The 72,089-nt window shown below is 38.2% G+C and overlaps 1 protein-coding gene and 2 long non-coding RNA genes across 5 annotated transcripts; 1 reads left to right on the top strand and 2 right to left on the bottom strand.

The window, feature by feature from the left end:
• Positions 1 to 29,682: 29,682 nt before the first annotated feature.
• MARCKS (myristoylated alanine rich protein kinase C substrate) lies at positions 29,683 to 35,711 on the bottom strand. Of its 2 annotated transcripts, none has more exons than XM_019742906.3 (2): positions 35,102 to 35,711; positions 29,683 to 33,311 (listed from the first exon to the last, which is right to left on the bottom strand). In XM_019742906.3, the coding sequence occupies exons 1-2, from the start codon at positions 35,201 to 35,203 to the stop codon at positions 32,415 to 32,417; spliced, it is 999 nt and encodes a 332-aa protein (XP_019598465.1). In that variant the 5' UTR covers positions 35,204 to 35,711; the 3' UTR covers positions 29,683 to 32,414. The 2 variants fall into 2 exon arrangements, with proteins under 2 accessions (XP_019598465.1, XP_019598466.1); XM_019742907.3 differs by lacking the exon at positions 35,102 to 35,711 and adding an exon at positions 33,644 to 33,789.
• LOC148758770 (uncharacterized) lies at positions 33,928 to 35,556 on the top strand. The gene is made up of 2 exons (XR_016020197.1): positions 33,928 to 34,456; positions 34,981 to 35,556. It is a non-coding gene; the product is annotated as an uncharacterized LOC148758770 (long non-coding RNA).
• Positions 35,712 to 38,491: 2,780 nt separating the features above from the next.
• Positions 38,492 to 56,980, bottom strand: LOC148758771 (uncharacterized). 2 transcript variants are annotated; one of them, XR_016019722.1, is made up of 3 exons: positions 56,771 to 56,980; positions 55,986 to 56,081; positions 38,492 to 39,099 (listed from the first exon to the last, which is right to left on the bottom strand). It is a non-coding gene; the product is annotated as an uncharacterized LOC148758771 (long non-coding RNA). The 2 variants fall into 2 exon arrangements; XR_016019721.1 differs by lacking the exon at positions 38,492 to 39,099 and adding an exon at positions 53,676 to 55,168.
• Positions 56,981 to 72,089: the final 15,109 nt, after the last annotated feature.

A 72,089-nucleotide genomic window follows, 5' to 3' on the forward strand; every position in this document is an offset into this window, starting at 1 on the left:
TTTCTTTTCAACCTCATCCTGCTTATTTTTTCATAAAGAAAGTGGATGTAAAATACCAAGTCAGAAATATATTAAAGATCTCAAAAGACTAAGACAAGTTAAATGAAAAGATAGAAAGCAAGAGATTGCTGAAAGAAGAGAGAGGAAGAAGAAAAAGAAAGGAGGAAGAAGAGGGGGAAGGCGTCAAGGCTAGTGGCTGAAGGAGTAGACACCTAGTTAGCTCTATGTATATTGCTACCCTCAAGTGGGTTGGACTTTTTATTAAAGAGTTAGAAATATGATTAGCAGTCCTTATACATTTCTAAAGTAATTCATTCATCCAACAAATATTTATTGACAGGACCTAGGGAAATAGCAGTGAACCAAGGAAGATCTTTTGTGGTTGACTCTCCTACTGTGTCTTTTCTCAGACCTGTGGTGCATGATCTAAGTAGAAATAGATATTTGAAATGTGAACTATGTTGGTCTCTGAGAGTAAAATGAAAAGATTAACTAAAAGAAAGCACAAAAATCCTATTTCTCTGATGCGTCTATGTTTTCATTTTCACAGAAGTAAGTTGTGGTTATCACTCCTTTCTAGACATTCCCAGTAGGACATTATATGGTATGTTCAAAATTATGCTTGCCCTAAAAAAGAAAAGACTCTTAATACAACAAACAAGCAAACATCCAGTAGTGCTGTGACTTTCCCAATGTCAAAATTTGACTATCAATAAGTTCCCTTTGGCCTTCAGAAATTGAATTTGTTTAAAAGTTTAGAATTAATTTTAGAAGAGGGCTTGTCTTTTGAATATATAGACTTAATTACTTACAGGTAGAATAATGTGATATCTAGAATTTTCTACAAAATAATCTGAGGAAGAGAAAGTGCATGAGACTATAGATGAAACAGGATTAGCCAGACGTTGATAATTATGAAAGCTGGGTGATGGTAGGTGGCATTTCTTATACTATTCTGTCTACTTTACATATGTTCGAAAATGTAGTAAAATGCTTTTTAAACTATCACATATTACATAACAAATAATACATTACATGCCTTTGAATGTTTAGAATCAGAATGAAAATGACAGATAAATTCAATCTACAGAATAAGAACACTGTCTGCCACAATGATCCCTCCACAATGTTTTCAACCTTCTGAATAAATATGCCAATGCTATGTTAAGAATCGAATCAGTGGTCTTTATAACAATATTTCACATGTGATAGCTTTGAGGGTGAAGTTCTTGAAAAAATATTAAATAACTAAGAAAAAAAAGAGAGTAAACAAAAACCTGTAACATCTTAGCTGTTAATTTGGGAAGAAAATAAATAAAAGTGTTTCAAGAGCCAAACTTAACATTTGGTATCCGTGAAGAAATGAAAACGCTCTGTGAATTGAGATCGGAAATACAAGACAAACAATATTATTTTCTAAATGGAAAATCGGGACAGTGAGTTGTCACAATACATCCTTTCTAAGTGCTTACTTGGTACATTCACAGACCACATGTTTAATAAAAGTATCTATGTCAAGTGACTATGTGAACACAGAGTGTGTAAAGAACTATGGTTTATGAGACAGTGTCAACACAATGAAAAATAGCTGATAGGAAAATTTAAATTATGATCAATTTTGATATTTTAAAACATATGGACTTCTGGTACTTCTTGTACGGTATTTATTGGATGGATGCCTACTATGTTCCAGGCCCTGTTTTAAGAGCTGGAAAAACCAGAAACAAAATAAGCAAACCCCCTCCCCTTGGGCAGCTTCTACTCTAATAGAAAAAGTTCAACAGGAAACATAATAAAAGTTAGGTACCTGAGTGTTGAGAAACAAAATAAAGCAGGAACAGGCAATGCAGATTACAGGAGTTAGGGAAAGGGCATTGCCATTTTTTTTAAAGGATTCTCAGAAAAAAAGCTCTGAGTGAAGAATCTGTCTGGTTCTGAGGAAGCAAACCACAGAGATATCTGGGGGAATAGGATTCCAGCTGAAGAACAACAAGTACAAAGACCCTGAAGTGGGAGCGCATCCAGGGTGCTAGAGAAACACCAAAGAGGCCAGTGCATCTGGATCAGGGTGAACATGGGGGAGAGGTGGCTGACGAGGGCCTATCAGACAGGACACAGATCCGACAAGATGTCTCCATTCTCGTGGGAATCTCTGCAGCAAAGACTGCCCCTTAGAGGAGTTCTGGGTTAGTCAAAAATGGTGAAACTCCTGTGCCACTGCCTTAGTCACTGGTGGGGCCACTGAGAAAGACTGACCTCTCTGGAAAGATGAGGTGGACCGTGATGAACTCATCAGTGGGAAGTTGTCAGTGCAACCCACTCCCCACAGCTGAGCAGTGAAGTCTTTCTTGAAGAGGGATCTGAGCAGCTCACATACTTTCAGACACAAACAGAACCTCATTTCAGTAAAGAAAATATCCAAACTAACAGAAATATCTGCAAACTCAGTTCACACTTAAAGCTTTCCCTTTCCCTTGGCGAAAGCCTGCTTTAGGCTTGGAAACCTGCAGGGGAGAAGATGAGCAAGTATGGTTGGCTTTTCTCTCCCTTTCTCACCTCTGCCCCCACTTAATGAGTCTAGCCCACAGGGAGATGGGATTAGGAAAAAAGAAGGTTCCATCCAATGTGGAATTGGGACCCTCTGGACCCAGTGAATATTCACAGCTGACTGTCTCCAAAGCAGGGCCAGGATTAAGGAGAGGAGAGTGAAGAACTTGCCTCAGGCGTAATATTTAAAGGGGCACCCAAAAACTCAATAATCAAGATAAATACTCTCTTAATGGAATACTTTATATGTGAAATATGAATCTTTTCCTAATGTATTATCAATATATATTTATATAAATATAATATAAATATTTTATATATATGCAAATTTAGAAATTGGTGAGTTTGGTAAATGGAATACAGGAATTGGCTGTACTATTCTTACAATTTTTCAGTTGGTTTTAAATTATTTCAGAATAAACAGTTTAAAAGAAGTCTAAAGAGATTAAAAATGTGTCCTTTATGTAAAAATGTATCAAAAGTATGCTCCAGATCTCCAGATTCAAGATGGCAGAGTAAATAAACACCATTCCTGCTTCTTTCCATTAACACCTTAAAATTGCAACTAAATTATAGAACAATCAACCTGGAGAACCACCTGAAGGCTGGCTGAACAGAAGCTTTATAACTAAGGATATAAAGAAGCCACATTGAGACTGGTAGGAGGGGTGGAGACATGAACCAGGCTGTTCCCAAACTTCAGTGTAGCACTAGAAAATAGGGAGGGATATGTCAGCCTTGGAGGTTCCTCCTAAAGGAGCGAAGGACCCCAGCCCCACTCCAGGCTCCGAAGCCCAGTGTACTGGTGCCAGGAAGAGGAGCCCCCACAACACTGGCTGTGAAAAACAGAGGGGATTCCAACCATCTGTGTGGGATGGAAGGCTGTGAGAAACCCAGATATCCTCTTAAAGGGCCAGCGCACAGACTCACTTGCTTGTAGGCACTCACCTTGGGCTCCAGTGGAGGGACAGTGACTCGGGAGTATCAAGTGCATATGGGGAGAAGACTGAGGTGTGTAGCTGTGAGGCCAGGGCTGGAGGAGAGTTGTCATTTTCCCTGTTGGGATATTCCTCCTGTGCAGCCCATAGGCAGGCACCATCTTAACTGCATTGTGCCTGCCCCCTATGCTTATGGCCAAATCTGAATCTGATTGAGCTCTGGGGCTCTGCCCTGCTGACTCACTGAACCCCACCCCACCCAACTACCCCAATGCTGGTGGCACTTTCTCTGCAAGCAGCCAGCCCCACCCACATTGCACTCTTTCTTGGAAATCTATTGGCATTCACTGGCCCCAAGCACAGGACTCAGTGTGCTCTAAGACTATTCCTGAGTAGCTCTAGGCTCAGCACTGGCACCAAATCAGACTCTAAGTTAACCTGGTGAACACCACTCTTCCCACTCCTGAGACCCTGCCTCACCCACCTGGCAAACCACACGAGACTTCATCAGCGGATTAACTTGAAGGGAGCCAGCAGGTGCGAGCAGGCCTCAGGGTGTCTTGGCTTTTTGTGGACCTACCCCAGGCCCAATACTGGTGGCAGCCATGGCCTCTCCCATGTGCCTCCAGGTTTAGCACAGGTGGTGAAAACTGAATTACTTTGTAGCTCCTACCAGGTAGTCCCCAGCTAGTCACAGGCAGTGGATGACCTGGGCCTGCACTGGACTCCTTCCAAGAGACCCCGGAACCAATATACCTGGAGGTTGGCTTCAGACCACAGCAGAGCACCACCCAGTAAGCCCCACAAGTGACACACCCAAGGGACAGTCTCAACATGCACCAGAGCCCACTGGGGCCACCTGCTTTTACAGCCAGCTTTGTCCCCAGGCCTCTGGTTGTCCTCTCTAACATTCTACTCCCTATCCTTTTATACACCAAATACCTTATTTTCATTCACTTTAAAGTAAAATTATCCCCACATTTCTTGACTTTGTCAATTCCAAAGACAGGCCTCCCCACCTCAGCCACCATACACATTGCAGCTCTTGATGACTTCACAGCAATGACCTCCAAATCCAAACATCTCCTTTGTCCACAGCTACCTGTCCTTTTGCCTTGTCCCTCCACCCCAACACACACACACACACACACACACACACACACACACACACACCCCAGAAGGAAAGACTTGACTCCTGACTTCCCTGATGAAATTAAAGCCATCTCTCGATTTTTCTTCACAGTAGGAAATTTTTAGTGTCCTCACCGACTGTCTCTTCTTTTTTCCATTTCAGAGATGAAGTATATTTAAGTTTTCTCATCACCCTTTAAAAAAGTAAACCCATTCCCTTTGTATCTCCTCGCAGTTTCACCAAGATCTAGTTTGTTGTTTTGTTTTTGTTTTTGTATTTTTAATTTTTATCCTGGCATCTTCATTTTTCCCCCCTCTCTATTTACTCTTTTCTTTGGGTCTCTAAATTTAATAGAAATTATTTTCTCCTTCAATACAAAGATAGCGTTCCTTTAACAACACTGCCACCTCAAGCACCTGTCCTCTTCCTCCTGTCATCACCAAACTTCTGCGAGAACAGCTAGTGTTCAATAGCCCTCATTCCTGCCTTTCCGCCCACATCTCTGCCTCTGTGCTGTAGGGTTTTCTCCTAACAGCTGGGCTAATTTGATCTGTATATTCAGTGGCTTTTTGCTTTCCTCTGATCAAAAGTTTTATACTAAACTCCCTACTTTCTTGATAATTTCTTCCTTTCCTAAGGCTTCTAGCGTTATCTCTATTTATACCATTGTCAAATTACATCTTCATCCTTGACTTCTCTTCATAGGACACAGATAGGACTCACAAATAACCATGAATTGAAGGAGGTGACAGATGGTCTCAGATGATAGATGATAGGTGTGTGATTAAGGCCCTCAGAGTGACAGAGGTGTGGGGAGATCACGACCACCCTCCCACCCCTATCTTGGCTCCTCCCTGACTCATATTCCCTGCCAAGTCTCTTAGGCTGTGCTCTCATTCTTTTCTCCATTCTGTCACTTTCTCTCACATTCCAGGTTTAGAAACTTTCAGATACCTTTTGTATGCCTTCCCAATCTTCTTGGCCTTGTCTCTTACCCTGTTACTCTTACAACAACCAGTTCCATACAACTTGGACTAACTCCAGGGAGGTGCAGAGAAAGCTGGTGCCACCACATGGGAAAACTGTGGGGAATTGCCAGCAGGGCACTAAGGCAAACAGGAAGTATGGAAGAGGAAAGGACCTATGAGATGATCATCGGCCTGAAGGATGGCAACTTGTGGATAAATGCGTTCTGTTGTTTTCCCCACGTGGACAACTGGGAGCCACATCTTATGAGGCTTCTCAGAAGGTCCTATAAGATTGAGTGTCAGTTCACCCACAATGGTGGCCAGCTGATAAAGCATCTGTACTGCTTCCTCTCCTTACCATTTTCATTCCTCCTGTTCCTCATTCCTACTCCCTGCAATCACATTCCCACATAAGCAGTCCACATATAAGCCTTTGTTTCAGGCTCTGCTTTGGGGAACTCCAAGATAAGATTTGGAATAACAGTTAGTCATATCATGTAGTATATAATGCATGTTATGGTAAGTATGGGTTACATACTTACCATAGAGAAGACACCAAAACTATACACAGAGAATTGGAGAAGGCTACCTGAAGGAAGTGATGTCTACACAGAGATTAAAAGATGAATGACCAGGGAAAATGTGAGGGAACCATAGGGGAGAGTGTACATGATACACTTTTATTAATGGTGTCACAATAATTCTAGTGAGCCAAGCTCAAAAATCTCACAGTAGCGCTGAATTCTTCATCTCTCCAGGATCCTGAATCCTGTCAAACAGCAGTTTCGACTGATGCTGCCTCTCCCTTTATTACGTGTACTATCTTTGCATCTCAGGGCAACACCCTCGGTTCAGGCCCTCATTCCCTCCTTTTTGACCTTTGCTGCAGCCTCCTAACCAGAATCTCATGTTCCTGCACCAATTCGTCTTACTCTATATGGTCAGAACAATATTCCTAAAACTCTCACCAGGCCTCCTCCCCATTCGAACACCTTCAGTGACCCCCAAGTTAGCACTGTTGTTCTCTCCAATTTCAACCTCTCTCTTCCTCCTTACCCATCTTATGTACTGACTTAGATTCCTATTGATTCATCATGTTCTGTACCTTCCACCTTTTGTGCCTTTGCTTAATCTTTACAATTTCCCACCTTATAAACAATTTTTTTGAACAGGTAATCTCTCTACATGCTATAAATCAACAATTTATAGAATACCACACACATGGGAAAGCAACATTTCCCTTCTACTCTCAGCCTGCAGATATCCTGTTCCCTTCCCCAGAGTCACCCCCGCCTACCAGCTCCCAGTATATCCTTCTAGGTGTAGTTTTTGCCTATACAGGCATATAGATTATGTAGTATATATAACATACATATTTAAAACTTATTTTATATAACACTTTATGTATGAGTGCGTAGATACACACACACATACCACTTTCATCAATCTGGGATTTTCTCTTAAGAATATGCTTTGGACATTGTTCTTTCTTCTTTTAAACTGTCTGAGCTATTCCATTCTATTGTTGTATCATAGCTTTTTAAACAGTCACCTGAAGATGGTTACTTAAGTTTCTCCAGCATTTTTGCTATAAAAATAATGCTACAATGATTATCATTGTATTTACATCACTTTGGACATGAACTGAATATTTGACCAATAATTCAGTGACAAGGAAGAATCACATTTGAGGTGTTATTCAAGATTTATGTTTTACTGAGACATCATAAGCTTTTCAGTTCTCACTTATAGCATTCTCTTTAGCTTTTTCTTTCTTCTTTTGTACATGGCTGGCACATAGAACTAATTATTTAAATCCTAAAATAGTTTTGACAGATACAAACAAGATGAACGTTCCTGGCAGATTTCTCTTATACAATTTTTTTTTTTTTTTTTTTTTTTGGTGAGGACATACTATGAAATTCAGCATAAAATCAACAAAAGAAAGAAACAAACGGAAAACACAAAGTATCATGACTCCAAGGTGTTTCTGTTGAGTGGTTCTTCTGGGACAGAGCAACTGTATGTAGCTTTGTGAGTGTAACTTTTCATATTTAAGACAATAGAAGCACATGACAACAATTGCACAGAAAAAAAATCAAGAAAAGTTGAAAGAATTTTTAGAATAACATAATGCAGCAAAAACACAAGTTTAGAAACATCTTTGAAATTCAAACTAGATTTCCTGGGTTATTTTGGAATGGCTGAGGGCAAATGGCAAGAACCACACGTGACACACTGATAAATCCCCTAATTCTGTTGATGTTTTGTAAGGGAGGTGTGTTTGTGTGTGTCTATGTGTGTGTGTGTGTGTTAAGAATACAGTGTTCAAGAAAAAAATACCAGACCAACCATTTATAAACAAATCTCTCCAAGTTTCAAGAATTTTCTGAAAAAAATATCGTAATGTCATCCCGGAATCACAAAGACCCCAAGAATAAGTTAATTAGCTGGAGGTTGACCTCAGAGGTTATGCATTAGGTCAAGTGTTTCAAATGCCCATTGCAAAGTGATAAAAATGGATGTCTAAATGCCTTTTGTGCACTCCTCTGGGTTCTTATCCCTTGGTAAGCTCTTCAAAAATGCAACCTCAGCAGAGGAAGCCTCACATTTGGGGGTCACTTAGTGACCTTTCTCCATTCTCAGACCATGCAAAGTAAAGTCAGACAGATTGCTGGGTTTCACCTGGAAGAGAAATGTCCCCCTGAAGCAGCATGGGTCTCCTGCCTCTCAGATGAATGAACATGGTTCAGCTGGTTACCTCAGATCTTCGTCTTAAGTCACAATGACAGATTGGGAGAGCTCCTGAGCTCTTATTGTGCACGGTACCCCAGGGCACATAGTTTCTCAACTTGGGGTGAGGCTGGGTGCCTGTTTGCAGGTGAGCGCACAATACTTGTGCATACCTCCTGGCACTCCTGTACTGGACCCTTTCCCTGGATGAAAACACATGCCTGCCTTCATCCCGCTCTCATCCTTTCCGTCCTACCCTCACTTTGACTTTCTGTGACCTCTAACTCCAGCCCTCTCTAGTCTGACACACTGGACCAAATACCAGCTTTATAATCAAACAGATTACATCTTAATCTGACTGCTACAGAAACTGTGTGTGACCCTGGGCATGTTATGTCACTATTTAGAAGAGTTATTTCCTATTTCCTCTCCTCCTACCCCTAAACCAAAAAAAGTCCATATTACTGCAAAAAAGCTTGCATATTCATAAAGACAGTCCAAAACGTTATATGAGCCACTCATATAGAGGTTACCTATTAGAGAGGCATGAGAACTGAGCAATTTTGGTACAAAGATGGGAAGGATACTTTTTGATGCATATATTTTTAAACTTCTAGTTTTTGAACCATATAAATATATTATCTAGTCAACAAAAGTATAAGAAAAATAAATAAGAAATACATCTATAGACAAAAATTACTTTATGTAAATCAAATCTGACTTTTCCACAGATAAAATATTATAATATGATTATAATAGGTTTATTTTGTTTAATGTAAATTAGTTATGACAAGATTTTTTTATTGAAATGGCCGTAAATATTAAATATAATAAACTCTATTGTATCTGTATTATAACATAAGATAATAAAGAACTGTATCATTTCCATTCCTCTTTTTTATTCCATCCAATGTGTAATAAAAATATCTTGAGTAAAATGTTGACATTTGTAAAGCTGTTTAAAGTTTATAAAGTCCTTCATACGCTCTTTCTAATTATGATCTTCCACCCCGGCCTGGCACAATTCTTCACTTCCCAACTGACGAAATGCATTCTGACTTGATCAAGATCACAGAGAAGGCAAGTGGCAAAATTGAGATTTGAATCCAGTTCTCCTGGCTCTGAATGATGCCATAATGTTTCCTCTAATTTCAGGGCAGAATGCATACATGAAATGTTTAAGTTTAGCTTGAGAGACTAGAAAAGAAAAGTACAACTTAAATGAGTCTCCTATTGACAATACCATCATAATTCAAACTTGCTGTCTTTTTGTTCTGTTTCTTAGATCTCCAGTGTGTTGCCCACAAACACTTGACCCCATCTCAGAATCCAAAGGGACATATTTATAGTGTCTCCCTACTTTGAAGGGAGTTAAGAACAGAGAGCTGGAAACGGTTGGTCTGGATAGAAAATGTAAATCAAACTTTCTCTTACTCTAAAGAGTGTGACAAACTAGGATTGATATTATAAATGGCAAGATGTGCTACAGAGCATCTTGAAAATAGATGACACCTACATATTTAGCTTAATTTAAGGAAAATAGTAAGTTGGATTTTTATATGTATAACATATGAAAAAATGTGAAGAAAGGAGAATTTCACTCTTTTTCCCCCCACTCCCACAAGCAATTCTCTTTTTTAGCAGTAACTAGAGAAAGCTAAAAATTTATGTGTCTTTCAACTATTCCATTTTGTCTTATCATCTTATTTTGGTTGAGTATAACTGAGTTGCTTAATGAGAAAACACAGTTTAGTATAATCTAACTGCAGGGATCACACACACACACACACACACAGACACACACACACGAGCTATTATTCCATAATGCTGTTGGACTGAAAAATGAGAGTTACTATTACCTCACTGTTCTCAGAAGCTTTCTCTTTGAGCTCGATCCTTCCTTTCTGTTCTTGGTGTTTCTGTCCTTCTCCTTCTCAGTGTAAAATGAGCTTTACTTTCTCAGTTTCTTTGGGTTCCTGAAGCAGCAGTTATTTTCTTTCTGAGTCCAAGACCCTTGCTTAGGTCTGGGCATGTGTCAGCTGAGCACTGTCTTTCACAGCTCGCTGTTGGCAGTCCCAGGGCAGGAATGTGGGCTCTCTGATGATGGGTGTGGGGCCCTTCCTTAACTGTACCATATGGCCTCTGAGGGCTCACATTTGATTTTCATCTAATTGAAACTCTTGGAGAAAATCATTGACAATAGCATTAGCAGTAACCAGCTCTTTTAATTGTCAGGATAATCCTTGTCTGTTGTTGTGCAGATGTTGTCTTGTTCCCAGGGCAGCTGTTACTGTGTGAACTCCTCATCAGTGAAGTGGACACTGCCCAAATAGTAATCAGCACAGAACCCTTAGAAAACTACCAACAAATTACTTCTTCTGTCTGCCAGCACATTCAATACCAGCCAGCCTGCGAGCTTTTTTGTTTTGTTTTGTTTTGTCTTTTTCTACAGAAGAGATTGTGATTTAGACTAAGTCTTTGTGGATTTAGTGAATGAAAATATAGGCTCACACCCAATTAACAAGCCTTGAGAAATCAGAGGACACATACACAGTATATTTGCCAGAATTAGCTTCAACCTAGAAAACTAGGGGTCCTGTTATCCCCTAAATAATCCAGGACAAATTTAATAAAACTCTGGTTTACTTCTGTCATAATGCTCTATGTGGTAAGGAATGCCAAAGAAGTACGTGAGACTTCTTGTCCTTCAAGGATAAATGTAAGGAGGTTGGGTCATGATGACCATGGTGAGATAAAAAAAAAAAAATCTGAAAGTTTCTATTCACATATGCTTCATCTATTTTGAAGTTCAAAGGATGAGTGACATAACCTCGAAGTTAGATGCATTTCCCCAAGTGTAGAAGTAAACGTATTCGTCTTACACCTACCTGTTGCTATATACTATCTCAAATTTCCCCCGATGCCTCTTTCAGCTGGCCCTCAATGATGTCTCTCACCTACATTTTGTAGATTCTCCAAAGAATCTCTGCTCCTGTGAGGCCATCTAAACCGACCATGATCCCATAAAATAAAAATGATGAGATGGAAACGCACTGAGAGCACCGCTGAGTACCAGGGGACCTGGCCGATCTCTAGTGCTTTATGCTGCCACACAGTTCCAGCCTTCTTCTATGTGATCCCTGCCCACCTTCTACCCTGAAGGGACTCTTAGTTTTTGTTTGTTTGTTTGTTTGTTTGTTTAATAGGTTTAAATTATTGTTGTCCAAACAACAATACATTATTTTCTCTTCTCTGCTCTATGTCCTTCCTTTGGATACATTTTTTAATTTCTTTCAAAAAGTTCAATGCCCTGTGAAGCATGAATTTTTAAAGATTTAGATCAGTTTTGTTATCTCTACTGATTTTAACCCAACAATGCGTCCTGGTATATGATGTGAATTTACATTTAGTAGGTCAATTTTTATTTCAACATTATAGAGTTTGTAAAGAACCCCAGAAGCCAATAAAAAACCAAGGCTCTTAACAAGTCTGAGCAAGTCCCTTTACTTCTATTTTCTCATCTATCACGAGGGCACCACTAACGGCCACACAGGTTTTGTATCACTGGGCCTCTAGGAGCAAAATCATGTGAGCAACAAAGTAGCCTGTCTAGGACAGGACCAAGGGTGGGGAAATTAAACACTATTAAAAGTCCCTTGAGCTAAAGTTTCATTGTTATGACAATGTGGTACTCCAGTTTTCTCTGAATTTTCATCACATGTGCTTTTTAAAACATTTTTTACTGCTTATTTTTAATATATGTTCTGGACTAAATTTGGTTGAAAAAATAGTTTTGAGTTTAAGTTTGTGTGCTACTTTATGTAAAAACACGAAATAGTAAATATTAAAATTTTTCATGTTTTAAAACTTTATAAACCCCACAAAAATCAAAATTACCTAATTCGTGTATCATGCTGAAAGATCATCTACTCAGTGATTTAAACTGAGATTGCTGACAAATTTAAATGGATTAAGTGTCAAATACTGTTGCTTTCCATTGTGATTCAAATGGAATATTTGTAGGATTTAAATTTCACCGTCAATAGTATGTGCTCTGGAATGAAACTCCCTATAAGGATCATTGATCTTGGAATCCAACCAAGGGAGTTTAGTTACTTAATTGCTAACAAGAGATACTTGATAAAATGATTCTCTCTGTAAGTGGTCCTAATAGTGTTAGAATCCAGCTCCTTTTCTATAAGTAGTAGCATATTCATGTAAAATTACTATGCTTCATATCCAATTAAAAGGACACATGGAAACTTCAAAGTTTATTAATATCGTATTGACTGACAGCAATCTCACAGTGCAAGATGCCAGGCCAGGAAGTCTACAAACTCAAAGCATAGAATTTCCTGCTGTAAATTAAACCCATTTCCTTATTGGTATAAACAAAATGCTTAATTATCACTCCTCACAATCCCTTCATAGAATTCAAGACACTTTGGTCTTCCTATTCTTTCCACCTCCAGAAAAGGACATTGTTTTAAAACCTCCACCATTTTAATGGCTTCTCTAGAATGTACACCGAACTTAAAAACTGGGCAGAGCATTCCTTGTGATGTCTGAGTGCTCGCTATTTACCAGGCTTTGTTATTCCCACTTTGCAGGTGAGAAACTGAGGCACAGAAAGGTTAAGTAGATTGCCCAAAGTCGTGCCACTAGAATTCAGCAGAACAGAATCTATGCTCATAGCCACTGTTCAGCACTCCTTATCTCTACGTTGACCTTACCTGTTTGGTAGCCAAATAGCTAAACACCGATGAAGCACATATACTTAATTACATTCAGAACATTTCTCTGGTAAATAGTATTATTGCAAGTCTAAAAGTAGACTTGTTAATGAAACACACTCAAGTAATCAGAGAAAAAATTATGCTCTGAACATACCTCGCCCAGCGCCTCTCCTCCTAGACGCTCCCACCCTGTGTTTTGTTTCTTTGTTTTGCAAAGATGACCTTTGATGGTCATCTCCTGTTCTTGGAGTTGAATATATTCAATTCCACTTTAACTACCAGATATTGTCAGGACAGCATTTAAAAATGAACTAAAAATATGGAAGTTACACAGAAAACTATAGAAAATTTTAGACTAGAATTGGTAGTTAAAAAAATAAAAACAATTAATGAAATGACAAATATAAGAATAATATTGCAAGATTCCCTTTGGAATAATTTTCTACATGCCATACTCACCTCAACCTCTACATGGTATAAATGTGCATTCTCAGATAATTGAGGCAAAGCTAATAACTTCAAAGTGATAGAAATCAAAACAAATCGAAACCATAGTTTGAAGGCTGAAGCCATGTTTTCTATAATTCTAATGTTAGTGCTTAATCTACCAAGGAGTTTCCTTGGCCTTTGAATTGAGACACAGTGCACACTAGCGACCTCTTTGTGGCACTGGTGAGCTTTCCTTGGCTCACTTATACCCTATCTCTTGAATGGGTTTCCAGTCAGGTGCCACAGATATTCTTGCCAAGGTCACTAAAGATAACAGCTTTTATCGCAACTAATCTTTTCCCAAGGCAAGTAGTATTCTTGCCTTGGGAATACTAGGAAAAGAAAGCTCCTGGCTAATTTATGTTGCTTAGAAAACCAAAACATACAAAGGAATCTCCTTTAAAATCACCATCATACTGAAATATAATCAGGAACTGGTAAATTCAACAATAGAAGGAAGTCAAATAGGCTGACCTTTCCCAAGTTGTTTTAAAACTGACATGTGAGTGGAAGTTACTGGTGTGGTTTTGTTGCAGCTTCTATTTTCCTTAGGAACTTGGAATCTGAACACGGATATAGCCTGTTCTTTAAACTAGGAGAACCAGAAAGAATTACGTCCATGGTCAGTGATTCCTTGGATTGTTCCTTCATCCATTATTGTCCCATGTTTAAAATCTTCAACTTCAAACCAGTAATCAAATTTCTTCTATTTGTCTAACTTCACCACCCTTACTCCCTTTACCACCCTTTGATTCCTCATGGGTGCTGCTGATTTCCCATTGTCTCCCTTTTTTTCTGGATTGCATGGTCCATAGCTTTAACATTTTCCACACCAGCATCCTTCCACATTCCTTTGTCCTTATCCCACACCTATCCAGGTTATCCTTAATCTTGGATCAGTTCGTTATCTGTTTTCTCTGTATCTGAGTTGGCAGAGAAAACTCATCACTGTGTTAATGGCAGCATTGCAAATGAATATGTTTTTTAACCTAGCTAGTCTACTTGTTCTTGCTTCTCTTACTCATTTCAAACTCATTGCCAAACGTTTTTAATTCTCTTTAAGCCTTCCTTTTTATCCTTAAAAACTCATATTCAAGAGATGACCTTGCCTCCTCTTTCACATAAAAAGCAAAAAAACCAAAAAAAAAACAAACCCCAAAACGGGGTGGGGGTGGGGGTGGGAATTGACCCCTCTCAAGTTCTTCTTACTTCAACTTACCGGTATTTACAGGCCATCTTTTCATTTGTCAAGCCCTAGCATAAAAACCACTTCATTGCATGGCCACCTTGAATCATTTTCTCTCAATGTGGGTAGTCAGTCCTCTGTTTTCTTAGCTCCAATCACATTATGAGTATAATCACTATCAAAATTATAGATTTTTTAGAAATAGATTTTAAATTTCCTGTTTTCTACTAACTATATCTTAATTTTTAATTCAGGAAATATAGACTATAATACTTATGTTATAATTTTTACAGTTAAAATTTTTCAAAATATAGAATAGATTAATATTGTACAAAATTAAAAAGATGCAAAGAAAAATCAGTGAACATTCTTGCATTCCTGGGTCTAGCTGCACAGTTTCTTGTGTATTCTCTAAAGATATTCTTGGATTTCCAATCAAAATGGTGGAATAGGTAAATGCTGTGCATGCCTCCTCTCATGACCAAATCAAAGTTACAACTAACCTACAGAACAAGGATCACTGAGAATTGCCTGAAGTCTGGCTGAACTGAAGTCCTACAACTAAGGACATAGAGAAGAACCAAGTTCAAGATGGGTAGGAAGGGTGCAAACATGGAACAGGCTGGTCCCACACCTGTGTGTGGCAGTTAACAATCAGGATACCTTGGCTGCAGAGGTTCCCCCATCCCAACCCGAGGAGTGAGGAATCCCAGGTCCACATCAGACTCCCCAGCCCACAGTGCCAGTGCGAGGGGAGAAAGTCCCCATCATTTGTGGCTGAGTGAGATGGAGGGTAGCTGGAGTCCTTGACACTCCTCTTAATGGGGCCACATATAGACTTACTCACTGATGGACTCACTTGCTCTGAGTTCCAGTGCTGGGGCAGCAGTTCAAAAGGTGCCAGAGACAAAAAGGCAGAATTGAGTTGTCTGGGTCCAAGGCAAGGGTGGAGGGGCAGATTTCTCCCAGACAAAAGTGCTGGCAGCATCCATTGTTTTTTGTTGAGCCCTCCCCTGTCCTGGCATGCAGATGCAGGCAGCCACGATATCTGAGTCTCCATCAACCTAGGTAACACAATTAGTCTGCCCACACTGGCAATTCCTTGAGACCCTGCCCCATACAACTTTTGGGCATACCCGAGCCACTCCCGGTGGTTTTTCCATACAAATGGCCTACCTTGACTCATGCTGTGAACTTTCCTAAAATCTCTCAAAGGTTCCCAAAACCCAAACAAGCAGGCTTTGGCGTATACAGTGTCTCTTGCTGAGCAGTCACAAGACTGACACTAGTGGTAACTAGCCTCAATTGGTGGCTTAGCCTCTCAAGGCATCCATAAGCCCAAAACAGGTGGCAGCCACTACAGATTGCTTTGTGGTCTATGCCAGGTGGCCCCAGGCAGGGCACAGGCTGCAGATGAACTTGGTCTGCAGCAGGGCACCTCTCAGAAGGTCATAGAGCCAGCATGCCTGGCAGCTGGCTTCAGACAAAGCTGGAGCATCAACTGCCGACCTCCAAGGATGACACAGCCAGAAGGCAGACTGGGCAGGAACAAGAGCCCTGCTAAAGTGAATCCTGCTCCACAGGGTCAGCTCCCGCACAACAGCTTTTCCACTGCAGTCACAGTCAGTCCTCACAACTCATCAGCCTGAGGGTCAATCTCTCCCATTGATGTGCAAACAGCAACCAAGGCTCAAATATAACAGGACGGAACACACAACCCACACAAGGGACACATCTGGATCACCCTGGCTCAGGTGACCAAGGAGAATGTGTCACTAGACCTCACAGGATAACTACTACATAAGGCCACTCCACTAAGACCAGGAGACGTAGCAGACTACCTAATACATAGAAACAAATAGAGGGAGGCAGCCCAAATGGGGAGACAAAAAACATGTTGCAAGTGAAAAAACAGAACAAAGCTCCAGAAGAAGAACCAAACAAAATAGAGACAAGCAAGCTATCAGAGGCAAAGTTCAAAACATTGGTTATAAGGATGCTCAATGATCTCAGGGAGAACTTCAACAAAGAGATAGGAAACATAAAAATGGAGCTAGAAAACAAAAAGAATCAGTCAGAAATAAAGAATACAATAACTGAAATGAGAAATATATTAGAGGAACTCAATAAAGATAAGGTAACAAAAAAAAAAAATTCAAAAAAATGAGAAGAGTTTAAGGGGCCTCTGGGACAACACCAAGCTTACCAAGATTTGCATCAAAGGGAGGTATCCAATAAGGAGAAGAGAGACAGCAAGAAATTGAAAACCTGTTTGAAAAAATAATGAAGGAAATAGACATACAAGCCTAGGAAGCACAGAGAGTCCCAAAAAAGATGAGCTCAAAAAGTCCCACAACAAAATACATCGTAATTAAAATGCCAAAGGTTAAAGACAAAGAAAGAATCTTAAAAGCAGCAAGAGAAAAGCAGCTAGTTACCTACAAGGGAGCCCCCATAATATGGTCAGATGATTTTGCAACAGAAACTTTGCAGGCCAGAAGTCATTGGCAAGAAATATTCAAAGTGATGAAAAGCAAGGATTTACAACCAAGATTACACGACACAGAAAAGCTATCATTTAGAATCGAAGGACAGCTAAAGAGCTTTCCAGACAATAAAAAGCGAAGGAGTTCATCAACACCAAACCAGTATTATAAGGATTCTTAGAGGGACTTCTTTAAGACAAAACGGAAAGAAAATAAAAATACAAAAAATGAATAACAAAATGGCAATAACTACATACCTATCGACAATTACTTTCAATGTAAATGATTAAATGCTCCAATCAAAAGATACGGTGGCTGAATGGATAAGAAAAAAACATACATGTGCTGCCGACAAGAGACTCACTTCAGATTGAAAGACACACACAGATTCCAAGTAAAGGGATGGAAAAAGATATTTCAGGAAAATGGGGGGAAAAATAGAGCTGGGGTAACAGTACTTACACCAGACAAAGCAGACCTTAAGACAAAGTCTATAACAGAAGACAAACAGGACCCCGTAATGCCACTTCTGAGTATTTATCCAAAGAAACCCAAAATGCTACTTCAAGGAGACGTGTGCATCCATATGTTCATTGCAGTATTGTTTACAAAGACCAAGCTATAGAGACAGCCTGGGTGTCCGTCAAAGGATGAATGAATAAAAAAGGAGGCAATACATATGGTATATAATGGAATTTTGCTTGGCCGTAGAATGAAATGGGTTCTTGCCATCTGCAGTGGCATGGATGGACCTGGAGGACGTTGTGCTGAGTGAAGTATATCAGACAGATGCAATGTGATTTTGCTTATATGTGGTATCTAAAGAACAAAACAAACAAACAAAATAGAAATAAACTCATAGATACAGAGAAGATTTTGATGGTTGCGAAATTGTAGGAGATTTGCAGGGGTGAGTGAAAAAAAGGGACTAAGAAATGCAAATTGGTTGTTACAAAATAGTCATGGAGATGTAGGGGATAGCATAATGAATACAGTCAATGATACTATAATAACCATATATGGTGTCAGATAGGTACTAAATTTATTGGGGTGATACCGTGTTTCCCCAAAAATAAGATCTAGCCAAACAATCAGCTCTAATGCATTTTTGGAGCAAAAATTAACATAAGACCTGGTCTTATTTTACAATATAATATAATATAATATGATATAATATAATACTGGGTTTTATATTAATTGTTGCTCCAAAAGACACATTAGAGCTGATTGTCCAGCTAGGTCTTATTTTTGGACAAACAGGGTAGATTGGAGGGGGGTGTTTGGGGACAAGATGAAAAAGACGAAGACATTAAGAAGTGCAAATTGCTAGTTACAAAATAGCCATGGGTATGTAAAGCAAAGCATAGGGAATATAGTCAATAATACGGTAATAACTATGTATAGTACCAGGTGAGTACTGGACTAGTCAGGGGGATCACTTTTTAAATTACATAAATCTCTAACCACTATTCTGTACATTGAAATTAATATAAAATAATATTGAATGTCAACTATAATTGAAAAATTAAAAAAGGGGAAAACAGGTGATGAAGAGTAAGATGTCCAAATTTCTGGGAATAAAACAAGTAAGTTATGGGGATGTGATGTACAGCATAGGGAATATAGTCAATAATATTGTGATCATGTGGTACAGTGTCAGATGGTTGCTGGACTTCATAGTGATCATCTCTTTAGGTGTACAAATGTTGAATGACTATGGTGTACATCTGAGGCTGACATGATATTGTATGTTAGCTATATTTTAATAAAAATCTTTTTAAAAAGAAGAAAAAGAAGAAAGAAAGATATTCTTGGACACACATCAGCAATAAGTATATTCTCCACCCACTCTTTTTGTATACACAGATACGATCATATTATACATACCCATCACTTAACAGTGAATACCAAAAATTATTTCAAATCAGTATCTAAAATATTACCTCTTTCTATTTAACAGATACATAGTTTGGTAAAGATAGTCATAAATTCTTTGCCACAAGAGACGAAGTCTATTTCCCTCCTCTTGTATCTGGGCTGGCCTCGTAACTTGTTTTGTAATAGGGTGAGAGAAGTGATGCTATGTAACTTCTAATGCTGGCCCTTAAGAGATCTGCAGCTTTATGCCCGGGGAACACTCCCTCTTAGAAGCCAGCCATCTTGCTGGAAGAAACCTAAGCCATGAGGAGGAGAGTTAATACTAATTCACTCTGGTCGATAATCTCAGCTGATTTTCCATTCAACAGCCAGCGCTAACTGCCAGCCATGTGACTGAACCTTCTTGGACATTATAGCCTAGTCGAGTCTCTAGATGACTGCAATCCCAGACACCACCACATAGAATAGAACTTTCCAGGTAAGCCCAGTCACCCACAGAATTTTGAGAAAAAAAATCAAGAGTTGCTATTGTTTTATGCCACTACGTTTTGGGGTGTTTTTTGAATAGCAATAAATAACAAACAATACATAGTATTCCGTCATATATATACATATACATATACTCTTATATGCTCTTACAAACAATGAATGCTGCAATTAATAATAATGTACATATGACATTTTGCATGTGTGAATATATCTGTGGTATGAGTTCCCAAAAGTAGAATTGCTGGATACAAGAGAATATGCACTTATAGTTTTGATAATCTTACAAAATTGTTATCCTCAGAGATTTCACTAACTTAGACTTCTACCAACAATATATGAAAATTACTGTTCTCCCATAGCCTCATGAACACTGTGTGTTATCAATTTTTTATTTTATTTTTACTAATCTAATAGGTAGAAAATGGTACAATTTCAATTTGCTGTTCTAGTCTTATAAATTAAGCTGAGCGTGTTTTAATTAAGAGCCATTTATATTTTCCCTTAAGTGTACAGTCCATGACCATTGCTCAGATTCCATTGGGATATTGGTTTTTTTTAAAATTAATTTGCAAAAACTCTTCAGGGAATTTAACCTTTATTTATAATATAAAGTATAAACATTTTTTCCCAGTTTATTTTTCTTTTGACTTTGCTTAGAGTAACTCTTGCCATGAATAACTTTTTTGTCTTTGTGTGGTACTTTATCAGAGTTGGGGGTCTTTCCCATTCGGATAGAAATTCTCTCCTGGACTCTTCTAGCACTTCTTTTACATTTTGATTTTAATTGTTTTTTTAATTTAAATCTTTTATAAGATATAGATCTACTTTTTTTTTTTTTTTCTTTCCAGATGGCTTTTGTTGTATTTGCAAGTCTTGCTTGTAGCCCTTGTACTCCTCAAGGGCAGGAAACCTGTCCGCTTTAATGGTCTTATCCTGAAAACCTAGCACAATAGCCCATATATAAAAGACTCTCAATAAGAATTGATAACCATATAAAAAACTTTAGTCCAACACTGAGTTCCACAGATAAAACTGCTCTTTCTGACATCATCTGGGAGGAATTTGTTGAGCAAAAATCAAGGAAGCTACATTTTGAACAAGTATGTTAGAAACGTAAGGACTTATGGCTCAGTGATATAGGAATAATTTTGAGTGTCTCTTTTGTCCAGCTATATTTACTATCTACCAGGTGTGACTGCTCTTTCTTCTGATGCTAATTAATTAACTTACTACCTCAGAAAACTCTTTTTTATCACCTTGCACACTCTAATAGAGGTCTGAAATGTTGGTAGATGGGTAGGAACTTTAACTTAATCTAAGATCTATCACAATATTTAACTTTAATTGTTTTTCATCATGGTTACATGATCTCCCATTTTCTTGGTAGTGATATAACTTTGTAAAGAAACTGGTTAAGAAAAAAACCAACCCTGATATGACCTCTTCAAAAACAGATGTGAAATACATCTTAAACATTCCATAAGCAAATATATAAGGTATTCAAAACAAAGGAAACATGTTGCTTTCATTGATTATTTTTTTGGTGCCACCTCTATTCTCCCAAGGAATGTCATTCCCTTAAACTTTTCCTCCGTAGATACTTCCTGCTCCAATAAACCACCTTCGGATTTATCTGATGATCAAAACTCTGCCACCTGAACACCCCTCCTAGTATTCCAAGTGCCTAACATTTTTAATGGTTCTTTGTAATCTCTCTGATATGGAAATACATGTATAAAACATGTGTGCATTCAAAAAGATTCTTTCTTCCTTCTTTTCATTCCTGTGTGCTTTAGTCAGAAGAGGAAATGTTTTAGCAATGAAAGTATAGTGAGAAATATGAGAAACCACTGATATTACTTGAGCTGAGGGGGACACAGAGGATAACATGAGGTAGGTAGTCTTTCCTTCCAAATATAGCCACTTCCCCTGAAAAAATATATAAATAATACAAATAATGATTAATACTTTAATTTAATTTCCCTTAAAGGAATGAGATATCGCTCTTCTGTTTAAAATATATTTATACTCTGCCTTTCCCTTGTGTTTCTCAAAGACTACAAAAAAAAAAAAGTCCTCCTAAGAGACCCACTTGGTATGTTACTAACTTAATTTTTTTTATCTTTTTTTATGCTAGATATATACATTCCACATAGTAATTGAACATATAAGAAATATATAATTTTACCAGGACTTGATGACATTTCTTCAATTTGCTATCCTCACAGCAGATTATATTTATTCAGAAATTATGAAGCTGTCGATTTGAAATTACCTCCAGTAAAGGTTGTTAAACTACAAAAGACCCACTTGCAGAGCTGAAATCTTCCCCTTCTCTCTGCCCCAGCCAACTTTAAAAAAAACACAGTATTTTTATAAAGGTAAAGTAAATTCTCAATAGGGTGATACCCTAGAAAGATAACATAGATAGAATCCATCCATCTCAAATAGTTTTACTGAATTATGTCTCAAAATGTTTGGAATCTTGACAATAGTTTATATAGCTAAAACATACCATTAAATGATGCAATATCCTATAATAAGAAATATTTACTATATGACCTTGATCATATAGTAAACGTATTTGTATCCAAAATGCACCTATTTGTAATATACCAGGACATAACAACTCAAGGTTATTTGAAGAATGTTGCTTAATAAAGAGCAATGAAGACAGAGGAGTCGACGGAAATTCTGATATTTTCCCTCTCTTACCACTGCCCTTGTAATCCTCAAGAAATTGTTCATGTCCTCAATTTGAGGTCTTCTTCCACTTGGGATATAGCATATCCAACATGTATTTTAGTGCTTTAAAGATGGTCAAAATTCTTTGACACTGTAATGCAGGGACTCAGCTCCCGCTGCCCGCACAAGAACGCAGGATATGGTGAGGCCGAAAAGGAAGAACAACGGAGCCACAGATAGGGGAGTCATACCACTATATTCTCGCTGGCGGATGGTCAAGACACAGAAGCAAACATCCACCAGTACCCAAACGACGGGTCTTCCTGCACCCCCGTCTCGCTGGCTGCCAGGTGAGACACAGGAAGTAGGATCAACACCATCCACAATCCACAATCCGCTTGCTAACCGCACTGCTAGCCGCAATCCGTGCCTGCTAGTTATATCATAGCAGTTATATCAGTGGCCAATGGCTAACTGGTTACAGCTGATAGCCAACTAGTTGCAGCTGATGGCCATCTACTACCTGAGCCAGCACCTTTCCATGTGAGGCTGAGAGCCTGGAAACTGCTCTCCTACTCTGTCCCTATAGACACTTCTCCCACCAAGAGGTGGTGTCCACGTCCTTCTTTCCTAGAATCTGGATGGGCTCTGTGACTATTTTTGATCAATAAATTATATAGAGGAAGTGAGCTGTGCCAGTTTCTGAGACAAGGCTGTAAGAGATTGGCAGCTTCCACTTCCTGTCTCTTGCAACACTTTCTTGGAATTCTGCCTCTGGGAGAAGATAACTGCTATGTAAGAAATCTGACTATCCTGATACAGTAATGAGTGCAGAGAGTACCTGCTAGATGTCTGCTGTTCCAGCCATCCCAGTCCAGGCACCAAGGCCAGTTGTCAAGGAACAATCTCAGACCTTCAAACTGCAGCAAACACCTCATGAAGAAGAATGAAGACTTCAGACATATGGCCCTAATCTAGCCATCCCGGCAGCCCACAGCTATTCAAGCAACACCAGCTGTGGCCACAAACATCATGTATCAGAGACAAGCTGTCCCTGCTGTGCCTGCTCTAATCCCTGACCACAGAATCATGAGCGTCATGGATATGGTCATTATCTTGATTTTGGTGATGGTTTCACAGGTGTGTGCATATGTTTGCTTATAAAAATTTTCCCTTTAAATATGCACAGTTTATTGTATAAATTACATATCAATAAAGTTGTTAAAACTTAAAAAAAAATTGTTGTTTTATACCACTGAGTTTTCAGGTGGTTGTAATCTCACAATAGATCATCTGAATATACACCCTCTGGATTTTATGTTTATTTTCTCCTATTATTTATTAAAATATAAACAAAATAAATTTAAGATACATTAAATACTGGTTTTTATAATACTCAATTTGTTTTCACCTAATGTCTATGTAATCAAAACTAAATATAGTTAAATGCATTTGATTTTTTTTAATCACATTATGGATTATTATTAGTAGTAGTGTTTGTATTATTTTTAACTTTAGTGATGTCCCCACCAGAACAGATTCCAGGCATGTGGTATATTCATTCTTGTGTTCCTAAATCCCGGTTCATTCCCTAAAACACACTACGTGTTCAACAAATGTTTGTTAAAATAATAAATGAAGTATGGAATAGACCCTTAAGTAGAAACCTGTCCTTTGTTTTAGTATCTTTATCTAGCACATCTTAAAACACATTGCAAATGATTTCAGGGAACTAGCAGAGTATCTGAGACAGATTACTCAATATTGAACGAAAAATGCAGATGCTATGGCAAGTATAGAATAAATAATAACAAACATTCATCGAATACTTCCCAAATGAGATGTTAGACTAGGTGCATTCATCTGTCGTAATTGGCACTCTTTATTCTCAGCTTTACACAGAAGGACACGGAGGCTCAGCTAGAGAAAATAATGTACCTAATCTTACAGTTTGCATGTGGCAAAGCCATATCCCTTTGACTCTAGCACCTATATGCCTAATCACTACTTGTGCCTTCATTAGGAAATAACATCATGACCATGACCACAAATCTAACCAACAAAAATAAGACAGCGCAGAAAAGAAAGTCAATAATCTTTATTCTGCTCATTATCTCCTTTATCGTAGGTCAGATGTTCATGATGGTTATTATTATAACTGCATGTTATGAAAGATTAATCAGTAGTGAAAACCAAACTAAAGATTCTCACACAAAGAATTTTTAGAGAAATCAACTTCTGGTCCAAAGATCCTCTTTTTACCAAATCTAAAACGTCACTCAAATATTGTTCTCTATGATCTCAGGAAGTATTCAGAAGATATGCTGATATTTTCTAAAGACTTCAAGTAGTAAATGACAGAGGCAACAACATTGAAAATTGAGAATAAATTTTACTTAAAAAATTTAATATTAATAATAGAGAGCAGAAATTTAGATTTATACCTGATTTTATAGATGCTTTTTTAGATTTACAGAAATATATTTTACATTTATATTATATATTAAAATAATGTCATACATTTACATGTAAATATAAAATATTTATACACATTTTGTTTATATATGTAAACGTTTTTAAAATATTATTTTGCTCTTGATTATTAATTTGTTTAACATATTTTTAAATATATAAAATATGTGTATATTACTTGTAAATATACTTTTGTTAACATGGAATTCAGGATAGTAAAGGTAGGGAGGAAGCACGCTTAATGAACAGCTAATTTTAATGTCTTCTTGGTCTAAACAAAAAAATCAAAATTCTGTATCTTTTCAATAAATGTTTATTCTGTGTTTTAAGTCTCAAGAAGTTATGGCAAAAATGCATTCCAAGAAATATTGTTTATGTGATATTACAATTATGTTTACCAATTGTACCATTAAGTTCTTACTGGTTTACTAAGCATTAGTCAGCATGAAAAACTTTTGTGCTCTGTGTAAGAATGCTGAAAAATGTAGATTTTCTCAAGAGATATGAGTAACAACTTTCATTATAGTTTGAGAAAGAAACTCTAGTATTTGTATATTTTTGTTTGTTTTAAATAAATTTATCATTGGAGTTCTGATAAATTTCACTTCTAGAACACATGAAATTTTAAGTTTAGAAGTTATATATTAACACATTTTCAAAAAATAACATTAAAATTGTCATTTTTAAAATTCCAAAATTCTTTTTTTTTTTTTTTTTTTTTAATTTTTATTGGAGAATAGTGTGTTTTTCCAGGACCCATCAGCTTCAAGTCAAGTCGCTGTTTTGCAATCTAGTTGTGGAGGGCGCAGCTCACTGGCCCACGTGGGAATCAAACCAGGGACCTTGGTGTTTGTTATGAGCACTGCACTCTAACCAACAGGGCCAACCGGCTGCCCCTGAAATTTCAAAATTCTTAGCACTAACTTGTGCTTTCAAAATACCAGGAAGCATAAGAGAAAAGGAAAATAAGACACTTCTTTGTATTGTTCTAATCCAGTTCTTGAACTAAACAGCACCTCAAGAGACTGGAGGAAAATGACATAGTCAATTCATTTTTCTAGTTAACAATATTTTTAATATGACCTGACCAAGTCCATAAGCTCCTTTTTCTTTATAATTTCACTCTGTCCTAAAATCTATTCAAATATTACCTATTTTAGATTATCTCTTGCCTAATCCAACGCTTGCCAATTTTTCAGAAAGACTGAAAAAATGTAGCTCTCATTGGTAGTTCACTTAGAAAAGAATATTACCAATGGTCACTTAAATTCAACTTTCTCAAAACTTCTTTATAAAAGCTGTCAATTAATCCTGCTATAGAAGCCTCTGGGCTCTACAGTGAATAAATTTTATTTTAAAATTGCCAGTCTCACCGACCCATACTCCATTATAGGAATTTCAGTATTTTGCTAGGAAAATTAGTATTGCTTTGTTGACCAACACGTTCTATTTAGTGTGCCGCTTCATCAAGTGCTAACCTGCATGTCTCTATGACGTGATTGCTGAGTCTCCTCATGCTCATAAATTTCCAAACATTTTCCTTACATGGAATAAGGTGTTATATAGATACATTGCAATGACATTTAAATTTAATTATACAGCAGTATTAAGAGGGTAAGAAAAAAATTGCAACGCCTCCCATTTCTTAGAAATTGTGTAAACAGAAGCCTTTTCGGCATGATATCCCAACTAAAATTTAGGGATGTGCCAACACTTAAATATGTAAATTCATTTCATTTGAGTAAATATTGAGTTCCATTTATCTTTTAGAACATTCTTAAGTAGCATCTTAATAAACTTTAAACTGATTTTGTTTATTTAATTTTATAACTTTAAAAAATAATCCACGGAGTCAATTTGAGCATCACTTACTACATTGTTTGCATCAAATAAGTTTAAATTTATGAATGTATCATGATACTAAATAAACAAATTCCATCATTGGTCACCTTTGGAAGATATTAGGGAACCAACTCATTATTCTGAAAATTAGTCATAAAAACAAAGAATAAAGCATTTATTTTGCCTTTCCATTCTGACATGTAACTCAGGACAACCAAATGGTTGATGAAAGAAAGTCTCTCTTTTTATAAGTAACTGAATAAATGAAAAAGGAATGACAATTAAAATAATACCATTTGGCAACCCTAAATTAATGAACGGATTTAAATAAAGATCAATGGGTTCAAACATCACAAAAAGAGAAACAACCAAACATTATATACCTCCTGACAGAAATATACACTATTATCTATGTGATTGTCCTTTGAACCTGAATCTGATCAAACCTCTAGATCTATTGATCAATTTATAGAAAATACAAGAAATGCAGAAAAGACAAAGGACTATGTTAAATAACAGCATGAGGTGCAACTGGCAAAATTCATACTGTAGAAAGTATAAAACTAACAACTCAGTTTCTTGCCCAAATAAATTGCAAGGAAAAAATTAAAAGGTGGATAAATTCAGACATAACATTACGTAGTATTTTTAGACAGTATTTTTACTATTTGTGTTCCAGAGATGTTTCCCATCAATTCACTGATAAAGAATTAAGATACAGATATAATCTACCTTTCTAAATTTTAAGCAACTATTTCTCTTTTCTAAGGTAATAATAATTATAAAACTCAAGCTAGAAAGCAGTCTCTTTTTCCACTGTGGGAAAAACAAAAGCAAGCATGTAAAATTCTTTACATCCTCAGATTAGGAAAGACAATTTTTCCATTCTTACCCTGGAGTCCTGTATTAGATTGCTAGGGCTGCCATAATAAAATACCCCAGACTGGGGGTGTTAAACAACAGAATTTTCTCACAGTTCTGGAGCTGGAAGTCCAAAGTTAAGGCGCTGACAGATTTGGTGTCTTCTGAGGCCTCTCTTCTCAGTTTGCACGTGGCCACCTTCTCATTGTGTCCTCACATGGTCTTCTGTGTGCGTGTGCCCCTAGTGTCTCTCAGTGTCCAAATTTTTTCTTCTTGTGAAGATGCCAGATTGGATTAGTGCCCACCCTAACAGCCTTATTTTAACTTAACCACCTCTTTAAAGACCCTATCTCCCAATACAGTCACATTCTAAAGTACTAGGGGTTAGGGCTTCAACATGAAATTTTGGGGGGAACATAATTCAGCCCATAACAAGTCCATTCATAATCTCACTGTATTTGTAACATCAATACCATATTAACTGCTTAAATGGTTTGAAATTTTTAAAGTAAACGTTTGACTTAAAAGCTAAACATTTGAAGCTCATGGAATTAATTACACAAGCTACACTTTGCAGTCTGTATCCCAACATTCATGATCACTCCTTGATTCTCAGACTCTAATTATTGATTGACCTGTGCTCACCAATATGGTAGCCACATGTGACCAACAAGCACTTGAAATGTGGCTGGTCCAAATGGAAATGTGTTCTAAATATAAAATACACTGGATTTCAAAACTTTGCAAGAAAAGAAAAGTAGAGTATCTCAATAATTTTCATATTGATTACATATGGAAATATTTTGGATAGATTATTAATTTCATTTGTTCCCTCTTACATTTTAAAAAATGTGCTTACTAAAAAATGTTTTAAAGTTATGTATGTGGTTCGCATATTTCTATTGGATGGTGCGTTCCAAAATGCAGCTATGTGTCATTAGACCTAAAACTTGCTTTAAGGGCTTTCTTAGACTTCCAATTTAGAACTCTTCCCAAGAATCCTTTCCCTATTCTCATCCCCACTGCTTACCTATGTACAGAATTCTAGAACTATATCCAGTCCTTATTTCACATGTCAAACCTAAGTAACTCTTGCGCACTTGTTAGGAAGACAATCTGTAATATAATCTTAATAAATCTGAGATTTGTTCTTTTTTGAAATTCTAAATGATGGGTAGTCCTGTTACCTTTCACTTTTCCTCAAATATGAGAGTATAACAACAGCAATTGACAAAGACACTTTTTTCATTTACTAGTACTAAAAATGCTTTTTCCTTAATTTTATCAAAACTCTAAAAACTAAAATTATGAGGATTACTAAAAATTTTGCAATTTTTTTTTATATACTTGAAGCTGCTAAATCTTACATCAGAGTAGATATTTTTGTTTTAAAGTTCATGTTGAGCAGTTGAGAGGGAAAACTGTAGACAGTATTTCAGGATCAGTAATTTATCATTTTTGGGGGACATGAAATATGGTTAACGTTCATGCCTTGTAAAAGTATTTATTTTCCATTTAAAAAATATTGCTGGGTGTAACTTAAAGGAGTGCTCAAACTTGAATCCCCAGCAGGCAGCGGAACATTTATAGATTGAAAGCCTTTTAAAATTCTGTTGGCTACACCCTGCTTTAAGCACTTCCATAGCTGGGAAATAGGGAAAAAAAAAAAAAAAAAAAAAAAAAGCTCAATTTGCAGAGTAAATGATTAAAAGAAAGGAACTAACAGCCCTGTTACTTGAATTACAGCCCCAATCCAGCTAGATCTATCCAAAATATATGAATGCAAAATGCACCCTTCTCCCAATTCCTAACCTTAATTGAAAAATTTTAAGTTTATAGTCATGAGGGAAAAACGTAAACGAATTGCACTGTTTCTCAAATATATTATCAAGTTCCATCGTTAAAAATTTTGATTTGTGTGCATATAACTCAATGTCCATGGATATAATTTTATATCCTAGGTATAATGTCAAGCATACCTTCTGAATCCCTTAACTAAGTTATACTTACCATCAACACTTAAGATTTAACATTTTTCTCTAAAGTTTGCATTTTAAAATTAAATCTGTAAAAAATCCTATTTTAGCAAGCTTGATTATATCAACTGGTAAAACTTTATTTTACAAGCAATAGGAATTGGATCAAATGATTATAATCCAGATTATAATCCAGACGAAGTATTTTATAACCATAGCAAATGCCATTATACATACTGCCAATACAGATTTAGTAGACAATACTGAACTGTACAAGAGTTATTTATTTTTCCTTAATCTCAAAGCTATTTTTAGTAATACAAAAAGCCATATTAACATTTTTTCCATTAGAAAACAATGTGATGTACAAAACTTTGGATGAAAAGATATATGTCAAATCTCATTTAATCACTTGGTGGAAAATCCACCACTCCATCAATACCACCCAAAGTGTTTTAGGCAATGATTAAAATCAAAATAATGCATCTTAATAAATTCTAGCTGTTAAAAGAACAAACCTAACAATATAGTTGGCTACACAGTATTTTCGACTAGTCAAGAGTTACTTTTAAAAATCCATTTTTTTCTGAGTCCTACCACATACCAGGCGCTGTACTTGGCCAAGTAGGTACTTGAGAAAAAGGTGGGAAAGACCTGATAAAGCAGTCCTTTGGTTACCAGATTTGACTTTTAACTTTCAAACATCCTCCAAGATCAAGAAACCCCAACTGAAAGTATACACTCTTCTAAATATTACTTGACTTTATTAGTGAAGAGGGTGTTTGACAAGGAGAGGTCATGAACTATTTATGTATGACCTATTATTCCAATTAAAAGCCCATGTCAAAAATTAATTTGATAGGACTTTAAGATTTGGCATTCAGTTGTTACAAATGTGGTTAACTGACTTATTATAAACCCTACAAGGCATACTGCTCACAGTAAAGCAGGTGTGCATAAATAATTTTTTCCATTTAATGATGATATTTGATACACATCTTTATCTTAACATTCAATTGAGTTTAGGGTCCAGTGAAGGAAAAAAAATCCAGTTATGGGATGGTAAAGAACAAAGAAGGTAAACTAGTAAGGGTTATTACTATAGAAGTATTAATCTCTATCTTTTCCTTTGAGTAACAAGATGCTAATGCACTACCTTCATTTAAAAAACTGCTTGCAACTATTGAGTTGAGGCAAGTACTAAAGGCCCATAAATTGACAATGTCCTCCATTTATCACCATTACTTTTTTACATAAGCCTGTTTTCCTAAGGTATAACACATAATCTAAGCAATAATTTGGAAATTAGCCAAGCACTAAGCAATTACAACAGCAGGTAATACACCATCAATTTTTGAAGCACATTTGGCTACTTTTCATGACCCATCTGCAGTTTAAAGAGACTCAGTCATCAATTTAAGTTTCTGGACCTGCATGACAAAAAAAAATGTAGTTTTATGAAATTATCACATAAGACATTTAAATAGTCTTCGGGTCACACCGCTTTGTATTAAATGATTTATTCTGACATGCTCTATAACTACAATAAAAATACTTCAATTTTTAAATGAAAACTAAATGCAGGTAAATGGTAACACATTTGACATGGAATGTTTTAAGATCTTCCTGTATGTAATCTGACAAGGCTGATTATTAATTTCAGAGTTTGCTAACTTCAGATAAAAAAACCACAAGATAATTTACTCTTGATGGCATGCAAGATCTTCCTCAAAATTATCCTAAGACCTAGAAGTCTCAGTATTTTGTCAGAACATAAAGAAACACAACAAATTTGTACATTTTATTCACATTTATTTTTCGCTTTTAGTGTGCTCACAGAAAATTAGAACACCTTAAGCAGGAGTTTAATAGCAATTTTTGTAAGCAAAGTTACATTCCATCTCTAAGTCAAATTGGTCAAAGCTTCTCCAGTATTTACAAAACATGATAGACAAGATGCTACACAAAATCATTGCATCTGAAGATTTTTTTCCTTTACTCAAAGACAACTGGAAAAGAAAGCATTGTCTGCTGTAATCAAAAACATACCACAGTATAAACAGTAACCATTCCACTTATCACAGCTTGGTTGAGTTTAAAATTTGTGTTTAAAAGGTCCAAGATGACTGCAGTTTTACAAAAATGGGCAGGGTGGAAAGTTGCAAACTTCATGTGCTTCTGGATATCAAGATTTGTTTTTATACAATAGTCACAGTTAAAAACACCCTGCTGGTAATACATAATTACATTTTATTAAGGTCATAAACCAGCAATAAACAATAAAGCCTATACAACTTGTAGTTCTACTTAATCACTGACTGGTACAGCTAACATGAGATAAGTGAAAAGTTCCTATGGTTTAAATGAACTCCTAAGACTATGATATTTTTAAAAATCTGGGTATTGGTATTTTTTTTCTCTTTCCTTCTTAGTCAAGACGTGTAGTGTTGTAAACCTGCCTCACAAAATACATCGTAATAACTTTTCTTAAAAAAAAAAAAAAAAAAAAAGACTAAGCCTTTACACCATCATTTCTAGTGGCACATTATATTGGCAATGCTATGCACCACTTAAATTTCCCCATCATGGCCCCTATCACTTCATCTGCTATCCCTTTTTGACCCACCCATCTCCTTCATATATGGGCATGTCCATAGATTGACAAAGAAAGTTTACATTTTTGAATAAAGATGCAAAGTATGCAAAAAACATTAATACTGATGCAAAAAATAAAAATAAAAGAGAAACAAGGCAGAGGAAGGTGTTTAAGCTCTCCTCGACCTGTTGGAATGGTGGTTAACAGAATGATTTGAGATGGGATCTGTGGGGAAGGGGAAAAACAAAATTTGCTGCTTAAAAAAAGTAAAATAAAAAAAGACATCTTTAAAATCAATCCCTGGTTGTAGACAAGTTCTCCAAAACCAGTACCTGGCACCACTCCAACAAACAAACGGGGGGAGAAAAGTTCTTCGATTATCTCAAAAAATCTTGCCCTTTTACTCTGCTGCCTCGGCTGGGGGGGCTTCTGGACTGCACTCAGGCTGGGCCTCCTGTGAGGGGGCTGCGCAGGCTGACGAGGCTGAGACGGCCGAGGCCTCCTCCGCGGGAGCTGCCTCCTGCTCTGGGGGCGCGCCGGGCCCTGCTGCTGAGGGCGCCTCGCAGGCGGCATTGCTGGCACCAGCCTCCTCGGCTTTTTCCTCGGCCTTGTTGGGCTCCTCGGTGGACCTGGCGTCGTCGCTGGCAGGCGGCTTCTCAGGCGCCACGGCGGCCTCCTCGGGCTTGACCTCCTGCGGGTCGCCACCCGTTGCCCCCTCCTCACCAGCGGCGGCCTCCTCGCCCGGCGCCGCCGCCTGCTCCCCAGAGGCCGCGCCAGCTTCGGCGGCGGCCGAAGCAGCGCCCCCAGGGGCCTCGTCCTTGCCGCCTTCGGCGGCGGTACCAGCTGCGCCCTCGGCCTCACCACCCTCTCCTGCCTCCTTCTTGTTCTTCTTGAAGGAGAAGCCGCTCAACTTGAAAGACTTCTTGAAGGAAAAGCGCTTCTTTTTTTTTTTCGGGGTCTCGTTGCTGGGCGAGGGCGTGGCCCCGTCCTCGGCCTTGGGCGAGGACGTCGAAGAGGCAGCCGACGCAGCCTCCCCCTCTGCGGCCGTGGGCGAGCCTGGCTCGGGGGCCTCGCTCTCTGCGGGAGCCTCCTTCTCCGCGGGGCTGGCCCCGGCCTCAGGGGCGGCGGCCGGCTCATCTTTATCGGCCGCGGCGGGCGACGCGGCTCCGCTCCCAGCGGCCGCGGGCTCCTCCTTGTCGGCGGCCGGGGCGCTGCCGTTGGCCTGCAGCTCCTCTTTGGCGCCCGGCTCGGCGGCCGCGGGAGATGCATCGCCGTTTACCTTCACGTGGCCATTTTCCTGCGGGGAAGAAAAAGCGGGAGCGTCAAAGAAGCGGCCTGGGCTCCACCATTCCCGCCCCCACCCCAGGACTCGGAAAACCCAACTTCCCTCCCTGGGCCCCTTAGGCTTTGGTGCCGCGGCCCCCCTTTATAGGGAGGTGGAGTTGGATGCCCAGGGAAGAACACTAGGAAGAAATGGAGGCAGTGCCGTTTGGGGCGCCTTAAAGGCACAGTAGTAGCCTCCACCACGCAACAAATGCCCTACAAATTCAAAAACGTGGAAAGCAACGGGTAACCCAGCCCTGGCCTCACGGGCTTTAGAAAAAATGAGCCACACAAAACACAACACACCAAAAGGAACATCGCCAAAGGCGGTGATCTGCGTCTACGTCACACATCCCGTTTCTCCCTAAACCCAAAAGGGCTCTAGAAAATACCCAAGAACTCCCAGGGGGAATCACAGCGCTCCAGGTACAAGCGTCAGCGCAGCGCGCGCAAAGGCCCTAAGCCCGCCTGGGGCCTGGGGTCAGCAGGGGGCGCTGCGCCTCCACCGCGCGGAGCTAGGCGCGGGCGGCGGACGCGGAGGGGCGGGGCCGCCGGGCCACCCAGCCCTGCCCAGCCTGGCCCTGCCCGCCAGCCGAGGCGCCCCCGAGCCCGGATCGCGCTGCCCAGTCCACAAACAAAGCTCAGGTGGCTTGCTGGCATCCTGGTCGGAATAAAACCAACAAGGCAGGGGGAAACCCATTATTTCTGGTCTCGGCTCTGCTTCCACGCCCACCCTCGCCCGCGATTCTGCGAAGCTGGGGCGCGCCTGGGGGCTCATTTTGCATTTTTAACGGGTTCAAAGCCTTTTGGCAGAACTTGCTTTTCCCATTAGGTAAGAGCAGACCAAGCAACACAGCCTCTACTCTAGGAAAATAGGCGTGGTGGGTGCCCAGTGTTTGCGAAGCAGCCACCCGTGGTCGACCTCTTCCGCCCACTGAACCGTGGCCATCCGCCTGGGTCTGGGCAGCGCCGGGGCGGCCCCTGCCATGGACGAGGAGCCACGCACACGAACAATCTCGACTGAAACACACACGAACTGCCTCTTCTTGACCATCTAGACAGGTTCTTCAAGGACCCACAGTCTTCCCATCCCAGGGATGTGATTTAAAAGTCAAACGGGTGTGTAATTCCAGAAAGCTATGGATAAAGATTTAGAACAGTGGGAAAGCCCCATCGAAAGATACTGAAAACCTTTTGCCCAGCTCGAGCCAGCCGACTTTCCAAGAACCCAGGGCACGCCGCCTCGGTATACAATAAGACAGCCCTTTCCTCCTCGCCTTTCTCCACCGCCATCCCATCCCATCGCGGCCCCTCCACCCACCTACCCACACATACAGTCACTCCAGTTCAGAAATCTTGAACGCTATCCAGTCTCGACAACAAATGCGAGAGCCACCCAAACACCTTTGTGCCTACCAAACACAAATGCAACCTGGCTGGGGGCGGGGGGTAGTAGCACCTAGCGAGTCACGTTTTGTCAAGCTCCAAACACGCCATTTTAGACGATTTATTATCAATTCTTTCCTCCCGTCTATGCAAGAATTCGCCAGGATTCTCCGGGAACCACTCCTTTGGGGCCGGGGGGGAGACCCCTCCTATGAGAAATTGACAATTTAGACTATCGCTTTCCATTCAACTTTCAGACTGGAACCTAGCCCGCTCCTCTCCGCCGAATGCGCCTCAGGAGAGACCAGGAGGAAATGGGAAGCGTCGGGACTACAGAAAGACACCAAAGAAATGACCAGTATCACAGGTAGAATTTACCTGCCCATTCGCTTTGGAAGGCGACGAGGCCACAGCCGCTTCCCCGGGCCTCTCCGCGGCGGCTTCTCCTTTCGCAGCGGTCTTGGAGAACTGGGCACCCATGCTGGCTTCTTCAACAAAGAAACTCAACAGATCCAAGGGGGGAACAAAGAGCCTCGGGTTGGTGTAACGACGGGGCGAGCAGCAGCAGCGGCGGCAGCAGCGGCGGCAGCAGCAGCAGCACACACACCGGAGGGAGGGGGGAGTGGGGGTGGTGAAGAGGACAGAACAGAACCGATTAAATACACTCCGGATAAAAAAATTTTAGTCGAAGAGATCAAAACGCAGCAGCGCAGGAGGGAGGGAAAAGGGTGGAAAAGTCGAGCACAAAAAAAGGAGTCCAAGTGTAGTTTTTTAAAAAAAGAAGTAATAAAAAAAATCCCAGATTTGTAGCCGCACTGTAGACAAGAGGAAAATGGAGAAATCTCCCTGGTTGCTAATAAGATGCGGGGTCCAACGCCCAAGTGCACAGATGAATGGGCTCGCGGGCGCTGACGCGGCCCCCGCTCGCGCGAGCCAATCCGCGCGCAGCACACAAAGCAGGGGGCGGGGTCTGCGCACCCGGCGAACAATGGAGCCGCGCTTTGCAAACGGTTTGAAAATCAGCCTCAGACAGAGAATTAATGTCCTCCAAATAAATATATCTATTAAAAATACATGCCTCTCGCCTCCCTCTGCTTGAAAATAATAATGCATCACTTGATTGGCTTGCTTTGTTTGTAATTAAGTAACGCGGGAGGGGGATACTTGTGGATAGGGGCGGAGAAAGCGTTAACTTGACTCGCTTTGACTCTCATCGGTCTATATCCGTGTCTGTCTCTCTCCACTCGCTCCCCTCCCCCATCTTCCCGTGTATTTGTGTGTGTGTGTGTGTGTGTGTGTGTGTGTGTGTGTGTGTGTGTGTGAAAGACAATGGTTGGGATTTGTGTGCAGTATGTTTTCTTTCTCCCAGGTCCATACTGGTTTCACAGATACTGCACAGGGTTTGTTTTTTTTAACGGTTGCAAACGTTAAATCGTCCCAAATTGAAAGGTATTTAAACCACGAAGATCGAATTTCATCAAACGAGATCGCGAGTTAGAATTAGGTCTGTAGGCCAGATGTGGAAAATGTAAAAGCGGCAAGCAGCTGAAGCCACGCTCCCTTCCTTATCCTACATTGGCATGAAATAAAATACTTTGAGATTGGCCTGTGGCGTTCATCAAATCTCCCCTTTCTGACTATCCCCAATTAGTAATTAGTCCCCCCCATACACATACAATATAAAGTGAAGGCCATTTACAAAAGCTCGAAATGGTTCGCATTTCATCACTGTATGAAATGACAATTAAATTTCCTCTATGGTGAAATGAGACAGTCTAGAATGTACGAATCCATATTTACAGTTGGGATGCAATTCGCATGGATATGAATTGTTTTCAGCCTACTGCCATGATCGGATGGACTCTATTTCTGAACATATGTGAACGTGCATGCAAGCGAGTGTACTCCAAGGCGGGAGGGAGGAGGGAGCAATGAAATTCTAAACGACCGTATTGACGATTACAGTTCTGAGGAGAAATTGTACGTTGAGAGATAGCAAGAAGATCCCTGAACGTTCCAAGTGTAACTTGGGCAGGAGAAAAAGCTTCTATAAGGGGACACAGTGTACCTCCATCTACTCCCTTTGCCACCGAAGTACTAGACGCTATTTGTGTTGAAAGACATGGAATTGATTTAAAGAATGGGGCGGGGGTGGGGCAAAAATCAAGGATATAGCCTAATAAGCAGTCTCCTACCACCTACATTTTTGCTCCCAAAGTTTTCTCTCGTGTCCAACTCAAACCACCTTTTCTCGTTTACATTTAGTGGTCCTGAAATGAATAATCTTTTGCTTTATAGAGGTGATAAGCAGTCGAGGGAATGGTTCACTTCTCCTGGTGCTGGCTCTGAATTCTCAGTTTTATTTTCTGCTCGTTGTAGGGAAATATGTCACGCTCTGAGTGAAAAAGATGGTTGGTTCAAACCAATAACTCTTTGTTCAAGTATTGCTTTGAAAACCAGCAAGCTGCATATCGTTACATGAAGCTTCGTCTTCTCACTGTCCACTTTCTTCAGATGCATCATTCAATCACGAAGTCATAGTCCCCAGAGATGATGGAAAGACGTTTCCGTAGAAGTGTATCGAGCCAAACGTGTTATCAACCTTAAACGAGCCGGCTAGCCTGGCAGAAGACCCCAGATGCCGCCGCGATGGACGCGAATCTCCCGGTGTTAGCGGAGTTCCAACTTGAAAAGCCAACTGGGCTGATCCAAAACCACCATCCAGACGATTCTCAAAAGCTCATTTAAGGCTGAAGATTTCCCCTCACCCCCAATGTGAATCATGCCCCTTCCTCTGTATCCCCCTCCCCGTTTAACTTGGGGGTGATTGCTAGCTCGCTTTCGGATTTTCTCGCAGACGCGTCCTTAGCCCTCCATTTGGGGGCCGCTTTTATCGCTCCTTTGTTACCAGGCTGCCGTGTAGCTTTCCCCCCTTTTCTTTCTCGAATGCCTATTTGCCTGGTATCGGCTTGTCTCCCTGGCAACGGCCAGGGAAGATTCGGAGCTGGGGGAGGGGGAAGGGGCGGAGCCGGCAGGGAGCTGGGAGGTGGTGGAGGGGAGATGCTGAGCAAGATACAGCGAGAGGGACAGCAAAGCAGATGGCCGCAAGAGGGGGCGGGGACCACGGAGGGCGCGGGGGGGTACCCCAGGCGTCGGGGGAGCGAGGGAACCAATCAATTTTCGCAGCAGCTCCGGGGCTAGAAAACAAGTGTAAACACTTAGATTCACTCCGCACAAGCGGTCCCTAGTTTACCGTATAAAAGCTGTTTTCCCTTCGGTATGTAGCGCATTGCTAGCACAGGTTGGAAAGCTGAACTGTCCCCAGTAACGGGCAAGGGGAGGCGGTTTGCTCGGCGCTGCCGGGGAGGGGTGATGGTGGGGCATGAGCGCCGGGCCAACCTCTCCCCAACTTCTTCCAGTGTCCGACCAGCCAAGGGAAAGCCAAGAATGTGGGAGAGGAGTGAAGGTGGAAGATGAGTGAGAAAGGAAAGGGCTGGGAAATGGGAAGAGGTCCTTTTGCATCAAAAACTACATAATGGCAAGGAAGAACCTCCCACAAGACTGGAACCAGTAGGAAGTCGCGCAATGGAAAGATAAAGTTCCTCAGGACTTTGGTGTTCTCAGCTCCAGAGCTAAAGGTTTCAAATAAAGTGCTAATTATATAAACATAATTATTTATATGAATAGTCAAGAACCCAAGAGGTCATAATGAAAACGTAAAACTGTAAGCAACTCACCAGGAGGAAACAGGCATTTAGTCTTTATTTTTCACCATGAACTAGTTATTTAAGATGCTAATAATCTTTATATGGTTTTCCCTAGAAAAAGAAAGATTTATTTAGGATAGCTCAAAGTTGTTTTTTCTTGAAAATGTTACTAGTGGAAGGAATTTTTAGAGATCCTTCCACAAATTATTTAGGGCCTACTGTGTGCCAAGCATATCTAGGCCTGATCTAGGCCTTGTTTTCACACCAGTGAACAAGACAGAGGCAGTTTCTGGCCTCATGGAGCTTACATTTTAGTAGCGTTAACTAGAGTTCAAATGCACTGGATCATCTAGTTTCATCCCTTTGATTAACAGATGTAGAAATAGACCCAGGGAAGTTGCCAGATTTTGTCAGACAATAGAGCCAGGAACACGGCACTTCCCTTGATGGTTCCAAGTCCCCAGCTTTTCCACTACTGCATAGTGCTTCTAGCCTTCCTTCATGGACTGTGCCATGACTTCACTGGGTAGGTTGGTCCTTCGTTCCTGAAGTATTCATTCAGCTCCTGCTGAGTACCAGGAAGAGGGCTAGACATCAGCAGACATCAGGGAAGTGGACATGATGCTCCCTTTCATTGCAGCTCCCGCTTTGTACTGTTGTCTTTTACAACTTATTAGGAGGTAGAGAAAGAGGACAAAAGATGATGTTAATTGCGTGCTTCAAAAACAATAAAATAAAGATGAGGACCACTTTCTAGGTTCCAAATTAAATGTGGTTTAAAAAAAAAATCTGAAACCTTTCATTCAGCATTCATGCATTCACAAAATACGAGATCCAACTGTGTTTGTGATGCTGTGCTCCATTTTTCATTTTAGATTTCATATTACCTGAACTTTGATTCCACAGAGATGGATTCATTTGGAATACAGTGTGGAGCAAAGCAGACACAGCCCCTCAATCATTCAACAGATATTTATTGAATTGTTATCATGTGCTAGGCATTTGGAATATATCAATGAACAAAGAGACAAGAAATCTTTATAGAGTTTACATGCTGGGGAGAAAAACAAAAATTAATAAATATCATTAAGCCAATTATATGAAATATTAGATGTCTGTAAGTGCTGTGAGGGATGTGGGAAACTAGCCAAAGTAAGAAAGATAGGAGTACAGGGTTAAAATTCTATATAGGAGGACAGGAAAGGCCTCATTGAGAAGATAAACTTTCAGCAGACCTGAAAAGGGGAGGGAGTTGATAATGGTCCTCCTAGCCTAGCAAGAGAGAGAAAAGTTAGAACTGAACAAAATGATCACAAATGGATAATTGTAAAGGGTCATATGGGCTCTGAAGGGGAATACAGTGTGCTATAAGACAGTCTAATTTAATTACAAGAGCTAAAGAATGCCTTTTTTAAAGGAGAGAAATTTAAAAGGAAACCTAAAGGATAAGTAGCCATTAGCTAGGTAAAGAGGTGGAGAGCTGTGTTCAGATGAGTAAAATAGCAAAGTCCTTTAGGAATAAATAGTTGAATTGGGTTTGGGAGGAAGCTCAAGAGATAAATTTGGACATATTTTGAGGTGTCTATAAAACATCCTAATGGAAAAGTTAAGTGCTCAGATATGGGTCTGGAGCTCAAAGACTGCTTTGGGATGTAAATATAGATTTGTGATCATTCCATACATAAATATTTCCTGAAGCCAAGGTATAAAAATATGCAAAAGACAGGAGAATGCTGAATCACACCCTAAGTACCTTCTGCTTTAATGAGCAGGGTAGATATTTGTCAATTATACCTCAATAGATCCGAAACAAAAATAGCATAACATATTAAAGTAAAGTAAAAATAAATGAATAGGAGTTTGAGTAGAAAAGGAGCCTAGCCAGCAAAGAAGACTGAGAAGGAAACCCCAAAGAGCAGAGAAAATACCAGGAGAGTGCAGTGTCAGGAAAATCAGTGAAGGCAGTGTTTTAAGGAGGAGTGATTATTTTTGCCAATATTGTTGAGAAATCAAATCAAATCAAATAAATACTGGAAAGTTTCCATTGGATGTTGCTGGTTACAGAACTGTGTTCTGTATACAGGGTATAGAACTTACGAGTTACAGGATCCAGAGCAGTTTCTGTAGTATGTTGAGAGAGGAATACAGATTTATTGTGCTGAGGAGTAAATGGGAGGTGAGAAAGATGACAGCATAAAAACTCTCTCTTTGTGAAGCTTGACTGGTAAAGGGTATAGACAGACAGGGCAGTAGTTGGAAAGGGATGGTATAATGATTTGTTTTTGTTTGTTTTCAGTTGTATTGTCTTGGATGGAAGATATTAGAGCAAAGTTGACTGCTCTGGAAATTAACCCAGTAGAAAATAAAATGTTGTAGATACAAAAAAGGAAAGGAACATGAATGGAATGAGGTACCTAACAATGCAGGAGGGGATGGAAATATAGAGCACATGCTGAGAAATTGGCTTTTGAAAGAGACCCTGCTCCTTTCCCATAACAGAGGAAGAAGAAGATGGCTGCAGATTTACTGGTAGGAAGATGAGAGTTCCCTTTTGATGGTTTCCATTTGCCTTTGAAGTTATCAGCTTAGAGTGAGAAAGAGAAGGGAGACTTGGAGTTTTATTATATTATAGAAGATATGGAATAGTGATCAGGAAGCATAGGATTGAGACTTTTGGGCATAGTAAGAGCAATAATGAGTGTCTATTTGAGGTTGATAAATCCTAATGATGCTTAATCACTGTATCAAAGTTTATCTTGCATATAAACTTTTAACTGAATAGTAGTATCCATTATAATCCTAAGACTCCCAGCCATTCACTTTCCCAACCCATACCAAATTTGTGTTATACCTATCCAGTCAATATCTGCACAAAAGTAAAATATATATTCAAATGACTCTGCTCTTATAAATTAATCACTAGTTCAGTTAAACCTATATGATTTCATACAGATATGTATAAACAGAATGAGGAAAGGAAGAGAACCTACTGTGTGCCAGGCACTGCTAGGTTTATGTGTGACTCTGTGCTAGGCTTATGTTTCACCCTTATCACCCCATGGACTTGTATCATTATCCCCATTTTACGGTTTGGAAATTGGTGTTCAGCAAGGTTTGGGAAGTGAAATTCAACTAGTATGTTAGCTATTGTTCATTGAGGGCTATCTGATTCTAGGAATTTAATAAGATCTCAAATGATTATAATAACACAGTGGGATCTCATTATTTTGTATATAATAGGAACTTCGTTAATTTTTTAGTTGAAACTTAAAGTTAAATTAGACTTCCCTGTAGTATTTTTTATCAACTATTCAAGAGCACTCAAATAGAAAGATTCTTTCATAGTTTGGAAACATCAGCGTCACTAACCTGAAGTCAAAGATAACATATCTACTTGTACAGTAGGAAGAAGGTGCTGGAATGTTAGATCTCCTCCAGATACCTAGGTAAGTACTACAAAACCACTATAAGCATGAGTATATGTTTAGTCACTGCTCTTCAGGCATATTGATTGTATTAGCAAGAGTTTTTACATTTGAAAAGATTACCAAAAGCTAAGATATACTCTAAATTAGAGAAAGGTAAACAAAAAGCAGGGGAAAAAAATTTTTTCCCCAGAAATTCTAGATCAAAGCTTATCCACAGTCACATTTCCTAGATTGCAATATTTATTCTTTAGGGACAGGCTGAAAACTTTCCACATGAGGTTTTGAAAGAACTGAGTTGGAAGAGGGAGATAATTCCCCTCCTATCTTTGTTTTCAGAAGTAACAGGCAAGTAAATAAAGACAAGCAATCAAAGTTTACTTTAAAAAGATCAGGTTTCTCATCTTATAAAGTTACCTGATTAGTAGACCAACCAGAAGTGAGAATAGAAATTTCACATGGAAAAACGTTGTCTTTTCCTTGTGATAGCATAGGAACCATGCAAAAGGTAATTTCTCACTGTTATTTTAAAGTTATAAATACTTTCTCATATTAAAAAGTAGATTATCCCTGGCTAGAATGAGACTCTATGTCTCTAAAAATTAAAGTTTAAAATTGCATTAAACATTTATCTTTATTTCAAATGATAATGCTTTTTAAAAAAAGAATATGTGAACCCTTAGGAATCACTTGTTGTGATCAATAAATTGACAAGTTTTTATTAAGCTCCTACTAAAGTAGACTTCAGTAAGGCCCCCTCCAGTTTGATGGACTTTTCAGTGCCTTCATCACTCTGTTAGGAATTTTGATGGGATGATTGAGAGGGACAATGACATTCATTTTCTTAACAGATTATTTATTAAACACCTACTTCACACCAGACACTGGGCATTAGTGCTTTGCCTGTGATACGTCATTGAATCTCCACAGTAATCTTTTAATATACAAAGCATTACTTCTACTGTCTTCACAAATCAAGTCCTCCAGAAGTTATATAACATGCTCAAGTTTTTGCTGGCCTAAGTGGTCAGGACTGGGTTATGAATCCAGCTCTTGGTGGTTTCAAAGCTTGTAGCACTGTTTCTCTCGATATCATGCTGCCCCAGAGAGAGTAGAAATTTTGTGGGATGTTTCCAGTTCTTGGGCATGTTACAAAAATGTCCAAGAGAAACTAAAAATTAACAAAATGGTATTAAACTATTTATGCATTTATTTATGTGAGATAACTATTTAGGGACACATCTATAAAATGGGAATCAGCACTCAAAGAAACACACACACACACATACACACATACACACACAGAGAATCTGATAGGTCAGATTCTTGAATCTGGAAACATCTTTAGTAAATTTATCCACAATATAGTCATCACAAATTAGATTTTGTATAATTGAATAAAAAGATGATTTAGTTGCACCCAAAACTTACCTGTATGTTTCCTGGGGGCAAAAGTATGAGTGCTGCCTAATGCATAGTGAAGTCATTTGGAATGTAGGTAAAATAAGATGTAGAACTTGGAGAGGGGTAAAGAAGTTATAGTTGGGAGGGAAATGCAGATGTGAAATGTGGTGGGGAGGTGAGAACAGAGATGAGAAGATGAAGGCCTTCACAGTGCCACTGTAAGAAGACTGTAAGGATTTCTGGGAAGGAAAAGAATCAAAACAGAGAATGTAGGGGTGATGACAATGGGACATTCTTTCATTAAGGCTATAGCTGGAATTTGATTTACATTTTGGTTGTTGGAGTAAATACTTGTTAGTTTTTAAATTTAAAGCATTTTTGAGTATATTATTTCATTTATCCACAGGAAATTCATACATCAATTAATTCCTAAGTATAATGGAGTTAAATAATTTGCTTGAAAATCTAACTATAGCTGCCCAGACCAGCCAGTATCTTGTGGTCTGCTGGGACAGGCAGGGACTTTCTCATTGCTGATCCTGCCTTATGTAGCATGGCTTCCACTCCCACTCTACTTTAAAAAAAAATCTTTTTAAAAAAGATTTTTTATTAAAATATAGCTAACATACAATATTATATTAGTTTCAGGTGTACACTATAGTTATACAACATTTATATACCTAAAGAAATGATCACCATGATAAGTCCAGCAACCATCTGACACCATTCAACACCCAATCCGCCCCTGGGGTGTGTTGTCCTTGGAAGCAGCAAGGTGATGCTCCAGCTCACTTTGAAGCTGGCCACTGAGCAAGTCAGCCCCTGGGTCACCTGGGAAGGGACCTGGTGCAGGTTAAGTTCAGCCCTAGCCCTGTGCCCAACCTGGAGCCACCCTGCTAGAGCCATAAAGCAATCTGCAGATGGATGCCACTGACACTGTGCTTGTAAGTGCCTAGAGAGCGCGCCACAAACCAAGGCCAGGTGCTGCTAGTGCCAGGCTCAGGGCTGCTCAACCAGAGGTACAGGATGTAATGAACCCAGGTGCTGCTTATCTGGGTTCCGTGAATCTTTGAGAGACCCTAGGAAAGTCTGCAGCATGAGCCAAGGCAGGCAGTTTGTATGAAAAAGCCACTGGAAGCAGCTTGGGTATGCCCGAAAGTTGGATGGGTGTAGTCTTAGAATTACCAGGGCAGAGCTAATGGTGTTAGCCAATTGGTGGAGACTCAAATAGAGCAGCCGCCTGCATCTGCACGCAGGGAAGGGGGAGGGCTCAACAAAGAAATGATGGCTTCCGAGAACTCCTCCGTCCGGGAGGAAGCTGCCTTTCCAGCCCTCGTCCTGAAGCCAGACAACTCAGTTCACCCCCATCTCTTGTATGTCTCTGCGACCTCTCCAGCTGCTGCCCCAGCCCTGGAGCTCTGAGCCAGTGATTCCAACAGTGAGTCTGTGCATGGTCCCTTTAAGAGGAGCTCCTGATACTCCAGTTACACTTTGTCTCACTCAGCCACAATCTCCACTGGTTTTCACAACCAGAAATTATGGGGATCTCTCTCCCTGGTACTGGAACCCTGGGCTCAGGGCCTTGTGTGACACCAGGACCCCTTCAGGGCTGGGGACCTCCACAGGTGAGCTATCCCTCCTAATTTTTAATGATAACACACAGGTGTGGGACAAGCCCATTCATCAGCTTGTTAGTAGTATTTGCCCCTCCAGTCTTGAGGTGGCTTCTTCTGTATGTCCTACGTTGTAGGGCTTTATTTCAGCAAGATTTCAGGTAATTCTCAATGATGGCTGTTTCGTAGTTTAGTTGTAATTTTGACGTGGTCGTGAGAGAAGGTAAGCACACCGTTTACTTTTCCATCTTGACTGGACCTCTCTGGGGAGCTCTTTACTTATCCTTTGATTCTAAATGATAGCTTTGCTGGATAGAGTAATCTTGGCTATAAGTCCTTGCTTTTCATCACTTTGAATATTTTGTGCCAATTTCTTCTGGCCTGCAAAGTTTCTGTTGAGAAATCAGGTCACAGATTTATGGGAGCTCACTTGTAGGTAAGTAACTGCTTTTCACATGCTGCTTTTAAGATTCTTTCTTTGTCTTTAACCCTTGGCATTTTAATTATGATGTGTCTTGATGTGGGCCTCTTTGAGTTCATCTTGCTAAAACTGAAATCAAAGTTCTTGAGGCTTTTTGCCTGAATTACCTCCGAGGTAATCTGTCCTCTCCAGGGCATTCTATGCCACAAATATCTCCCCTCTAATTCTCCTGATCAAAAATTGACTTTCATCTGCCTGGGATCTAACCCTCCCCGCCTGACTTCCAAGATTCTTTATAAGCTGTTTCCATAATTTCTAGGCAGAGGACTGGTCTGTGTTACTGAGTGACAATTTATTAAACTCTTTCCTATAATTGTTTTATCTGCTTCCTGGCAAATATCTAGTAATTACAAGATTTTAATATAGCCCCATTAAAAATATTTTTTAGAGAAAAGGTTGAATAACTATTTCTTCAAGATATTTCATACTTTGAAACAATTTAGGAAACCAGTTCTCCACCAGCTTCTTTTCTTAAAGGTGAAAAAAAAGCAGGTTTCAAGTGGTTGTAGACTGATCTCCCTTTTTGCTGATGAGAGAGCCCTGACTTTGAACTTCTTATGTCGCTTTCCAGTCTTATATATTTAACCATAACAAGAATTGCAACAGAAGGGCAGACAAGAAAAAACAGCAATTGGTAAATAATAGACATTTCCTCCTGATTATGTAAACAAGACCAATTTTTCCTTCTTGATCAAAATATGTTTTCATGACTTTAACATTTCATTTTCTCACACTAACAGTTAATTTCCTTGGCAGAGTGACTTTTTTCTTTTTCCCCCCACTGTACTTTAAATGTCCTAAATACTTTTAATGCATTTAATCTATACAGTGTTCATTAATTGACTAAAACAGGTAGTAATTTTCCCTACATTTGTTTTATCTTCTTTTCACCAGATGGCAGAAAATATCTGCAACTTTTGAATTTACAAAATCCATATTGTTATAATTGTGGTGTTTTGAAACTATCTCAGAAAAAGCAAACAAATAATTGTTAGACATTAGACATCATGAAAACTTTTTTGAAAAGAGCTTGATTTTCACTTTATGCTCTTTTTATTGACACAATCAAAAGATTCATTCCGTTTAAAGGAGGAAAACAGTAAAAAATTATTTGGCACCATATAGACAAACATCTACTTATATTTATTATCTTGACCACATCTTTTCATTCTTTTTAAAAGACTCATTGTTTAAGTCCTTAATGAGTCTTTGGAACTATTTCAAGAAACATATTAAAATGTAGTTTATATCATTGTATGAATCTCTGTCATTCTGTCTCTCTGTGTCTCTCTCTGTGTCTCTCTCTCTCTGTCTCTCTCTCTCTCTATATATATATGTATATATATATAGTAGTTTATGTCATTGAATGAATATATATATACAGTTTATGTCATTGCATATATCTATATATAAATAAATATATTTGTTTATATTTTTTATATTTACATTATACATTATATGTCATATATAATTATTACAGTGTATGCTTTGTATGAGTAAGGTAAAATATGAAGTTGGGAATATTGATTTCCATTGTCATTGTATCAGCACTCAGGAACAAGCACATATCCTTTGAAATGATCACTTTATCAGAACACCTACCAGACCAATGTCAATCTTCAGATCAGTTGGGGAACATTCCTCTTTGGGATGGGCTTCACAAGATACATGAGAAACTGTCTTAATACTTTATAATTCTTCTTTATGAGGATGATTTTTATTACTATAAACCATATTACCCCTCAATCACTCAATTTAATAATACTAACACCTTGTAGGAACATTAAACATTCCAGTATTCAATTAGTTTCAAACTATAATTTTTATTTACTGTGCTTTGGACTGTTTCTAAAATTAATACTTGTCTTTAGAGAATTTACTACTCTTGGGGTGAAGCAGCTGTGGTGTAGTGGGACTATAGTATTTGAGAACATGAGTTCAATTTCAGGTTCAAACACTTGGTTGCAATGGTGTAACCTTACAGATTTGACTGAGGTCCTCTGAGACCAAGTTTCCTCCTTTGTGAGATGTGGATAAAAATTAATATCTTAAAGAGTTGTTAAGATAATGTATTATTGTTGTTTTAAGGTGTGCTTTGTAAGAAGGTTTTTGTTAGGAGTTGAATGAAAATGGGCAGGAGATATGATGAATGTTCTGAGATAATACATAAAATAGCCCAGAACCCAGCACTTAGAAGATCTTCAGTAAATGCTAGGTTTCCGTTTCATCTTGGAATAAGGGGGATTTGGTGATAACCTCTGAATAGATTTGGAAGTAAAAAGGAAATAAGAAAAACACATCAGCAGAAATGTTATGAAGTACAGTCATGCATCACTGAATGATAAGGATACATTCTGAGAAATCCATCCTTAGGTGATTTCATTGTTGTGTGAACATCCTAGAGTGCAGGTACACAAACCTACACGATAGAGCCTACTGCCACACACCAGGCTATATGATGAGACTTATTACTCCTAGGATACAAGCCTGTACAGTATGTTACCATACTGAATACTGTAGGCAATTGTGATACAGTGGTGACTATCTGTGTATCTAAACTGATCTAAACAACATGAGATTAAATCAAGCACAAGATAAAATGAGGTGATCAAGAGATGGGGTGAACATGTGATGTATGAGGCTGTTGCTAGTGTAACAGCATACTATTTTACAGTAAACATTTTTATAAATAGAAAAAGTATACTCTAAAATAATGATAAAAAGTACAGTATAGTAAATTCATAAACTGGTAACATAGTTGTGTATTATCATGGGCAAGTATTATGCACGGTACATAATTGTATGTGCTATGCTTTTATATCATTGGCAGCCCAGGAGGTTTGTTTACATCAGCGTCATCATAAAAACACAAGTAATGCATGTACTATGATGTTAACAGAAGGCTACAATGTCACTAGGTGATAGGAATTTTTCAGCTCCATTATAATCTTATGGGACCACTATTATTGAAAGTTGAGAGAAACATAGTTATTCGACTCATGACCATCTTCATTTGTAAAGCAAAGATCTGCAGTGAACCCATTTCTTGACTTCTCCCTTAGGCAGAATTCCTGAAAAAATTCTAAGAGAAGCTGAGGGGGGTACTACAGAAGACCCTAGAAAGCCTGTAGTAGAATTGGTAATTCAATGTGAGTAATTAGTGGTCTTTTCCTTTCAGTAAGCTGCTCTCATAAGGGAAGCGGGATTATAATTCTTAATTAACGTCAATTTTAATTAACATTTAGACTTTCACATGATTAAGCAAATGCTACATCCCCATATTTTGCTTTTCTTATAACTATCTTTTCTTAAAATATGCTTTTCCTTAAATATCATACAAACCAGAGCTGTTTAATATAAGTAGGTGATTAGCCCTTCTTTGGACATCTCTTCATCTGGGGCTTGGCTGGGAGAACCAGCAGAGGAATATCGGAGTAAACAGCAATTTGAAAATTTGCATTAGATTTTTTTTTTTTTAATCCCACCCTTCTCATAGGAAATCCAGATAAAGTAATAAGTAGTTTTCAGGTTCTCTCTCTCCTTTCTTCCCTGAGTGCTAATTAAATATCTTGTTAGTAGCAATCTATTAATAATTTACTTTTTCCCTGAATTTTTTGAGCAATGGTTTGTTATCCATATGCAAATCTTATATTTGTAGTTTGTGCTTTTTCCTCCAATTTTGAAAAAATTAAAAAGAGATAATTTATAACAATTACAATGCTCACAATGATTATTGTCATCTTGATTACAAAATGTGAAACACAAGAATATACCAAGAGGCAGGGCTCTTTCTGGTGTAGCAGTTAAGAATTCTGGAATTGAATAAACTTAGTTTTGTGTTCAGATTCTGTGAGTTAAGCATTAGTAGCATTTCAATGGTGGGATAGATACCAAGGTATGAAAAGGTGAAGTGACTTTACCTAGACCACATTGCAAATAAGGAGCAAAAATTGGTCCCAAATGTGTGGTAACTGAGTTCAAAAGTGCCTTTCCCTTACAAAGCATGAACTTAGACCTTTATGGAAAATTGCACATGAAATTCAAATTGTGTTCTCATTATGCAGAGCCACCAATATCATGTGATTCAGGGTTGATATCTAGCCCCGAACCTGACTGAACTGGTAGCATCAGTTAGCAGTGGTTGTCCTCTGGAGTCATTGCATCGTCTAGGAAAAGTTACAGACCTTTGGGTCATGCCTATATTAAAGGACAGCTTTAAAAGTTGGCTTTGTAACATAGGTACTAAACTTATGGATCTTGGGTTCAAAGAGCATTTTATGAATTTGACTCCAAAGGCAATGGAAGTAAAAGCTAAAATAAACGAATGGGACTATATGAAACTTAAAAGCTTCTGCACAGCAAAAGAAACCATTGACAAAATAAAGAGGCCACCAACTGAATGGGAGAAGATTTTTGCAAACAGTGCCTCCGATAAGGGGCTAGTATCCAGAATATACAAGGAACTCGTGCAACTCAACAACAAAAAAACAAACAACCCAATTGAAAAATAGGCAGAGGACTTGAAGAGACATTTCTCCAAAGAGGACATACAAATGGCAAATAGACATATGAAAAAATGCTCAACATCACTAATCATCAGAGAAATGCAAATAAAAACCACAATGAGTTATCACCTTACCCCAGTCAGAATGGCGATCATCAACAAGACAAATAGTAACAAATGTTGGAGAGGCTGTGGAGAAAAAGGAACCCTCATACACTGTTGGTGGGAATGCAGACTGGTGCAGGCGCTATGGAAGGCGGTGTGGAGGTTCCTCAAAAAATTACAAATAGAATTGCCATATGACCCAGCAATCCCTCTCCTGGGTATCTACCCAAAAAATCTGAAAACATTTAGAGATAAAGACACGTGTGCTCCAATGTTCATTGCAGCTTTGTTTACAGTGGCCAAGACATGGAAACAACCAAAATGTCCTTCGATAGATGAATGGATGAAGAAGTTATGGTATATATACACAATGGAATACTATTCGGCGGTAAGAAAAGATGATACAGGAACATTTGTGACAACATGGATGGATCTTGAGAGTGTAATGCTGAGCGAAATAAGTCAGACAGAAAAAGCAGAGAACCATGTGATTTCACTGATATGTGGTATATAAACCAAAAGCAACAAAAGAACAAGACAAACAAATGAGAAACAGAAACTCATAGACACAGACAAAGGTTTGGTGGTTGCCAGAGGGTAAGGGGGGTGGGGGGTGGGGGTGGGAGATGAGGGTAAGGGGGATCGAATATATGGTGATGGAAGGAGAACTGACTCTGGGTGATGAACACACAATGGGATTTATAGATGATGTAATACAGAATTGTACACCTGAAATCTATGTAATTTTACTAACAATTGTCACCTCAATAAATTTAATAAAAAAAAAAAAAAGTTGGCTTTGTGTATATTTAGAAAGGACCCAGAAAGATACTCTTATAAAAATTTTCAGTGCTTCTGTATTAGCCTAACCTTTATAAAAGCTAGACATATTTACACAAATATGAAAAATAAGGAAAATAAATGCATATGTAACAAAAGAAAGCTCTAGACTTTGAGACTTTGTAACTCCACTAATTTATTACATGACCAAGCAGTCCTGCATAAAAGTGGGAGCTATTTTAATAAAAATATCACACATTGCTAACTTCTATCGTTTCTCTACAAATTATTAATGAGAACATATGTATATGTTAAAAAAAACTGCAAAAAAAAAAAAATATATATATATACTTTTTGCAGTTTTTTAAAATGGCACGGCACACGAGAATATAAAGTAACTGAAAAGAATTCCCTTCCACTATATTCCTTCTTTGAGAAATTCCTCTACCCTCTGTCAGCATGTTGTGATATATCTTTCTGAACTTTTCTTCTATCCATTTTCATGCTCACACACAGGTAGGTAGATGAGTTTTACAAATGGTATGAATCAAATTGTTCTATGTAGTCTATTCTATTTTGTGATTTCTTTTTAAAATTTATATTTTGAAGAATTCCCCTAAGAGTATGTGTAGAAAAATCTCATTCTTTAAACAGTCACATCATATTTCGTAGTTCATATAGATACATTAAAATTTATTTACTCATTCTCTCCATTGATGAATATTTAGGTTGTTTTAATTTTTTATCCATTATATCATCAATATACATATTTGTCCACATGTAGATGTATAAGTTGGATTGTCAGAAGTAAGATTATTTCATCAAGGTTATGATTAGTCATCATAATTTTTAACATATTGATAGATGTTGTCAAATTGACCTGCAAAAATGTGTGGTTATTTATAGTAAGATGAACAGTGGTGAAAAATACCCATTTCTCCATTCCCTTATCAAAACTGCGTAATGTCAATTGTTCAGTTTTCTCTAATCTGAGGGGAATCACTTAAGATCAGCATCTTTTCATATTCTTTAATCATTGTTTTCTTTTTATTTTGCTCATTCTAATTCTTTTACCTTATTATATTAGATTGTTTGTCCTTTTATTATTGATTTGAAGAAGCTTTTTAGTCTTTACATATTATAGCAATTAACTCCTTTCTGTTATAGGTTGCAAATATTTTCTTCCAGTCTGTCATCTCTTTTAACTTAGCTTACATGGTCTTTTGATGTGCAGAAAAGTTTGGTTTCTGTCAGTTGTTTTCCATATAGCTTCTGGGTATTCCATCTTGTTTAGGAATGACTTTGCTGCTTTAACAGTACGTATATATCCTCCTGTATTTTCTTTAGGTTTGTTATAATTTTTAAGATGTTATGATTATTAATTCAATTGGAATTTTATTTTAAAGTATAGTGTCAGGTAGGGATCTCATTTGATTTTTCCCCCCTTATATTTTACCACAGTTGATTTTAAATGTTACATTCATATACACTAATGTTCTTATTAAAACATGGGTATATTGCTGGATTCTCTCTTCTGTTCTACTGAATTATCTTTTTATTTCTACACCAATATATCTTTGTTTAATTACTATAGCTCTGTAATATGTTTTAGCATCTGATAGGAAAATTTATCCTTTCTGGTTCCTCTGTTAAAAAAGTCAATTCTCTAGTCATTTACTCTTCCAGAAAATTTAAGGTCAACTTTTTAATTCCAGAAACATTTTTCTCTCTGATTATTTGATGGGATTACACTAAATTGATAAATCAATTTGCATAAAATCAACATCTTTATAATATTGAGTTGACCCTCCTGGAACATCAAATGTCTGTTTTCAAGTCTCCTTTTCTTCCTTAAGTATAAGCTTTGAGCTTCTTCATTACATGTTGTGCAAATTATTCCTAGATAAACTTGTTTATTTTTCTCTTGTTTTTTTCATTTTTATTTATTTTTTAGTTGAGGTATAATTGACATAGAACTTTATATTAGTTTTAGGTGTACAACATAATGATTCAATATTTATACACACTATGAAATTATTATTACAATAAGTCTAGTTACCATTGGTAACCATACATAGTTACAAAAAAAATTCTTTTTTTTGTGATGAGTATTTTTAAGATTTACTTTCTTAGCAAATATCAAATATGCAATATAATATTACTAACTATAGTCACAATGCTGTACTTTACATCCCCTGTTGTTTTTAAATGGGTTACCTACATATATGCCACCAGTAGGATTAGGTGCCGGAAATAGTAAGTGATTTGCCTAATCTCAACTAGTTTATAACAGAATCAAGATTAGAATCCAAGTCTTCTGACTTGTGCTATGCTAAGGCAGTTACTTCTAAGGTCCCATTCTTGCCTGGTGCTACTCTAAGGCAGCTTCCTCTAAAGTCCCATTCTTGTCACCATCTCTCTTTTTAAATGTAGCTTCATGTTGAATAATGAATCTGAAGGAAGGGAATATAGCACAATCCCATCGGTCTCTGAATCATAAGAAATTAGAACAATAGACTCTTACAAGGTTAAAATTCCTCAAATTCAATTCATGTTCAAAATGAGTGATATAGAACGAAAGAGTTTGTCAACTTAGTACCAACAGAGCCAAATACTAAACAATGATAATTGCAGTGGGTAAGTATTGGCTGTTTTATTATGAATGGTGCCACCCAGGAGAAGCTAATGTTCAAAAGCCCAAAACTCCCCGATGGTATGTAAGTTACAGATTATATAAGGCAAAATCACAAGACACCATGGGTTAGGGTGTTTGGGGTCATGCTGGGAGCTGATTGGTAAGAGATGAGGTAAGGATAATAAGTCATTTCTTCAGGTCTTGAGGACAGTTCTGAGGTCTGTTCCAGTGTCCCCCTTTCTGACTTCATGGGAAAGGAGCCAGGGTGTCCATCCACCTTAGGGTTCAGGAGCTAAAACATAACTGAGGTCAATATGTTATCTTTAACCTGCCAAGGGCTGGATCGCGTGACCATAAGTCAGATCCCGGCTACTGCAGTCTCCTGCTTCAGGGGTTACTGATTATGGGGAGGTGGGGAGGCTAGCACTGTGAGGAGTGTGTATGTGTGTGTACACACACACACACACACACACACACACACACACACACACATACATTTTATACATACATTCTCATTCCAGGGGTGGCTGCATTGTGAAAGAATGGAGATGGGGAAGCTATGCTGAGAGCAGATATATATGATTTCTAGAGCTAGAATTTAAAGCTAAATTTAATCAAAGTCATAAGGACCGTTGGTTTCAGTAATACTTAATGTTGATAGAATTTTTGGGATTTGTTTTTAACCTAGTACTTCTTTAAAGGCTTCATATAAATAAAACCTCAGCAAAACGACTTCAATATTAATCTCAAGCATCACCAACAAAATAAAGCTATACGATGTCATCTCATTCATAAAATTGAATAACACTGTAATTACAATTAACCTTAACCTTTGTCTTTTATTTAGTATGGTTGCAAAGCAGAGTTTAATCACTGTTAACACTTGATACAATGATGGTAGTTTTAGCAATTTTCAGTACACCATGACTATCACCAGGTACTTTGACACCAGGATAAATCTGCAAATTTCAATGAATAAATATAATACTAGAGTTATCTTATCAAAACTTAAACTAAGAGCAGTAAACGGATAAATTCTGGCTTAGTGATGCAATCTAACACCGATTTCTACAGGTAGCTAGTCAGGAGAAAGGCTGATACGTTGGGTCCCTTGATTATGCAAAGATCTTCAGGCACTTTCTTTAAAGGAAATAGATATGTATGCTAATTACCTATCACAAAGAGGAGAATTGAAAAGTTAAATACCTCTGTATCATTTTTTCCTACTTTTAAGCACAATGCCTCAAGTAAAATGCCAGTCATGCTTGTTAAATCAGATCAAATGTAACAATAAAAAATTGAAATATGTAGTGTAGTCAGCCCATTTAATGTTCATCCAATCAAAAATAGATTTAGTAGATTACAAAAACATGGAGTGTTCTAAATATAAAAATTTAGGAAAGGCATTGAAAGGAGGTCAGTTGAAGCAGTAAAAATCACAAAATAAAGAAGTTGTAGTTTGTTTTGACTCAGGAGGTATTTGAATTTTCAACAGCTTATGGAGATAGCAAATGCTTGAGAAGGTCTAAGTACCTTATGGAAGCAGTATTTTGGGGATGAGGATTCTGACATCCTTGTTTTCAAGGACAGCTCCTCCCTTAATAATGAGTCAGTTATGAACCTTGATACCTGTTGGTAAGCAGAAGCCTAGTGGGGTCTCCCCCAAATAAATGATGGGATTTGGATAAGCCTTGTATTTTAATGAAATCTTCCCATCACTATTCACAGGAGTCTCAGAAATTTTTGCCTTCTACTTTTGGTGTCAGTGGCTCTTCTCTTGTGAAATGGATCCTGGAAAGACACAGGGAAGAAGATCATCCAGTACATTAAACACCAATCCTGTTCTTTGTGTTGCTATCCTCTATCCAGGTCCTCTTGACAGAACACTTATTTTTTTAAAATGAAATGCTTTCGTTTTAGACATGAAAATGTTTAAAATCATTACACTAAGCTTCAATATCTCTACTCTCTGTTCCTTATTCTTCCTGCTGCTCACACTAAACACCCACACTCCATCAGGCTAGCGTCCCCATCTTTATTCTTTCATGAGGCAGCCACACCTAGAATGAGAAGACCTGAGAGTAGCTGCCTCAGGACACCAGGGTCCCAGCTTTTCACGGAGGGATTGATGCTTCTTTGGCTGACCCATATCTTCTCTACTAAAGAATATTTGGAAGGGAGCTTTGCCTCATGTAACTTGCCTGCTTGGCAATTTTGTTTCTTTCTTAGCCAAGAAGAAGCAAGGGGCTCATCAAACTAAATTTGAACCTTTAGCTCCACTTGAAAAATTGTGGTGGTTGGTGTAAGACTCAGCAAAGTCTTTGAAGTTGTCTGGCATGCAAGGCAAATTATAATTTGGTTCGTAACTGAAATGGGAGTTTCCTTTTGACTTGTTTGGTACCCTGAGCAGAGTTCCCAGATTTCCACAACCAGCATCATGGGTATTTTTGTACTGCAATTGTGCATTGTGTTTTATCTTGCTCTCACTAGGTATGATTCATCCTTTATTTGAAAAATTAGGCCAAGGAAATACAAATCTAATCTTGAGTCAAATACATTCAAACTACACAAAAATTAAGTGATTATTGAGAAAGAAGCATTTCATTACCTTCATATTATTTCTAGTAGAGCACCAGCAACGGAGATTCTTGTAATCAAATATGATAAACATTCAATAAAAGGTGGAATCTTCTTTAATTATGACCTATTAATAGAAATGGATATTCAATTAATCAGTCAACATATATTTATCGAGTGCCTCTGGGTTTACATATTTTAAAATACTTCTGTTAGACTATTCTATAATGATAGCAATAGTGGTTCCAAAAATCTGGATGGGGTTAGCATACTGATTGCACCAGATTTGGATATAGTTGTAGTGGATCATTCCTTAGTGAAAGTCAGCTAACCATTTCCCTGCCCTTACATCAGCCCTTGATCACTGGCCTCACATACTAACACACTGACTTCCTGCTACACCCATGGAAAATAGAACAGTGAGATGCTTATGAACTTTTAAGTTGAAAAAGTCATTACATTATTGAAAAGCATTCAATGCAATGTAACAGTGTGTGAACAGCTAAAGCAACTGATTGGTATTCTTCTGTGAGATTAAGAAAACCTGTCAGTTAAATAAGAGTATGTGTGGTAAGAACTTCCCTTTTCTGTAATTGCCTTTTGGTCTTTTGATGCTTTTATGCCCTTACTAGACCCTGGTTGAGTTGGCCTGGGGTAACTTACCCTGTGTGGGTTTTCTTCCAGGGCACAATCCTCTATACCAAAAGTAAGCAACATTTTTATGGAAATGGCCAGATATTTTTGATTTTGAGGATGCATTCGTTTCCTAGGCTGCCATAACAAAATACCATAAAACAACAAAACATATTCTCTTACAGTTTCGAAGGCTCTGAGGGAGATACTGTTTCATATCTCTTTCGAGCTTCTGGTGAGTGCTGGCAATTCTTGGTGTTCCTGGGCTAGTAGATGCCTCTCTCCAATCTCAGCCTTTATCGCCACATGGATTCCTTCTCTCTGTGTATCTCTGTGTCCTTTCCTCTTCTTACAAATATTGAATTTTGAGCCTACCTTAATCCAGCATGATAGTATTTTAACTTAGTTTTATCTACAAAGACCCTATTTCCAAATAAGGTCACATTATGAGGTTTTGTGTGGACATGAATTTTTGGGAGATGTTACTCAACCCCCTCCAGAGGGCCATTACAATTCAACTCTGTTGTAGCACAAAAGCAGCCGTAGACGATACATAAATGAATGAGTGGGCTGTGTTCCAATAAAATTTTATTTATGGACACTGAAATTTGAATTATGTATAATTTCTACATGTTTGAAACATTGCTCTTCTTCTGATTTTTATCCAACAATTTAAAAGACTATTCTTAGTTTGTGGGCCATAGGAAAAACAGGCAGGGCATGGGGACAGCAGATTTGACCTATGGGCTATAGTCTGCCAACATCTGATATAGAGTGTTCATGGACAGACAGAGGTAACTATAGGGAAATGTTTCTTCCTTCTGCTCGTAAACAAAGGAGCCAAATCCTGAGCAAACCTGTTTGTGATTTGCATCAAGCAATTTTTGTTAGATAGCTTCGTGTTTCAGCAGAGAGGAAGCCAAACTGATCAGTAATGATGCCTGTTTGGCAGTATCTTTCCCGGTGTGCTTGCCAATTTTTTGGTGAGGATTTTGCTGTCAAGATTAAGAGGTGATGCAGGCTTAAATGAAGAACATGACCTGGAGTCCTCATGTTGAAGGATTAGAACATTTCCCTCATGGGCTCATAGTATTCCCTATGCCAAAAATTCGACTATACTTTTGAGGTGATTTTAAATTAAAGGCATTTTGTGACTCAATATTACATGGCATTTTGGTGAGATGTTGTCAATCCCTAGGTACTCATTCAAGGCCAGATATTAGAATATTCTCCATATCTGAACAGAATGTATCTTCTAATGCTGAGTTGCTAAGTCATCTAGGGGCAAAATAAATCCAAACTTTCTGGCGTATCATGCATATTGTTTCTAATAAGATTTATGTGATACACATATTTTGAAGTTACTGTTAAAGATTGTATGTACTTGCTTTTCCTAATTACAACAAAATCAATACATGATCTTTGTAGAAAATTAAAATAATGCCAAAATGAATAATAAGAGTATAAAGAGTGAAAGGTTCCCATAATGTCAATTCTGAGATATTTTTCTGAAATGTTGGTATTTATATTTCCCCAAATTTCCACCCCTTGTGATTGTGAAAGCAAATGAAAAAGTACACTGAAGAGATTTTACATTTTTTAAAGTGATTTTGGGACAAAGTTCATGAACATAAAGAGCAAAGTATGATTAGGTCTAAATACCTAATCATGCATTAAATTTATAGTATGCTGTAACAGGATATGAAAAAGTCATATTTCCTGATCTTAAGGGATACATCTTTTGTTTTGTTTTTGTTTCCAATAAGCAGAGAATGACCCAGTATAACTAATCACTTACATATGTATATAGTAAAATCCTGTATTCAGAAACTCACTATGCCTTAGGTTTAGCAATACATATTTTCTACTACAGAAAAACTGTAAATAGATATTACCTTCTTTGGTGACATGCATATTTTAATGAGGTTTTGCCATCCATAACACTTACTAGTAGGGGTTTTACCTGGCTGAGAATTGAGAAAATCCTGTGAGCTTCAGTGTGATTTAGGGAAGAGGTGATTGCTGGGCTTTCAAGTGGATTTCAGTAATGACTGGGGTGGCTTATGCACTTAGCAGCCCAGAACAGAATGACTGAATTATCACCACACTTGGATGACATAGAAGTCTCATATACAGAAGTGGATAGATAATCCTCCACTTGTACACAAAAGCGGGAAGATAATCTTAACACTTATATGCCTACAAGATGCCAACATACTTTATTACTAGCGTCTTAGGGGTAATATGGGCTTTGGAACCAGACAGATTTGGTCATGAATCCTAACTTTATTCTCATTATTTATGGGGTCTTAATTTACTTAAACTGAGTTTTGGTTTCCTTATCTGTAAAATGAGAATAAATGGTACCCGTTTTGTAGGAGTGTTGGAAAGATTCGTGTTAATTGTGTGTAAAGAATTGAGCCAGAGTCTCACATTTAGAAGGAGGTCCAAAAATGTTATTTCTTTTTTATTGTTACCATTTGAGAGATCTATAGATGATCCAGTCCAACCCTCTTGTTTAACAGAAGAAGAAATTGGGTTCAGAAAGCTTATTGCTCTTAGGTTACTCGGGTAGTTGGTGGCAGACCAGGAAGGGTAACCTTGACATTCTGATCCTTACTTCAATCTTCTTCTCATCATTCACTCATTTATTGATTTATTTATTCATTCATTTTTTTATTCACTATTTGTTATGTACCCATTAAGTTCCAGATATTGTGCTGAACCTTGAGAATATAAAGGAAAGTAAAATACAGACTGTCTTGAGACACTTACAATCTAATGGAAAACAAATGCATAAACATATAAATTATTGTTCAATTTCTTAGATGCTATAATGAAATTATGTCATACGTACTTATAAAAAGTGGTTGAGGTAGTGGTGTAACTCAACTTTAGGGAACCATTACGGATTCACAGAGGCATCATATTTGAATCTAGCCTTGAAATATGTATTGAATTGAAGATTGCAAGACAGTTAAGTATGTGTGAATGTGTGTGTGTGTGTGTTTGGAAGGGGGCTGGTGGTGAGAAGTGATATTTTAGAAAGAAATAACAGCCTGTGTAAAAGTTATGGAGGTGTTAAAGATCATGGTATATTCAGGGAAGCTTGGATAGTGTAATGTGGTTTGGGTAATGGGAAGAATGAGACCAGAGGACCAGAGGATGAGGACCTCACACAAAAATGGCTGATAATGTAGCACTTCTTTTTCTACTGAAATGCTGCCATGCATTGTGTGATAACTGGAGTACTAATAAGCGTTACATGTACATAAGGAGATAAATGAGATTTGGGGAACTGATTTGGGAAACTGCCTATCATTTATAGCACTCTTTTGGTGTAAACTATGGTCCAATTTCAAAATAAACATTTGGAACACAAATTTTATAAAGAAATTCTGTATAATGGTTGACTTACACAGAGTAGGCACTCAATAAATACAGGTCAACTATTTTTATTTATACAGTGGTCCATTTATTCTAGAGTTACTCTTGATATGAAACTTTAGGACAACATAATAATTTATTCAATTCCACAGAGTACAATAAAACTTTATTGACTTGTATTACAATTATACATCTCTGGTTATTAGTTCACCATTATAATCTGATGAATGTTATTTAGTTCATTTTCCAGGGACTTACTTCAGATAAGTTTGAGTTTGATGGTTGCTAATTGGACAAGGGAATTAAATAGTCTGTACTATCATAGCTTTGTATCCTTATTTAATTACAACATATTTCCATTTCTAGTTGAAATTATGCCTGCAGTGTTCAGTATTTTGCTACCTTTATGTATGCTTATATGAATAAATACTCCCTATTTTTTATTTTGTTGAGGTGATTTATAGACTCTTTTGTGTGTGTAATTAACAATACCACCATGTGTCTCTTTTTAGTGCAATTTAAATTATCTCATGTTTGGAAAACAATATCTGTTTTCAGTCTACCATTCTAGGCCTGATATGCTAACATAACCATGTTTCCACATTCCTTCATATTTTCTTGACTCAGTGATTTGTTATTTTTCTTCTCGTTTTTTCCTGGAGTTATCACAAAGACATGTTTATTGCATGAAAATTATTCAGAAAATCTTACAACTTTGTGATATAATTCTGAATATGATCTGACTGTAGAAACTCTAGGTTTGGTTTGGTTTTGTTAAAAAGGATATCTTATTTACATTCTCTAATGGGTATCAGTCAGGACCATCTGTAATTCAGAAATAAAATCTTTATAGGTTAGAGGCAGCTGCTCAGAACTTTGCTATGCTAGGGGTAGGGGTAGGTGAGCAGTGCTCAAGGAGGATAAAGTGTTAATTTGAAGGTTTACCGTGTTCCCCCCAAAATGAGACCGAGCAGGACAATCAACTGTAATGCGTCTTTTGGAACAAAAATTAATATAAGTCCTGGTCTTATTTTACTATAATATAAGACTGGGTCTTATAAAATATAAGACCGGGATTTATATTAATTTTTGCTCCAAAAGAAGCATTAAAGCTGATTGTCTGGGTCAGTCTTATTTTTGGAGAAACTGGGTAGTTGAAGAGAAATGGCAGCTAATGGGGTTTCTAATAAAATTTCTATAACTGGCTTTTAAAAACTTAACAAAACTACTGGTTACTTCCTGGGTCATCTTTAGGGACTCTCAGTCTTACAGGATTTGCTTTATTCCTTGGTTCCATTAGTAACTTTTGAGTAATAGAACTTGATAACTTTTGGGAAATTTTGAGTAATGGAAATGAGTAACTCTTTCAGATAAAATGATAACCGCGCACAAATATAGTATTTTGAAGTCTTAGAGGTCTTCTGAGCATAGAAGTAGCTATTCTTTAAAATCACTGAAGAGATGTTTCTGGAAATTTCTGTAGCTATGGCAACCACTTTAGGCCAAGGTATCAGTTAGCTTTTGCTACATAACAAACTACTCCAAAACTTACTGGTGTAATAAAATAACATTTATTATTTCTCATGTTTCTGTGGGCTGGCTTGGTTGAGGTTAGTTGGTTGAGGATGGCCTCACACACTCCCATACCTGGGGCCTCATCTGGGTGGCTTGGATGATTGAGGTGACTGGAGCCTTTCTCCATGTGGCATCATCCAGCAGACTAATCTGGGCTTATTCACAAAGTCCCAGCAACAAAAGAGGGCAAGTCCCAATGTGCAAGCCTTTTTCAAGTCTCTGCTTGTGTCATATTTTCTAATATCCTATTGGCAAGAGCAAATCATATAACAAAGCCCAGATTCAAGGGTGAAAATATATAGACTCTACCTCTTGATGGGAGGAGCAGCAAATGGGCTTGCATATAGGGCTTAGAGAAATTTGTGGTTATTTTGAAATCGATCCCAGCCAGTCACTGTAGAAATTTTTCTATGTGTTCAATAAGAGGTTATAGCAGTGAGCACAGGTGTCTATGGCTTCAGAAATACCACACTTAAATGAAATACTTATTGCGAGCTAAGTGTATAAAACTTTAAAAAATTCTATCAATTTAGAAGGTTGAATTTAAGAAGGGAAATAAGAAAGTCCACTAGCATTACTTCACATTTTGCAAAGCATCACATATATTACTTTTTAAAAAATCTTTTAAGCCACTTCGTGAAATAGGAATTAGATCATTAGCTTCATTTCATAGATGTGTAAATTGATGCACATGTATGTTAAGAATCTTACTCTCAATCATTTACCTAGTAAGAGAAGTGTGTTTTAGACCTAGTTCTTTTCATGGTAAAGTTTGTACCCATGTCTCCATGCTGTACCCAGGAGTCTCTGGGGGTGCCCCACTGGTCATTTAATGCAGCAAGGGATAAATAAAGGTAATTATTAGAGATCTCTGTAATTTATTTTAGCCACACCACTTACATGTCATGCTCTCATTCAATGAAAAGTGTGAAGATATGTATTTTTTTAAAAGAAAAATGTCTATATAAATGATTATCTCATTAAGAATCTGGTGAATTCTGTTTTGCTACTTGTCTTTCCTTTCTGGAGTTTGTTAATGTCTATATTTAGTTATTTCCACATTATACTTACATGTTTCCTGAATTTCATAAGAATTATTGAATTTTCTAGACCTTAAATATTAACAATGTCTGTATCCATTTTAGTGCAAGAAACTGGTTGATCTTATATACCCACACACATATATACAGAGGGTGCCAAAAAAAAGTATACACATTTTAACAAAGGAAAAAACTATTAAAATTGTAATAATATATACCGATAACAAACGATGAATAAAAGTCACGTTTGACTTCTGCACTTATAAGAGGTGTTCAAAGTGGTTACCATCAGTGTCTAGACACTTCTGATTGCGGGGAACTACTGTTTGAGCAACATTGACCAAAGTGTCTACTTGTATACATTTTTTGGCACCCCCAGTATATAGATACCAAAATTATATGTGTGTGTGTGTATCTTCACATTTTAAAATTTACACTGTACAGAACTTGTAGACTTTCCACAGGCCCAATATATAGCACCAGAGAGAAGTAGATTCCCAAAGATTTCATTAGTGAGAGATTAAGATTGTTAGGTCCGTACTTTCACACAATAACTGGAGAATACTTGTCCTTTCTCACTCACATTTCATTGAGATCATCTCACACCGGGACTAGTGATCCTGGGCACAGGAGCAGTGTGTGCAGCCAGCATTGAATGCATTCCTCGGCATAGTAATTCACCTTGGTGAAAGGACCCAAAGGAACTCTGACTGGTGACTCCCCCTGAACCATCTGGGGCATTAGTTGGTCTTCAGCTAGCTCTTTAAGTTTCCTCAGTTAGTTTACCTTACATACTTTGTGGGAGGTTCAAATGATGTAATTAAACAAAAAATCATTTGTAAACCCTTAAAAGCTAAAGAAACATGAGCTACTACTATAAACATGCCTTAATAAGGTACCAATAAGATGACCCAACATAATGATTTTAAGTTCTTAATTACCGGGTTTATAAAAATTCAAGGATTTTTGGAATCACTTTCTGTACCTTTCCTATATTTTAAGACTCAACAATATAGGAGAAACATCTGAGTCTGGGAGTAATCACAACTGCCCTTGACTGCACAAAGGAAATTAGTCTAGTGGTGAAATTTTTATGGTTAACCTCTTGTCCCCATAACTGGGCCTCACCCCAAAAGTGAATGGAGAGGGTCTGCAGAATCTCCTCAGGGGTCTATTCAAGGGGCAATTAACATTCCTACCTGACCATTCTCTGGTTGCTCCCTTCACACTGCACAGTCCATAGACCCCTCCTCACCCTTGGTCTGGATTCTTTTAGTGATTCCTAATTATATTCATAGCCTCGCCATTCAGGCTGAGGTAACCTTTATGGCCAATTTATGGGCTATTTTCAAAGAAATTTCCTAGTGTTTTACAGGAATTTTATTTACTTTCATAAGACCTTGTCAATGCATTCATTATAAAGAACCATATTGGTTTGCTTTTCTACTCTTTCCTTCATGCTGCCGCCTCTACAGGAAATTATACTGCAGGCAGAGGCTTCACACAGAGAAAAGATGTCTCCTTATTCAGTGGAAGCAATTTCTGTCTTATGTGTTACATCAACTGTCATAACATTCACAGGCATGAACTTCACTCTCTTGATTAATATTTATAACCTCCCCTTTAAGCACCTGTAATGTCAGTGCCTGTGGGGGTGGGAAACTTAGTGCATGGCAGGTGGGAGAGTTGATACAGTTTGTTAACACATAAAGAGACTGGAGTCGTCAAAAGGTCCCACAGTCAAAAGCCCTGGGACTAATTCTGGCTACTCCAACTAACCCTAAGTGGAGGTGGCATGACCCATTGGACATGGGACAGGAAACCCCAACCCCTTGCTGCTGTGTCTACTTGTTGCTGCTTTCCTCTGTGACTTTGGGCAATTCTCTGATACCTTTTATTTCCCCAAATGGACTGAGTGACTGTTATGGGCTTGTTACAAATAGGACAAACGGCAGTTTGCAAAGCTGCCTTCAAGACATTCTCCTGCTCTCACTGAAAAGGAGAGATTTCCAGGAGCAGTGTAGAGTTACAGGGACTGGAAAGGCAGGTCTGCATCCATTTTTCTATTGGCTCTCAGATACTGCCAACCTCTGGAATGACACACTAATATCACACACCTCTGGTAGATCATGATACATGATCTGGGCAGACCTGAAGATTAAAGAAAAAAAAAAGAAAAGGCTGGAATGTCAATTTGTATTGAGAACTGCTCATGGGACATTTACATTAGCTTTTCTAATCTTTATCTTAAGTTAGTGGGTGACTTTTTTATAAATCACCCTTGTACTTTGGGTCCATTTTCATGAGTCATTAGTTCATTCATTTACTCATTATTTATTTAATCAACACATATTCTTGGAGAATCTAGTATGTTTAAGATACCATAGAATGCAAACCAAATTTTAGGGTTTAGGTTTAATGCTGCTATTTTTTTTCCTGATAACCTCAGTTGCGGGTAATCTTTCTTTGCTCTGACTGCCTACTTTCTAACTTTCTAATAGCATTTATCAAGTGATGATACATATTAATGTTATTTGCATGCATGTTTATTTCCTATACCATAATTCTTATCATTGAATACCTAAACTGCTTAGCACGTCCCCTTGTACTTTACTAAACACATATATACTAGATACCAAATACATATGTAATAGAAGACATAGAAAAATAACAGTAGTATAGGACAGTATATGATGTTATATTAACAAATGGGTGGTACATATAATAGATGCTCAGGGAATTAAGAGAAGATGAGCCGATGAGCAGAAAAAGCCACCTGGAATTATTCAGGGTGGTAATGGGTGGAGATGGGGTAAAGTCATTCCAGGGAGAAGAAAAACATTAGCAACTGGTACCTATGGAAAAGAATACATCTTTGGGGAGTTCGGGGAGATGACAGACAGTAAATAGCCACTAGAGAATGGAACATTGAAAATACTAAGCTAAAGCAATTGAATCTTCTCAAGCACATTTTTGAGCAGTTGAGTGCTAAGATCAAAGATATATTTTACGAAGATTTCTCAAATAATGGTATGCAAGGTAGTGGCACAGCCTAGAGGCAGAGGGAATTAGAAGAATTAGTTATTAGTGCAAAAGTATGTGAGCGTCTTGAAAGTGATATAAAGGCATGAAGCAGTGAGACTAGAGCAGAAAAGTAGAATGCAAAGATTATGAAAGTAGAAACAATAGGATGATGTGATTGAGTTTGAAAATAAGGAAAAGGGTGGAAAAAAACTGACTCCAAGTTCTTGTGTTTGGATGATTTTGAAAATAGTGATACCATTTATAAAAATAGGAAAATCAATTTTGGAGGCAAAACAAGGCATTCAGCTTGACACATTTTGCCTTGAGATATGCATAGATGGATGCAAGAGAGGCAGGGAGGCAGCTTGTAAAAAGCTCAGGACTTGAGGTTAGGAGGGAGGTCAAAGGTTAGGACAGAAATACAGATAGAGTTTTCCAGCGACTTGCCTTTGTTAGAGCCTCCTTGGTGGGAGAAACAGGTCCTTTTTATTTTTACTATCTGTCTTTCCCTGTAAAGTGCCTAGCACAAAGTAGGCATTTTGTGAACCATTTTTCTTGAAAACTACCTAAAATCATAAGCAACTCTAGGCTGCATGTCCCTGTGATTGCGGTACAAAGGAAGCAGTTAAATGTGAAATTCACAGGCCAGTAAAATATTTAGGTAACAATCTCAATCTTCTGTCTCTCCTGGGAAGTATTTTATTAGTACAAGTTAGCAAATTAAAAATTAGATTTCATTTTCTTCTCTTGATGATGACTTGAAAGGCTTTAAGCTTGTTACAGAAAGGATGCCTCAGTTAATTGTTATTTTGTACTTTCTGACTTCTCAGGTCCCTTAAAATTCTAAGAAATCTGTTTCTCTATGGCAGGCAGGAAAAAACAAAACAAACACCTAGCAATAGGTACTGATAATCCTTGAAATATTGAGACTGTACATTACACCAAATATCTGTAAATTAGAGAAATGATGGCGCGCTTTGTGAATGGGTACTTTTGGGTTCAACTTCTGTAGCCTCCGACTGCTTCTTCCCTCCCAGCCTGGGAGAGCTCAAAATGCATCTTTCCAAGTGTGGAGGGAAAAAGGCAGCTCCTCCAGCTCCGTCCGTTCTCAGAGGTGCTGGACTGATGCCTGGTTGCTCCTGGAGAATTGTGCGGCCGCCAGTGCAGCTGCGCTCCTAGTTACACGGTGACCAAGAAAAGTCCTTCTATGCACTGATTTTTTAGCCAGTAGACATTGAGGCACCAGGATGTCGTAGGGGTTTGGGAGGCACTTTGCCCTATAAATACGACCTCTCCAAAGTTGCCCCCTCCTCCTCCTGGCTCTAGACTAGCCCAGTTTACACTGTAACACAGTAGAGAGACTGCACAGTTAAGTCTTTTCTTTCTTCAAGAGAGGAACACTCACCCTGGGGAGGTGCAGAGAAAGAGAGGAGGGTGGGATGATAGACACGTACCTCTTTTGGTTTCTCTTCAGTAATGGGAGGAGGTGTGGTATAGTGGCAGAGCCTGGATTAGGTAACAGCTCTGCTCCTTCTTATCTGTGTGATGCTTTCAAGCTTCTCTACCACTCTGGACCTCCATTTCCTCTTTGCAAAATGAGAGGCTTTAGTTAGACATGACTAGATAATCTCTAAAGTCTCTTTCCTCTCATAAACTTCTGTGTTGTTTTTTTTGTTGTTGTTGTTATTTTAAAATTCCATGGGATGTAAGAGAATAAACACTCTAAATTAGCCTTCTCATAATCCCCCTGGAGTACTGCACTATGTCTAGTTTACAGATAAACACTTATCTACGCTTTTCAAAGTACTTTGGGAAGAGTTAAGAAAAAGTAAACTTCAGAGGATAAAATTGATCCTGACATTTCTATTAAATTCAGGAAATTACAACCTTGAACTAGGGCTCAAGGATTGGTCAGATCCTGCGTTTTGAAGAGGTAACTTCTAGGTTGAGCTTCTGATTTATGCTGACCTTGAACAAGCAAGGACTCCCAGCCTGTGATACAGTATGAAGGCAAACTGCTTCTGATTAAACTGTCCCATCTAGCTCTGCTCTTGGTTATTAGGGGGCATGCAGTCAGTTACCACTATGAGAGAAAAGTGGAGTCCATGTAGATACTTGGCAAGGTTTGGCATCTATATGGTCACGAGCGTTATTTGTACTGAAATCCCGTAATATCCCCAGGCAGTTTAATTCTGTGGTGGAACCAACTTGAATAATTAAACAAAGCAAGAATTTGACAACACTGTACTTGTGGTACAACACAGCTGTGATTCCATGAGCTCAGCGGGGAGATGGAGTTGGGGGCATCTGTCATAGCAAAAGCATGCTTTGTAACAAATAGCAATTTAGTAGACATCCAAAGTGCTCCAGTACAAAGGCTATAAAGAGTATGGTTTGTCAGGAGTGAATGGGTCCTGGTGTCTCTTTGGGAATTGTTAAAGGGTTTGGATGATCACTCCTGCTTGGTCACGGGCATCTTATGAAATAAAACTCTGTGCCAGGGGTGGGGTATTACATATTACTCTCCCTCTATAAACAGTTTTACTAACTGGTTTATAGATGACCAGGAAGTAAACAGCTGGGGGAAGTAAAGAACACTCTTGGAAACACTTAAAAATTTGGTAACTTTTTTGCATGTCTGTGATGATCCTAAAGATTGAAAAAAGACTGTAGACTCTTTGTCTTTCAGATATAACAGAAATTTGTATATTTGAAAGGATTTCTTCTCTGCTACCTCTTCTTACTGTGTAAGGCTTTAACAAAAATTAAAAGATTCTTAAGTAACTGCTTTTCTGATGTTAGACTCTGAGATCTCCATTGAGAAAGAATTCTCTTTTATTTTATCCCAATGTGATGGCTCTTTGTATCCCTTGTGGTACAGGAGATGCTTTTCAATGGCTGTTTCCTCTCCAATCACATTCAGTCCTGCAAAAGTCATTTGATCTGCCCAGCAAGTGAGAACCAGAGCCTGTTAAGCACTGGAATAATTCTACTGTACTGTATTTCTGCAGAACAGAAATGATCTTGGGTCTTAATGTCATATACCTTTGAATTGTGGAGTTTATCTACATTAATAGATCAGCATGTGATTCTAAAAAGCAGTAATATCAACATGTGATTTGCATACTTTGACTTCAGAAATATCCAAGAAAATTTGTTACTGTCATGCATTTGTTTTGTGATTAACTCCACTGCAATTACAGTTGTTTATTTAAAAAAAAAAAAAAAAATCACTTTACCTCAGCATGTAATGTTTCTCTTTGTTTTTTTCCCCTTCTTTCACTTCCCCCCTACCCCACTCTGGTTCAAGCCATTGTTTCTCAGTCTAGTTGTGTAGGACACAGCTCCCTGGCCTATGCTGGTATTATGAGCCTTGCGCTACCCCAGTTGAGGCAGCCCAGCGGCCGCTCATGGCAGCACACGGTAGTCCACAGCCTATCACGGCCACTCACGCTGGCCAGCCCACGGCAGCTCAGCTCCAGGGAGAGCTGTTGTTCCCAATCTTAGGTGTAGAGTGTGCAGCTCCCTGGCTCACGTGGGACTTGAACTGGTGACCTTGGTGTTAGGAGCATGGCACTCCAAACATCTGAGCCACTGGGCCGGCCCTGTTTTCTCATCTTTAACACAGGCAGTTTATGCAGTTTAAGATCACAATAAGCTTCTGAAACAACGTTACATAGTCTACGGATAACGTGTAAAAACAAATATTAAAACTTGATTTTTAAAAACTCTTTAAAATCTCCCTTTTGATTTGGGCTGATTTGGCATTGACTTTTTTGTTCTCCTTTGGTTTCTATTTACATTTCCCTTCTCAACTCCTGACTCCTTTGTTGGAGACAAGGTTCCACTGTGAATCCACACTTCTTTTCACTGTATACTTTCTTCACTCTACAGTGCCTTCATCCTGGTTTGATGATCCTGGCACCATTCAGACATCTGCCCATCGCCCCAGTCCCTCCTGTCAGACTTCTGGTGTCTCTGCTGTGCAATAGCTGCCTGATAGGTCAGTCTCTATAGCCCAAGTCATGTTTTATAGACAGTTCTTTTCTCCCCTCAGTTCCTGCGGTTGGCTGCCCTTCTCAGAACATTGCCCTGTGTTCTCACTTGGCCAGTTCCAGAACCCTGGCATTTCTGTACCCCTGATGGCTCACCCTCCCATTCTTAGTTATCTCCTGCCTGTATATTTTTACCTCGTCTCTCTGTCTGAAGTTTCTCAACTTTGATCACTACAAAATAATTCAGAACAAAAATTTCTTTACTTTCTGGTATGTTTGCAACCCACTTTGCTTCAATTCCTTCATCAGATTTTTCTCATCTTTAGCTTCACCTTTAAATTATTCATAAGTAACTTTTAGGGCAAATCTCCCAGGCTCCCATTATTTAATTTTCTTCATTGTGTGCTAACTTGTACCTTTTCTATAAAGTCTTGCCCATTGTCAGTCACGTTCCTCCCACAGGCTTACCTCCAAATGTGCTTTACATCTTTTCCTCTGTTCTGGAATGTACTCCTTTATCTTCTTTGTCAAACCTACTTCTATGTGGGGTAGTGGTTTAGAGCATCAGTGCTAGGGCCAGGTCGCCTCAAATTCCAGATTGGTTCAAATTCTACCTCTGCCGTTTACTAGCTGATTCTTGTTGTACAGCAGGACACTTCACCTCTCTGAGCCTCCATTTCTTCATCTGTAACATGGCGATAATAACTATAGACCTTACATAATGAGACTTTTGTGAGAATTGAAGGAGTCAATACACATAAAGTGCTTAGAATGGATCTTAAGAGTGAACACTACTTAAGTGGGAGCTCTTATCATTCACACATTCAGTGTTTCACTGGCCTTTACAGTCTAAGGCTGTATCTCTCTTCCCAACCCCTTTTCATTGCTATGAGGATTTAACACAAGATTTTGCGCCTAAAGATTGCCCAACAAATAGTTGTTGAAATAATCTAGACGATACTGAGGCAGAGCAGAATTACACAGACCTGGGACTTGACTGTTTGTGCCTGAAAACAGAACAAGATACTGTCAAATATCATATGTTTTATACTGTAGCCCTAGCCCCTATAGAGGGCATGATATATGGTAAATGCTCCAAAAGTATTTGTTGAATAACTTAATGAATGAAGTGAATTGTTAGAGTTCCCAAAGTTTAACTTAGGATTCTTTTGGGTCACAATGAAATGATACAACATTTTTCAATTAAAAATATTTTTTTCTTATTAGCAAAAGTATGTATGTATAGCAACATAGAAAATATTTATGTAAGTATATGTAATATAAAATATACACATATAATTTGTATATACATATACTTTTGAAAATTAAAAAGATAAAATATAGAGTCCCATAGCCAAAAATATCCATTCAACATACATATATTCAGATCTTTTTCTGCTTATTTATGTGTAGATTTTTTTTAAATATGTAGATTTAAAAAAATAAAAATTGGATAATACTGTACCTAATATTTTATAAAATCTATCATTTTATTTATTTAAAACTGTAGTATGAACTGGATATCTACTGTGTAATGAACACTAAAGTCAGTTAAAAGACCATCAAGTTTTTGTTTCTTTCCTTCTTATACTATACATCTACTCTTTCAGTCCCACTTTCTTACCCCTATGATGTCTACTTTGACATGTTACAGTTTAAAACGTAATTTCTAAGAACATGTTAGCATTTCAGAAAATATGCTTAATTGACCCAGCACAATTTGTTGGAACTTTGCTTTACTACTTTGATTTTCCTTTTAGGTTGATTTTACTATATTTCATTTAGATGAATTTATAGCCAAATTTTTCTATTGATTTTAGAACAAACACTGAAATTAAGGATTTAATAACATAGCATAAACATGATGCACACCTAGATAGGAGAACAAAAGCAATTGTTTCTATTCAGCGACATATAGTTCAACTGTATTGAAGGACCTCAATACTAGCTCTCTCTCCCTTTTAATGTGTCAAGAGAGTAAGGACACTACTGCTTCTTCCAAATTTCATTTTGGTTTACAAAGAACTCTTAATTCTAAAGATCAGTATAATGTCAAAAATGTCTGGGCAGAAGGGCACAACAATTGACAGAAAAATGACAATGGTTTAACCAAGAAGTCACGGATTTACATTGTAAATGGGACAAAAGTAATAGAAAATGTGCTGAATCAAACTAATCATTTGGGCACCACTGATTAAGTCCTCAGGTGGTGACTCTTTCACTGAGCACACACCTTTGTCTGGCATCGTGCAGACATGGAAAGTTCCCCATCTGTGCTGTGAACCAGGAAGTCTCAGTCTCAGGTTGTCAGTAAGTTATCTTCGCTTTCACAAATATTTGCAAACCACCTCCCTCTTCTTCACATTGCCCTAGAAATGAAAAAACAAGGGTGAAAACAATTTTAAGAGGAACATGAACTTCAGGTTTCAGGTTTATGAAGTGTTATGGATAAGGAATTATAAAGGGTCTTTTTTGTTTTAA

The sequence above is a fragment of the Rhinolophus sinicus genome, chromosome 2, assembly GCF_057876585.1.
Source record: "Rhinolophus sinicus isolate RSI-liver-muscle chromosome 2, RSI-T2T, whole genome shotgun sequence".
Taxonomy (NCBI): Eukaryota; Metazoa; Chordata; class Mammalia; order Chiroptera; family Rhinolophidae; genus Rhinolophus; species Rhinolophus sinicus.

What these genes read in the sequence shown, in the direction of transcription:
- MARCKS (XM_019742906.3), bottom strand. Translation starts at nt 35,203, where the DNA reads ATGGGTGCCCAGTTCTCCAAGACCGCTGCGAAAGGAGAAGCCGCCGCG. An exon ending in CTTCCAAAGCGAATGGGCAG is followed by an intron (nt 33,312 to 35,101) that starts GTAAATTCTACC and finishes TCTTCCCCGCAG; the next exon opens with GAAAATGGCCACGTGAAGGT.